This window comes from Telopea speciosissima, chromosome 7 (assembly GCF_018873765.1).
Source record: "Telopea speciosissima isolate NSW1024214 ecotype Mountain lineage chromosome 7, Tspe_v1, whole genome shotgun sequence".
Classification (NCBI taxonomy): domain Eukaryota; kingdom Viridiplantae; phylum Streptophyta; class Magnoliopsida; order Proteales; family Proteaceae; genus Telopea; species Telopea speciosissima.
Window position 1 is genome coordinate 33,070,220 of NC_057922.1, and position 70,752 is coordinate 33,140,971.

Here is a 70,752-nt window from a genome sequence, read left to right on the forward strand (position 1 = left end):
GAAGGTCACAGATTCTGATAATTAACAATATAATCAACGGGGCCCTTAGATTATTACACAAGATTTGATGATAATAGGGGACAATATATAGTTAACTTGAAGTATAATCTCATCCTAATGACATGAGTTGAAGCATATGCTACCATAGAGCCCCAGACCAGAGAAACTTATTCAAGACCCTTTATGAATGATTCTAAAAATGAGATTTTTGTGATAGAAAACGCCAGCATAAATAAATTCATGAATATGTATATATTCCAGGAATAGATCAGCGATACTAGTCAAGTTGCATCAGAACTTGTTGGTCTAAAAGAAAGTTCTAAGATGATACAGGAGTAAACATTTAACCTTCTTTCTGACCAAACTCTACCAATTCAACTCAAGACTTGCAGTGGTCAATGTGATCCCCAATTGAAAACTCTCCACAGTTTTCCAAGGAGCCTCTACTCTTGAAAATTGGGAAGCTAGGCACCACCAAATGGCAAGATAATACAACCAACTGAAAATTTTGGGAGACAAGGATTAAAAATAGTCTCAGAGAAACAGTATAGAATATTCAAGTGGAGGTTGGACAATACAGAGTTCTTAATGTATGAGTGTAGATGATATAAAGAATAAATTGTTGTTTTACATCAGCAGAGACCTACACACATGAGAGGCCCTGCGAAAAACCAAAACCCTCATTTACGAACAAAGAAATTAAGAAATACTAAGCTGACAACATTCCACAAAAAATTATCAATACAATTATCGAACACCTTCCTCCCACCGGATGCTGATTCTTTGATTAAAAGGAAAATCATATACACTGTATACCTGAAACCCTCCCTGCTTTGGCCTAAAAAGAGATCCATGGGGTTCCTAAACCAATATACTCCGTCGGGACTGAGCCAACCCGAGAAAAGAATGGGAAATTTCTTCCCAAACAAATGATTACTACAACCTGGGACTAAACGAACAAGATAACAATATAGGCGGGGTGGGAAGGGAAAAAACCCCGATGGGAGTGCAAGCTCTTCTGCCATAGAAAAGCCAGACCGACCAGAGGATACTTTGCCCCACATGCATTGAAGCATGTGGGAGAACCATACAAAAGACAGTTCCCCATTCTTTTAAGCTAATTGTCATTCCCTTTAGTGACCCAAGACACATTCAGGTCCAAACACTTCAAACCTGAAAGACCTTTTCAATCACTGACCACCTTGAACAGTGAACCAACCAAACTCCATTTGAACTTGTAACCACTTTTGGTTTCTCAACTGCACTACGGAAGCAACTACAGAAGAGCAAACAAAATTTCGAGCCATAAAAAAGCGACCACCATACTAAACTCATGAGGTGGCTGCTGCCTTCTCCAGTTTTTCTTTTTCAATCTCTGCTCTCCTCAGATCAGCATGTTGCGCAATGCCACTTGCCAGGGCCTGGTGGTGGAAATCAAGCCTTTGCATAAGATTCTGCAACCGCCCTGGATCTAATGCTTGCATACCTTGGAGCACAGAAGTTTTAAGAGTCAGATAACGCCATATATCTAGCGGTTTCAATAGGAGGCTGAGTATTAAATACCTTTAACAGTATCCACAAAGAAAACAAAGGGGTCCACGTCATCAATTGGTGATTGCAATTCTTCATCATCACTGTAGTCATCATCTGAGTCATCATCATCCGAGTCATTCGGGCGGAAAGATTTTGCCTATGTGCACAAAGCACCGAAATTGCCCATATATTAGGTAGAAATAATACACAAAATGATCCCACTTCTACAAAACCAAAATAGGAATACAAATAGAATTATAAAATTCAGTATGCATATATCAAGCTGCAACTTCCCCTTCTTCCCCCCCCCCCCCCAAAAAAAAGAAAAGAAAAGCTAATGACCTCCCCAAAAGTATTGACATCATGCCAGAATCAGTGCCTCCAAAAATGCCAAGCATTGAGGAGAGGAGAAAAAAAGTAGTAAAATAGATAGCTCAGAATCCACTCTAGGAGCACCAAAGCAGGTATTTCTGATCCTAGCATTGTAGATACCATATAAACTATAAAACATTATAGTATTCCAATATGATATCAAATCATTCATGTAATAAAACCATTTGTTTTGAGGTCTTCATACAAAAGAAAAGGAAAGCAACATTAGCCACATGAAATTTCATATGGCTTTAGTCACTCTCTCCTAACCTAGCCATATGAGTATCAATAAATAAATAAATAAACAAAACTAACTATAAACATTGACCCTACTGCAGTACAAAACAATAAATAAATAAATGGTAATTTAAATCTCACAGACCTGGGCTGCTAATTTTTGTAGCCTCGCAGTGTCGTCTTCATCGCCATCCTCAGCATCTACTCCCATTTCCTTGTCAGACCCATCATCATCATCTTCTTCATCATCAGTTTGGAAGCCATCCATATCATCATTATCACCTTCTTCCTCCTTTGCAGCTTCTGTCCATACAAAAAAATGAAAGAATAAATGAATCAGATGATTAAACAGGAATCCATTGTTGCACAGGCAATGAGCACTCACACCATGGAAACATCACAAGAGCCAATGAAACATTATAGAGTTAATTAAAGCATAAAAGATAATAAAACTGAATTATGAATAATGGATCAACCTGCCACTTGATCCTTGTAGGCAACAAGCAGATCTAGTGTTGCCTTAAAAACACGTTCTAAAGCTTCGCCTGGCAACTGGTCCGCAGGAAGTGCAAGAAGAGATGTTAATCCCAAGCAGCAAACCTTCTTATCATGTTCCCTGCAGTCATAAAAGGAATTATAATACAATACCAAGACCTGAGCAATAAAAATAACCATAAGAGCAGTTTGCATAAAAACACAGAGGTAATATTCAAGTCACCTTTTGAAATTTACACGTATACCACTTTTTTTGACCTGTGGCAACATCTGAAACCACAAATTAAAGACATCTGTTGCAACACCAAGCTTTTGGAGAATACCCAAAGTCAAAGTTGCATTGTAATAAAGAGCATCAGCTATCTACAAAACAATTAAAAGGCTTGATTAAAGTTACACCCAATGCCAACTTCAACATAGGAGAAAAAAAAAATCAGAAGTGTGTGCCATGTAACCTATACAGATGAAAGAATACACGTGGTTCAGAAGAAGCAAGCAAACTTCACTTCTGTATGAAATAATGTGTCATGCTTCTAAAATTTTCACTAAATTCAGATGCAATTTATTTTAACATTTCTTTCAATCCTGTCTCTATCATAATTTTGAGCATTAGGGAAGATAAGGGTGCACATATGGGAATCAAGTTAAGAACTGCCAATGAAAAAGATAACATACACAAAATAGTAGATTAGAATTATTTATCCAAATAAACTCACAGTGAAATTCATCCTGTACAAGTTATTTGTGACTATGTTTGAAATACTAATTAATAAAATTTAATACTTAAAAAGTAATACATAGGTTAGACTTAACTTTCTCGAGGAAGTTTGGGTAAGCATTATTAAAAAAGTTATGGCCAGAAACATGCAGATAATCAGAGAAGTATGAAAATTAAATGCCCACGTTTGAATTATAGGTACGTGCAAATGGGAAGTTATGTGAAGGCATACTGACGTTGCACACCATTCACATCTATACAATGAACAGACCAGGAAAAGGCGAAGACTGGTGATATAAAAATTTTACGTAAAAATTCCCACAAAAGATCCCAAAGCCGATCCATGTGTATAAGATTGGCATATCAATCTGTTTTCGTACCACGAGTACAAGGAGTCAAATAGTTGGAGTCAAAATCTATTTCAGTAAATTTCCCAACATCTTGAAATGTGTTTGGAATGCTCCTGAGACAAGACTGCAGAAATAAACAATTAGCCTTAAAAAGAAGACATTAACATAAGCATCCTACATGTTTGCACTTCTGTTCCTGATCCTAGTAACCAAAGAAGAGAATAATTCTCAAAGTGGCAAAGGAGAGAGACAACAGACAGACAACAGCCACAAAGCTTCAGCTAATCAAGTCATATGTCAACACTTGGGGCTTTTAAAGTTCTTAAATATAAGGCCAAATGATGCAGCACAGCAAGATTTAGGATTACCTAAGGCTGAACCACCAGGAAAGGTGGTGGGGTATACTGGTATAGGCATGGAACTAAATCTCGGTTTCGCAAGGAACCGAGACGAGATGGTCATCGACTTTAAAAAGTCTCATGTTTCGACCATATTTCCCCTAGTTTCGACCTGAACACCTATATAAGTGTCACTTATCCCCATCAAAACTTGAGGAAACCTTGTTGGAAACCAGGACAGACAATTATTTATGCCAGAAACCAGCACAGACACTTATTTATGCCTAATTAATATCATTTAAGCAAATGATTCATTTACTTAAGCAAATACCCTCTATTCGAATGATTCATAAATAAGCAAATACCCTCTATTCGAATCCAATAAAAATAGTTAAAAAATCCATTTCCAAAAGGATAAAAAGTCAACCCCCAGTTCAAGAACAAAAATTGGATTTTTGGCAGTAGGTGAAATTTTAATCTTGCTAATGCTGGGTTTTTTTGTCAAATCTAAAAATTTTCATAAACAATGGTAAAACATAGCTAAAAATCAAAGGAGCAGTAAAATAATCATTTGTTTTGATGTCTAAAAAATATTTTCATTCAAAGCGATTTTAAACAACATTCGTGCATACTAAATTAAGTTTGACCAGAACATAACTCCTTCAATATAAATCACATTTAAGCAATCTTAAGAAAATGAAATAACAAATATAATAGTACCATTTTGAGTGTTTTTTTTTTTGTTTGTGTGTAAAAATAATTCAAGCATTGTGTTTAGAATGTCAAAAATAGGCTGTATACAAAAAATAAGATTAAAAAAAAGCATTTCTGGGCCTCTAAACCCCAACTCAAGTTGGCTGGGAAAAAATCACAGGTTTCAACCAGTTTCGACCATATCTCGGTTTCTGGCTGGTCGAAACACAAGTTTTAAAACCTTGGATATAGGGTAAATTTGATTAAGATTGAGTAGGGTCTTAGGAACTAGAAGAGAATAGGGCAAACAAAAGAACTAAACACTCTTATCAGATTGTGAACAGTACCACCGAAGAAGTTTTGAAAATAACAATTAACAATAAGAAGAAGAAGACCAGACCTGGATATCAGGAATTATCAGATCTATAAGAAAACTCAGCCTCTGCTGACCTGTAAGAAGCCAACCTACTTAATCAAAGCTTAAATTAATTCATTCAATCTTGTATTGCTAGCAAGGTTCGAAATCCCGGTTTCGAGGCCAATTTTGGTCAGCACCGAAACCGAGATATGTCAGATTTCGACTGAGTTGGTATTTTTCCAAGTCAAACCGGAACCTTAGTTTCGAGGCCCAAAAAGTGGTTTTTTGACCTGATAGTTTCTGTTCTGCCTATTTTGACATTTTAAACCCAATCCATGATTTAGTTTCACAAAAAACACACTCAAAATGGTACTTGTGGTTTTGACCCAAGTTCGCTAGTGTATACTATTCTTGGAAATGGTATCGAACCAGGTTTGGCACTTATTTATGCCAAATATCATTTAAGTAAATGCTTTTATAATTGTTATTTCATTTACTTAAGATATTTTTATTCATCAATAACCAAAAAATATCTTAAGTAAATGAAATAACAAATATTCACTTCAATGATATTTGGTATAAATAAGTGCCAAACCTGGTTCGATACCATTTCGAGCTGAGGTTTCGTTAAGTTTCAATGGTGAGAAGTGAATTTATACAGGTGGTTAACCCAAGTTCAGGTCTAAACTTGTGATATATTGAAAATTAAGTTGAACCATGTCAAAACCTAGTCAAAACGAGGTACAAAGTCGTATCGACAAGCTCCCTCGTGTACATCCCTCATGACTTTCTTAGCTTCCATAGAGTCAACACACTTTAAAAGGATATGATTCTACGGCTTCTTAGCAAGTGTTCCCGCACTGACGAAGAATTGCGCAGCTAATATCTGGATGGTTCTTCGGTCTGTAGTCGTGGCATCAGGAGTAAAGGTTTTGTCTTCCAAGTACGTCTTGAGGATACCTAAGTAGGGATGTTGGTACACGGGACAGAGGTAGGACAGAGACTAAGAGTTCGGCTTGCTTTCTAAGCATGGAACGAACAACCACATTCCGATCACCAATCGCACTTGGGTTCGTCTCGGTTTCTTGCGAAACCAAGATATCTCGGGTGAAACTGCATGTTTCAACAGAGATTAAGAACCAAGATTCCTAGAAGGTCAGGTACATATTCATATATAGAACTCTCTAAATATGACTCCTAGTATGACTACAACTACCTTAATAAAATGATTCTCAAAACACTACTTATTTGACCAATAATAGACTACAATAGCATAACTAGACTTCTAAACCTCCTAGGAATTAAAAACTAACCTACAACTTCAAAAATACAACTGAAACTAGGACCAAACAACCAATTAGACTCTCAAACTACTAATGCTACTAGGAAAAGATTAAAAATTCGTCTACCCCCTTAGACTACACTTTTGGGCTTTGCAATCAAAACCCATTACAACCAAAAACATTAAAAACAAAAACCCATAACCATATAATATCAGGAAACGGACTATTCTTGATGTATGAAATCATTATCCCCCATGGTTCAAAACAAACTCATCCTCTAGTTTTGAAGAAGAATAGGAAGTTTGTGGAGAGCCAGTAGGGAGGAAGGGGGTAACCTGAGATGAAGCACAGAGTTGCAGGGGAGGAAGGGAATCACACGCATAATCATACCACATGATGGGCAACCCAGTTCAATTTTCTAATTCATTCAGTGTGTTCATTGTTGGGTTACATGCAAGTATTTAAAGAGAAAAATAACAACACTCTTAGTTAGACTGAAATTGAAACCAATACTATGTATGCAATTCAAACAAATAAAAGACAAAAATAAATAAACTACTAGATAACTAAAATAACTACTTCCAACCCTTGTTAGACACAAATCCCAGGTTGGACCAGTTACGCCTAGGTTTGGGTCTCCAAACCCTACCATGCTGGTCCAACCAGTCAAGTGATATTGCATCAATTCTCCTCTTCTGAAAAGAACTCGATTTGGAAAAGGACCAAGGAGGCTGTCGGAGGCAACACGTTGGACGAGGAGGAACGATCCCGCTACTTTCTTGAGTTTCATGTCAAGGAAATCCTTAGCGGAAGAAACTTCATGGATTTGTTGCTGAAAAGCCTTTGTTTGAAAGAGTAGATATTCGCATACCCACGATGTTGTGCCTTCTTATGAAACAACCATGGTCAACCAAGAAGAATATGACACCTTCAGAGGGAGGATGTCACACTGTACTGTATCTACAAATCAACAAATACAATAGGTGAGTAAACACTTATCTATAACCCTGAGATTAGTTTGGTTCACCCATACAACCTTGTAAGGATTTGGATGTGGCTCTGTCTGCAATCTTAGTTTATGAATAGTGTCTTCAGAGACGACATTAGTGCAACTACCTCCATTGATCACCAGACTACGTAATTGGCCATTGCACTTTACATGAGTCTAAAAGATATTGTTGCAGCGTCAAACTTCATCCTCAATGACTTTGTGAGTAGTTAAAACATGATGAAACATAAAAAGGATGTTGTTCCTCACCATTGTCATTGTCATTCACCTGGTTCACGCTCTAGCGCTAAATCAACTATCTCAACACCAAGGTGTTCTTCAGGACCACAAAGTATAAAAGATTCCTTATCTCCATAAGCTACCAAGCGGTAGGGACACTAAGCACTGAAATATCTGTATCCTTTGCACATGAAACAATGATGGGAAGCCTTTTGCATCACAAGAGGTTTGTCGAAACTATGCCGAAGCGGAGAATATGGTAAGCTAGGGCGTGAAGATACCATGTCAGAATCACGCCCGAGGTGGAGAATATGGCCGGCTAGGCCGTGAGGATGCCATAGACGAACTAGTAGCCTGTGGTTTACTGAATGACTTTTCTTGGAGAGGAAGACTGTTTCTAACTGTAACTGTTACCCCTAAGAAAAGTGTCTGGAAAATTCCTTCGAAAGTAAGGTTGTTTCAGACTTTCTTCTACCTGATGTGCAACCTGTATAGCATCTTCCACTGTAGGCAGTTGTAGGCAGTTGACTGGATGTGAGTGCAGCACTGATCTGAGGGAGGAGCTGTGCCACCAATACTTTTTCATCCCATTCAAAATCAGATTGAGTTGCATAATAATAAAATGTAGCAACAAATTCTTCAACTGTTAGGTTTTTCTGTTTCAACTGTGCAAACTTGAAGTGCATGTGTTGCTTGTTGTCAGTAGGCAAGAATCCCTGGTTCATGACTTCACGCATTGCAGCCCAAACAGTGACTAGCTCAATGCCTCGGGTTTGATTCCGTTGTTGATGCTTGATCCACCAAACTCGAGCTGTATCTTTCAGTTTGGCTTTTGCAAATAAGACTTTCCTGGCCTTAGTCAAACCGGTAACATCTGAAAAACATCTCCAAATTGTGAATCCAGACAAGGTACTGTTCTGGATTATTATCCCCATAAAAATCAAGGATGTCCAGCTTTGCTGCTCTTTCTGTGTCATAAAAATCATAAAGACCAACTCCATAAGGTGGTGGTGGAGTATGATATGGTGGTAGCGTATCATGAGATGTGTCCTATGGGACAGAGTTGGAAGAATCCCTGGACTGCATGGGACTCTTTCTTTTATTAGAAGTCACTAGACGATCAATAGAAGCTTGCATGGTTGTCATCATGGTAAGGAGGGAACTGACAGCTGCGGTGAGGGTATCTAAATGTTCAGTGAGAGTGTAAATCTTTGGATCAGTCTCACCTTTATAAGAGTTGAGCAGCGGAGAATCTCACGATTGGCTACTATGGTTAAGCTAAACAAGAAAACACTCAAAGACAAAGGATGAATGGCAAAACAGTAAATAGATCGTACTTCTTAATAGAATGGCAATACTGTATTATTGAAAGTTTAAGTAAGAAACACAAGATAAGTAGATAACCAATGGATGGGAAGGCAAACCTGGAAGTTGATAGGAAAAGGGCAAATTAGAATATTCGGAGAGAGAGTTGGGGGCAATTATGGCAAAACAAAAAACTAGACTTAAAAGTAAATATGACGAAAGAAGGGGGGTAATATTGGAAGAATGGGGTTTAAGGGGAAGAAGGGGAACTTATCGCAGGGCAGGGGCAGAAAAGAGTGTTGAACTCAATCTTCGACCAGTGGACAAACCGCGGATGGAGATCAAATGGGATTTGGCTTCGTCAGTGGAAGACTGCAACTAAGAAGGACGTCGGTGGAAGAGTCAACTGCAGCGAGGAACCAGGTACTCGAATTGTTGCGTCTCCATCACGAACCAGAAGACAATCAACAACACATTGCCCCTTTCCACCAAAGAACTGATGTTGTGGGACGAATTTGATAGGTGTTTTTCTTCAATATCAACCACAAACTGCAGTCTTTTCTCATTAGAAGATTAATTTCAAGGGTTTTGGACCTACAACAAGAGAAGAGGCGGGCACTACTTTCCAAGTGTATCTAAAGTTGGGAAAGCTCCAATATGATGTGCCTTGCTTAATTAGCTACATAGCCACTTGTACTATTCTCCTAGGGCAACCATGAAAAATATGAAAGCTGGTATTATTTATGATGATGCTCATAATACCGTCAAGGACAAACAAGAAGATCGAACATATTGATGATACCACATATTTTGTCAAGTATGCCACAACAGTGACGATTCTGTCCACCTCCAATAGTGAACAATGTTGTTCCACCTTCTCCAAGCAAGGAATCTTTACTTCGACTATTTTCTCCATCATGATATGTGCCACCTTAACAATGAGGCATCTACAAGGGAATATTGCGGGTGAAGCATAACTCAACGGAATCGAATTCTTTCAAGAGAGGGGGAACAGCCTTGGACTGGATGGATCGATCCAATCCCCTAAGAAGCCCTATGCACAAGTGCCGAAGGCCTACAAGGGGCTGGCAACAGCTCAGGGGTAGATTAGGCCAAAAATAAGCAGTGGGATATTTCTGTTGTAGGTTGGGCCTTTTATTTTCATGTATAACATTGTAACGGACCTTATTTATAAGCTTGTATAGTGGAAGCTGTGGCGTGTTTTACATTCCCTAGTAGTAGCATGGTTTAGTTGAGTGCTGAACTAGAGAGTATGAGTCATGTTAGGAGTCTTGTATAGCAGGTAGTTGGTCAATCTTAAGTTTTTGTCTAGGCAACTTGAAGGGACAATAATTTAGTTGGGTTAGGCTACCTAAAGTGAACCTATTTGGTCTATATAAATAAGTCGTATCTCTGACAAATTTAGAGGAATTTTGAATGAAATTATAAGTTTATGTGCAGGTGTATGTTGTGCATGCATGTGTGCTTGGTGAGCAATATGGCTGATTGTCTATTTTTTTCCTCTCACTCTAGTTATCTTCTGCAACCATGTGACATCTCCCCTTAATTTCTATCTCTTATTTTTCTATTCATCTTCTTCCCTTTGTTCAAGTCATATACTCTAGTCTCTTTCTAATCTGCATAATGATAGATAAATCTGATCAACTATTTGATGGTTCGGAAGTCTATTCTGCCAATCTGAACATCTGGATCCTGTTTGAGTCAGATTCAATTAGTTTAATAGATCAGATCTGCATCTGTCAATCTTAGCTTGAATATTAAGCAAGGATGGATTCCAGTATATCCCCTCCTCCGATTTTAAAGAATTTTCTATCAATTTAAAGCTTGTGAACCCTGCTGTAATCAACCAGAACTTTACCCTTATAAGATTCGTAGTTCGTTAGATACTGGAGTCTTTCTAAACTTCCTACAATTCTGGTTCTAAAATATTCATATCAATCTTGGCTATAAGTTTGGTTCTAGCACTCATGTGCTTCTAGATTCAGCTCTAGAACTATGAACCACATCAGGAATTTATATGCTAATCTTGTCCACTGTAAAGATGAACTGAAGTCAGCTGTTAAAATACTCTATAAACTCTGGATTTCAACTCTGCACCCGCAGATGAACCTTTTGCAGAAGGCAGTCTATGGTGGGTTTTCTATTTTTTTTAAAAACAACAATAAAGTGGAGGTTACAGGCTATGGTTTTGAGAACATGACCTAAGAGAAGTCTAAGGAAAGGAGTAATCGTCATTCAAAACCAAAGTAATGCAGACCCAGGTTGGAAATTGGAATAACCCTTATTGGGTTGCTTAAGGGCCCACCCAAGAAAAGAAGCACTCAAATCCAAAGTTGAATGGCAAACTAGAAGATAAATCAAGATTCATAAAGAAACAATGGCAGAATTGTAATTAATCTAAAGTTGTAAAGGAGTGACAGGATTGTAATTTAATGAAACTATATAAAGAGAAAACAAGTGAATAGGGGTATACTTGGAATGGGATACAAATTGCGGATAAGAAGTAATAGTGAAACAATGGAAGGGTATTAATGGAAAAACCAGATTAAGGGTTTTTAAAACAAAAAAAAAACCGGTCATCTCCTACCTTTGAACGACAGTGGTAGCAACCAGCGGAAGGGGAGAGATTTGCGATGAAAAGAAATCACACATGCCAAGCCCAAACAAGCCAATATTCTGGAAACTGAATTGCAATGCACAAACCTTCAAGATCCAAGTGTTAATCCAGCAAGACAGCCTTTGATTCATCAAACAAAGATCCCTGAAATTATTTCTGGCTGAGGTTTTGAAGCAACCTGGTTTGCAGGTTTCTATTCATACAGATAATATACTGTTTGGCTACCAAAAATCAACTGCAGAATCATTCCAGGGGTAAGTTTCAGGGAACCAAAGTTCAGGTGGTAAAAAACAACGCACGAAGGGGTTCAATCCAACAATATGGGGCTGATTCTACCGCCAGAAACAGAGTAACAGTATAGGTCCTTAAAGAACAGAAATAAAAGACAAGGAGAGAAACTAGAAAGAAAGAGATAAGAGGAAGAGGTCACACGACCATTGCTAAGTACCAACCGGCACCATAAACAACTCAATAAAATTCATTCTTCACATCCGATTATTGTTTGATTACACTGATGTTTAAAAGAAAAACAATTAAAGACTCCTAATTAAACTCTAAAACTGAAATTGACCTCAACTTTAATGGACTCATAACTTACAAAAATCCTATATAGACTCCACCACTAAATAACCTATTAAAACTAAAACAGAAAATTACATGATAAACTCCCTAATAAAAACCCTATTTAATAAATAAATTAAATACCCTACTAAACCCCAAAAACCCAGTTGGACCCGGTTCATCTTCACATGGATACCCAAATGGGTTTGGGTCGGTCCAAGACAGTGCACTTGCATCACAAAGAGGTGCTCTAGTTGAATATACAAAAGAAGTCCATTGATTGTATTCATAGTAACAGGTAAGGTTATTCAATGCTGAAGATTAGAGAATTAATATAAGCGAATAGCATAATACCCTTTGCTAACTATTTTGGTTCTGTTAGTATTCCTCATTTCTATCCTGAAGGAATTCAGGTTATGGACCTACAATCCATGGTGGTTATTTCTTGATGAGACCATTGTGCCCCATTCAGAGGGAATTGCCAACTGCAGTTTAGTTTAGAATGTCTAATTTATATATCTTGCCAGATGGTCACTCTGGAGATTTGCACATGTCATCAAGCACATCGTATTCCTTGCTTCTCAGATGAACTGTTCATTCCGCTGGAAGTCAAGGACAGCAAATGACATTGCAGACCACTTACTAAAGATGGGGTCACAAGAGAGTGTTGGAGCACTGGGCGCTGGCAGATTAGAAGAGTTTGTATTTTCTGTATATGTTTTTTCCTTATTGTACCATGTTTGTTTAGGGTCATCTTGGGCCCATAAGTTTCAGGTTAGTACTGTACCACTGCTCATCTACAAATAAAATTGTTATTTATCAATAATAATAATAATAATAATAAGAAGAAGAAGAAGAAGAAGAAAAAGAAGAATAAACACTGTACAGGTCTTGCACAAATCCCCATATGGGTGGACTGGAGTTAGCTCTAACCTTCGGCTAGTTTTTGCACCAAGTGTGCCTGAGACTTGAACTGTGTCATCACACTGGCAGCCCAAGTTTTTCATCATAACACCAAGCAATGGCCTCACGATGATGATGATAATCATCCAAAGCATATGAGGTCATTGAATACAAGAGACCATCTTGAAAAATGTTCCAAGTATCTGAGGTCGTTGAATACAAGATACCCAACTTGGAACATGTTCATTGACGGATAAAACAGAACTTGATCTGTCAGTGCTTAAGGTAAACGAGCATCAACAGAAGATTTCACTTTTGCTTTTTCTTTCATTCTGTATTTTTTAAGGGTATCAGATAAGAGCTTCTCACCACTTGCATCAGAAGACATTTCAGGTAAGACTTCTCAGTCCGATGTAACCGTTCAATAGTGATTCTAAGATATGGTTCAACCCACTGATCCACTTGACCTTTGCAGTTCTGGAAAACAACTTCAATAAGCTTAGGCGCAGGCTCAATATCATTGTCTTCTATATTCTTATCTGTCATGATCTGCACAGAGCGTATCAAGCACTTGTTCCTTTATTACCATGGCAGGAGGAATTATTGGCAAATGCATCAAAAACAAAAAACCAAACCTCTGTAGATGCACTCATCTCCCTGCTTTTATCATATAGTAAGGACAACCAAAAAGAGCAATGCTAATAGAGATCATGAATACTCACAGACGAAAGTACATTCCAAAGGCTTTGCTGGTAGTCAGGATCTTTGCAAATTAGAAAATGCTCAGTACTCCTGGATATATAATTGTCCAATGGAACCAAAATATCTACACAAAAATGAAAAATACTTTGTAGGTGTCATCATAAAATCAAAAGAAATTGCACAGCATAAATGGAACCAGAATTTTTTTTACTGAGTCTGAAACACAAAACAAAAATTTGGAAAATGACTTCCAACTTTTTCTTTTTTGGATGTTCTTTCCAAAAGGGGAAAAAATGGTGGTATCGTGACCAATGATACAATCGTCAGCCATGGAAGGATACTGCCCTCATCATATTTCTTCTTTTCCTCGATCAACCAGGCCCAAATATGTCTTCATCATGTACAGTTAAAAAAAGGGGGGGACAAACGGCGGAGAAAAAATACAAAAAGTGTTTTACAATTAGAAATTGATTCTCCAAAAAGTAGTTTTCCGTTGAAACAAATAAAGTCTACAAGAAGATTCTAACAATTCTTGCTGCACCTTGTTGGATCACCACACATGACCCCTCTTGTCAGTGCCAAAGATCAACACACATGACGATGATTCAGTATTATAGGCTATAGCAGGGTTTGGAGGACTTGGGAAAGCAGAAACAAAATTATGTTATCAGCAGAAGTTCAGATTTCATAGTTCGAGAGTGCAAATTCCACACTGGAACCTAGTATACAAGAGAACTACAGAGATAATGATAAACATGATCTTCTTACAAGACCACATGATAAACAAATTGTCAGGATGGACTTAATATGTGCATCAATAAATGCATCCTGTCCAAAAGAATCAAGGGCAAGAAGACAAAACAAACTTATGCAAAATTTCAAATAAAGACTGTTAACACAACAACAGCCACCACAATTGCATGGAAGTCATAGCAATCAAGATTCGAAATATGAAAATCATAAATATTTAGTTAGATAATGTTAATTTAAGCAAAGCTTTAACCAAATGAAAATGCATGCAACTTACTTGGAAAGAAATCTATAGCCCAGTCTGTCAATGCTTCCGTCATTACAGGCCAAAGACTCCACATCTCCATAGAAATTGTTGGAGAGAAAAATGTCATATATGACACAATTTCCAGAACTTCCTCAAAAATCTCTGTAGGAGAAAAAAAGACAGTAAAGTTGGACACTGGTGTTACCAAGTAAAAGAAGTGCACCTGAATCATCCACTATTTTCAGCCTAACAATTAGGGACTATGCATTGTAGGGAATTACAATTATTTTGAACAAGTCATTGGGGGAGTGCCCCCACAGACCTGGGGTTAAAACCCATCAGATCCGAAAATAACCGGAAACAAAAGCTATCGTTAAATGGGTTTTAGGGTATCCTATAAAATGACCCCAAGATATAATGCCAACCAAAATACTTAGAAAAATCCATAACTGATAATCAAAGTGGTTTTTATGCAAGGTAAGACAGCCCATTACAAATCAAAATGTCTCCTCTGTTTCAAACCCATACTAAGCCTCCATGCTTATAAAGTCAAATCAATCTAACATGCAGCAAAAAATACACCCAAAAAAGGCAGGTCAACCTATTCGCCAACCTACAAGTAGTCAATGCACTCTAAACATGTTCTCAGTTACTGGGAAATATATTGACGCATTTCAGACATGCATGAGACATAACACTAAACAATCATACTTCTCAGTTATTTGTAAATATAATAGTGGGAGAGTCTTAGCGGAATGGTTAAGTTGCGCTATATCAACCATCAGGTTGCGGGTTCAAAACAAGGAAACAGACTCTCCGTAGAGCAGGGTTAAGGCTGCATACATTTGCCCCTCCCAAACCCTGCAGTAGCCAGAGCTTCATACACTGGGAAGCTCTTTAATTACTTGTAAATATAACAATGCATTTCTAAAATTGCTAACATGATGCAAGCAACTAAACATAGTAAAGTACTGAACAGAAAATTCAATGATTAGAAAGCATTAAAAAGAATTTCAGAAATACAAAGGTCTCCTAAAATAAGGAGAATAATACCTTGCCCATCACTAGTCAACATCCTACGCATTATAGGCAATAGAGTAGGCTCAATCTGAACAAAGAGATGGGGAAGCCTGCTTACAGACTCAAGGATAGTGCTGATAGCACGCAAACAACCTACTGCAGCCAGAGCACCTGGATCATCAGCCTCATCATCGGCTTCAGCAGTGTTTATACATTTCCAGAATGCAGCAGCCTATTTGGGGAAGAATGAACAAATAAGAGCTCCCATATAACAAATAAGACGAAAATTAAACATACAAATTGCAACCAGGAAAAAAAAAATAACGTAAATTTTACCAGGTTCTGGCATAATCCAAGAGCATAAGGTGCCATCTCTTCCCCAAATTTGTCCACAATGGTTTCAAGAGTGAAAACAAGGTCCTCATTCTCAACCTCATTCATAAGTTTAAAGAACTCTGTAGATGACATAAAAAATAAATGAAACAAACTGGATAAATGATAGCTTGTAATACCAGTAGAGGCATCATAAGTCAAAAAAAACCACATACCATCAAGTAATTGAGGAAGAATTGGGCGGATCTCACTCAAATCTGAACAACAAACGAAGATCATTTCTGTTATATGCATCCAATATAAAAATAAACAAGCAAAAAGAAAATACCACAGAATTAAACATAATGTTAGAGACTCAAGAGTCAAGACTCTGATTACATATACCTTTACAGGATTCAACAAAAGAGCGTAATGCAAAGACTGAATCAACACGAACTGGAAGCTCAGGATCATGCAAGCCAGAAACAACACTGTGTAAAGCTTTGCGGAAATTGTTCTGGTCTGCAAAGTTGATGTGTGCATACTGGCCCGCAACCCATGCTGCCTAATATCCAGATAAGCAATTTACAATGAATTAAATCAAGACAATTTGGTAACAATAGAGAAACAAAGGGTTATATAATTAGAGTAAGAAGTAAATGATCATTGCCATACAAAAGAGGGTTATATAATTAGAGTAAGAATTAAATGATCATTGCCATAAAAAAATGCAAGAAAGACATGGAAGCCGCATGTAAGTGCACATGAACCATGGAAGGTGAGTGCAATCAAAATACCTATCCCACCCCCAACCCCAAAAGCTATAAAAATAGAAGAACAAATTATAGAGGAGAGCAAAAAGAATGACCAGGACAATGTTTTCAAACGCTAATCCGTTTCACTAGTACATGAGGCGTAGGCCTCATGAGCAGGCCTGTGGATCAATAGATACGTAGACACATTCATGTATCCTTACAAATCTTTCATCTTTCATTAGGCATTTTTCATTCTTCATTTCTCTTCTCTTTCCCCATCTTTTCTTTCCCTTTTTTGATCAGAACTCATTTTTCCTTACTTTGTTTTGTTTGGATCCATGTAGCCGACCCCATTAAGTTGGGACAAGGCTGAGTTTGTTGTTGTTGTTGTTGTTGTTGTAAGCAAGAAAATCTATGAGTTTATTAATTGTTGGAATGTCATTCAAGTTGAAATATTAGAGCTCTACGTAAGTTTTAAGAGTTTATTAAATACTAGAGGCAGTATTGCAAGTGATAAACAGCCATTAGAGTATCATGTAAGTTTTTAATTATTAAAGCTCGGGGCTCTTGTCTTATAATTTGTTATTATAGTTCTGGTGTTTCTCTTTAAGTCAAAAAGAGAACTGATTTGGAGGGAAGTGATTGCTGGACTAAAACAGTCTGTTAGTTCAGGGCTAGCCTCTGAGGAGTGAGGAGTAGAACTTCAAACTTGATGCATTTATTATGCAGTTTTTTCATTGGGATAGAAGGAGAAAAACAATCACTCCTTTGCAGTCATTTCATGCATTTATTAATTATTACTATATCATCTTCAATGTCTTGCTGCTTGGGTTTCCACCTACCATTTTCTTCACAAATCCTAATCCCCAGTCTTTGCTAAAAGAAAAACCTAATGTTCCTCCATCAATTCTCCATTTTGTTTGATTTTAATACATAATATAACAGTCAGGCTTTTTAATATGATATGGTGCATAGTTATCAAGGCGTCGCCTAGGTGTCCAGGCGACCTTTTTTTATGACCGTCTAGGCACCTTGTTGGTGTCGCCTAGCACTTTGACAACTATGATATGGTATTTTTCTGTTACCTCGCCCTGAGACACATCTCGAGGCCTTTGCGCTGAGCAATTCTAAAAACCCAGTTCCAGGATTTAAAGTGAGACAACAACAATCAGATCTACACAAGAAATTTCCATGGATCCATGTTAAAACATCTATGATCTACCAACCTGCCTTGCACCTAGCATCAATGATGTAGAATAAAACCCAGCTTCATCAGCTGCTTCAGGTTGGAAACCATAACAAAAGATTTAGTTGGATAACAAAAACAAACCAGCCAAACAAAAGGGGTAAATAAAAAAAAAAGAAGAAATCCATGGAAAGGCCAACACTTGTGATAAGCTTCACAGAATGATGAGAAGGAATTTCATTTCCCTCAAGTTTGCCTCTTATACGTGATGAGCAGGGAATCCGTGTATCATGCTTTCATCTGTTGAGATTTCTCAAGGGCTGTTCAGGCCCCTTTCGTGCCCTCACTTGATTTGAAATGGAAACTCCCACGGATCCATGATTTCATCTCTTGCCAAGAGGGTAAAGCCTAAGAGGAGATACGTGTTTTTGGTAACCATCAAGATTATTAAGGAAGAAAGAAATAATATTATGTTCCAAGGATGGCAATGTGATGCAAGTAAATCACAAAAACAAACTAATTTTAGGGGAAATAAGCATTGGGTGGGGTTTTATACATGTTGGACCCTTGGTTCAATGGGTTTTATTGTAACAGGCCACTTTAATGGGCCTAAAATATAGGTAGGAAGAATGAATACGGGATTTATTAATTACTTAAATTGGGAGGTCTAGTTAGAGTCCTATTCATTTATTTTAATTGTTATTTACGTTTTAATTGGGCTGGATTAGGTCTCTATAGTTAAGAGTCCTATTCATTTATTTTAATTGTTTTTAAGTTTTAATTGGGCTGGATTAGGTCTCTATGATTCCAGCGTTGTTTCAAGCAGTTTTCTTCATTATTTCAGTATCCTAATCAGTTAAGACTACCTCCAACGTAAGCTATTGGCTGGAGGAGTTTTAGACTTAGGCTTTTTTTGGTATCATTTTTGTTTTTGTTTATGGCCTATTTAAAAATAATTTTCGATCAAAAAATGAGAACTGTTTGGTAAGCATTAGACATAATAGAGTACGGAATGAGAAACCGTTTGGTAACTACCTAGGTGTAAATCGAGTTATCTGGGTTTCTTTCAAACCTGGTCTACCCCTATAGTTGTGATCCTGTCGCAAGCTGATCTCCTCTATTATTTTAAAAAAAAATAATAATAATAAAAATAATTTTCGATCAAAAAATGAGAACTGTTTGGCAAGCATTAGACATAATAGAGTACGGAATGAGAAACCGTTTGGTAACTACCTAGGTGTAAATCGAGTTATCTGGTTTTCTTTCAAACCTGGTCTACCCCTATACTTGTGATCCTATTGCAAGCTGATCTCCCACTGGATTTCAGTCGTTCGGGATTAGCACTGTATTCCAATGATCTATACGACCATACATGAGATTATTAATGATTGAGTTCATAACGGTAAGAAATGCTAGGTGGGCTACCACTTTGGGTTTGATGAAATTTCTAGTGTATTTCACAAGACATTGAATCTTAATGGCATCTTCTAGTATGGTGCAGAATCATATTCAGCATGTATCAACAACCTCCCCCCCCCCCCCAAAAAAAAAAAAAAAAAACTCAATACAGATGGAAGCTCAATGGTAATCTAGGTCCTACTGCTAGTGGCTTAGAGATACTGAAGATGCAGATATACAAGCATTTTCGGGCCTCCATTGGAATAGCAAATTCGATCACTGCTGAGTTAAAGGCTATCAATGAACATTTGGAAGTATCTCTTACTAATAGAGTATGAAAATAATTGTAGAGGTCAACTCAAAGCAGGTCATCCAATGGTTGGGAAGTCAGACAGAGACCTTGGCAATATCATTTTCTTATTAGGAAAGCCAGGTTTCCATGCTATCAAGGGGGGATTCACTTTTCTATGGCAAATGAGATCTGCTACATCTTTAGCAGATGAGATGGGCAGGGGGAGATCAAAGGGATAGTTTGTAGTCCGGACCTCTTCCTATGGCCTAAGCCTTCTACAAGGGATGAGAGACCTTAGCTTGGCCTGTGGTTGTACTCTATGGTTGTACCCTAGCAATTGTTTAGCAATAAAATTTCAATCTTATCTATCAGGAAAAGGGAAGGGGGACGCAAACAGTAAAGCAAGTACTTCAAGCAAATGAATTAAAGGCAAAATACATTTAAATCTCAAACTACAGACATATTGCCAAAAGAGAACAAAGAAATGAAAGTGAGAGGAAAAGCAACAAACCTTCGCTCTAAGATGGCCTGCAGGACTGCTAAATTCAGGAAAAATATGTTGCACTAACATGCGCTCAAGCTCAGACTTGTAAGGTTCAGTTTGTTTCAATTTATCACATAATGCTCCAATAGCAAGAAGAGCACCATCTTTTTGTCGATATGGTTTATACTCCGCTGGTGCCTCATCATATCTAGATTAAAAAATAATATACAAAAAGGTCAACAAGTATTCTCCAGCTCAGATTATGTAGACTATAGAAGTGCAAAGGTACCTCCTAAAAATCTCCACAATGAATTGAATGAACTTCTGTAGGTTTTCTTTACCACGTTTCCTGACCAACTCACTTACAAAATCCATTGCAGCAGTCCTAGGGCTATACAAATCTTCAATTATATCTGCAGACAAGCATTAAGAAATTAAATCAGCCATCTTAATACAGATTAAAACCAAGAGAAGCAATCCGAGAGCTTTCAAGTGATATGGCCAGATTCCAAATACTCACCATAACCCTTCCTCACATACTCATGTGGATCTTCACTCCAAAGCTTTTGATCATTATCGTTAAAACACATAAGAGGAAAAATTATCTCAAACAAAAGAACATCAAGTCGTGGTTGCAGCAACTGGTACATACTATTCTTGGATACACTGCAAGAATATGGGGCATAAGGAAGAAAAGGAGCAAACTGAATGAGTTTCTAAGAATATTCAAACAAAACATATGACAAAATGAAATGTCTGTGCCAATCAACAATTTTGGGTTCCAGAAATTAAATCAGGGACTAGAGAAAAGTCAAAAAGTCCAACTTGTCAATAGGAAATCATTTCCACTGTCAGGAAAGCAACACAAAGATCACCTGGCAATTAGGGTTCAGATGAGTAGCAAACCTACTAAACACATGGAAAGTGAAATATAATAGATTTTAAGTTTATAAAATGCATGAGCAATAATATTCATTTTAGTAATATTATTATTTTATTAGTATAAATATTATTAACAACAAGAAGAGGGCGGGCCTTGGTGCAACGGTAAGGTTGCTCCATTGTGACCAAGTGATCACGGGTTCGAGTCTGGAAAAAGCCTCTCTGCAAAAGCAGGGGTAAGACTGCGTACATTATGACTCTCCCAAAACCCCGTAGGGGTGAGAGCCTCATGCATTGGGTACGCCCTTTTTATTATTAACAGCAACAACAACAACAATTATTATTAGAGAAAATTACTTGGCCCTGTACTATGGCCTAGTTACTTATTCTCCCCAACTTTTCAAACAATTACTTGAACACCCCCTGCAGTTTACCATTTCTTTGAAGTAGCCCTGTCCGTTAGTCAGTCACCGTTACCATGGGTTAAATATTTTGTAAATACCTAAACTACTCTTAAGGTGTAGTGAAGTGACAGATTTACCCCCCCTTCTTCTTCTTCTTCTTCTTCTTCTTCCTGCAACCAAAAAAAAAACTGGCAGCCATGGCTGCTGTTTCAAAAACCATTAAGGGTTTGAAAGTTCTACACGATTACTTGTCTAGCTCTCTCTCTCTCTCTCTCTCTCTCTCTCTCTCTCTCTCTCTCTCTCTCTCTCTCTTACACTCTACCTCTCTCTCTGTTCTCTGCTGAATCGGAGCTTTGATTCTAGTTTCCCGGCGACATTTGCAGAGACGGAACATCTAAGTACCTGTCACATTGATAGGAGTCTTTGGCTCTTACTTCTACTACTCCTCATTTCATCTTCGTATTGACATGTGTTTTATCGGATTGAAATCCAGAACTTTTAGTTCTCTTCCTTAATTTTCTGAGGAAGTGGATCCCATCATTACATTATTAGTTCATCACCAACCCATATATGAAGGGGAAAGTGAAAGCTTAACACATACACTTCAAGTATCAGATTCGAAAGAACCCTTCACACTAATACCACTCACGAATCAGCTTAGCTGTTTGGATGTATGTGTCTATGTGAGGATTACGACAAAAACAAGGTTTACTGTCGCCAAAATTAGATATTTCATTTGGCAAAAATCCAAATACTCTTGTCAATGCTGGTCCAGATCCAGGATCGGACAAGAAAGAGGAAATACAGTTCATGAACATGGGCATCCTTTCCTACCGGTCCACTTCTGATTACAGTTCCTCTTGTAGGTGAATAGGTTTGATTCCAGTTACCATTAAGGGTTTGAATCTTAATCGATTTTCATATTCACACGGGTTTTGGGTTATTTTGATTTGAAATTTGTTTAAGAAAAGAGAAATTTTCTGAAATCGATTAAGGTTTGAAATCAATTAGGGTTTGAAATCAGTAGGAGATAGGGGCGGTGGGGTTGCATGAGGAAGAAGAAGAAGGAGGAGGAGAAGGGGGTAAATTGGTCAATTTCGCTGTTTTCTATTGAATAGGTGATAAGGGTAAAATGGACATTTCCAATTAAACACTAACAGCGGACTAACACCGTCAGTTTTCAGGGGGTGTCAAGTAATTGTTTGAAACGTTGGTGATAGTAAGCAAAATGGCCATAGTCTAGGGGGTATCCAACTAATTTTCTCTTATTATTATTATTATTATAACTTAAACCAGTGAATAAGTATATATCTAAAAATAAAAATAAGGCGATGTTAATGTCACTAGCTGATATTGCTCACAATTACAATCCTTAACTACGCCTCAAATATAATATAAGGAAATTTAAATGAAAGTGCAAAAGGAGAAGGGTTGGTGCGTCAGTTCGGTAGCAGGCACCCAAAAAAATTAGCCAAACCCTTTTTGCAAGAACCCTAGAACCTTACATTTTCGATCTTATTGACCTAGAAAAAGCTTATGACGAAGTCCCTAGAGAATTAATTTGGCGGGTATTAGAGAACAGATGTAACTCTGCCAGTGTTTGCTGCCAGGACCAAGCTCGGACAAAGGTGGCGGGTTGGTGTGTATGGTCAGCAGCCGGCACTATAAAAAACCCATAACCAAACCCTTTTACATAGATTCTGCAACCTTATATTAAAAATTTTATGTTAGGGAGTTCCCCGAAAGAATAAGCTATGCGCTACACTATGAAACGGGTATAGTGAAAAGTGAGCAAGGGTTAGGCAGGGCGTCCCCTCTAAGTGACGCGCTGCGTCAACGCCCAGAAGTGGTAACAAGTAGGCAAGGGTTCTCACACCGTGGACGAGTACGGGTAAAGAAGCTAATCCAAAAGCGTAGGATTAGATTAGCATCTTGGAACATTGGATCTTTAACAGATAAAGAGTCTAAAATTGATAGATGTTATGAGGAGAAGGAGGATTAGCATAGCCTGTATTCAAGAGACTAGATGATAAGGTGAAAAAGCTAAGGAGTTGGGCGAGTTTAAACTTTGGTATACGAGGAGATCAAAGTAATAGAAGTGGAGTGGTCATAGTAGTGGATAAAGATTTAAAGAATGATGTCATAGATGTTAAAAGATTCGGAGATAGGATTATATCTATTAAGCTTGTATTGGAGAAAGAGGTTGTCAATATAATTAGTGCCTCCACACCTCAAGTACGATTGGAGGAAAGCAGTAACTACTAAGTTACAATTTTGGGAATACATGGATGGATTAGTGCAAGTTTTAGTCAAGGAGAAAAGATTATTATAGAGTGTCATCTGAATGGACATGTTGGGAGTTGGGAATGATCGTAGAGGCAATGAAGGTGTACATAGAGGATATGGTTTTGGCGAGAGGAATAAGGAGGGGATCTCAGTTTTGATTTTGTTGTGGCTTATAATTTATCCATTGTAAAAACTTACTTTGAAAAGAGAGAGGAGCATTTAGTTACTTGCCTTCAAAAGTGGCATCAAATAGCCAAATAGATATCTTCCTAACTAAAAGGTCCGACTGATTGTTATGTAAGGACTGTAAGGTTATACCTGGAGAGAGCCTAACTACACAACATAGATTAGAGGTAGAGGTGATCAGGTGAAACAGGGCCAGGTATTTTAAAACCCTAGCCCAACCCTGAGTCCTCTTAGCTCAACCCAAGCCCAACCCGGCCCTAGGTTGGCTTGAGATATCTCAACCCAAGTCCAACCCTATCGAGCTTAGCCTAGCCAAGCCCAGCCCTGATCAGGCCGGGTTGGGCCTGATTGACCCTGATTTTTGCTAGGGCCTGGTTGGCCTTGATTGACCAATCTCATGTGATTGGGTATTGGACTGTTTCATAATCAATTTACTATTAGACTTTTCTTTGGGTTAAAAAACTTAGCTCAATCTTAAAATTTTAAATACTTTTGTTCAATAGATAATTAACCATTTTTTTTTGGTAAACCAATATAATTAGATACTCAACAAAAATTGCAAAATATAATCAATAAATTGTAAAGCATAACCTAACACAGGGTCGAGCTAGGTTTAGCCCGAGGCCTCAACCTTGGCCCAGCCCAACCCTAACCTGGGGTCCGAAAATTTCAACCCTAACCCGCCCTAAGGGTTGAAAAATCCAGCCCAGGCCCTGTTCGGGCTCAGGATGGGCCAAGGTGGGCTCAGACCAACAAGGCCAAACGTACACCCCTAATTAGAGGTCATGGATATGGGCCTCACTACACATAATCATTAGAAAGGTAAGTTTATTTGCCATAGGATAAGGTATTGGAGCTTAAAAGGAGATATTTTGAAATCATTTACTGATGGAGTGGCATAAAACTAATGAGTCATACTATGAAATTATGGGAGAGGGTTATTGAGACTCATGTAAAACAAGAATCTACTACTACAGAGAACCAATTTGGTTTTATGCCAGAAAGATCCATGACGGAAGCTATTTACTTAAGAGCCTCGTGGAAAAATTTAGAGATTCTAAGAGGGATCTCCATTTGGTCTTTATTGACCTAAAAAGCTTATGACAAAGTCCCTAGGGAGTTAATCTAGAAAATACTAAAGAAGAGAAGAGTTTCAAGTAAATAAGTAGACATATTTTAAGATAAGTATGATGGTGGGTGACAAGGGTAAGAACTGTGGGGAGCCAAGGTAGTAAATTCCCAATTACAATTGGGTTTACATCAACGATCAACTTTAAGCCCTTAAATGTTTGGGGTTTTCTTAAATCTAAATATTCCATAAATCTTAATATAATAAAACATTTCTACGAACCAAAAGAGCGACAAAATAATCTTTTGTTTTGGTGACTAAAATTTATTTATATTTAGGGTGATTTTAAATAACATTTGCACACACTAAATAAGATTTGACCGAAACATAACTCCTTCAATATAAATCAGATTTAAGCAATCTTCTCTACCAAAACAAATCCAAGATTGCTTAAATCTGATTTATATTGAAGGAGTTATGTATTAGTCAAACTTAATTTGGTGTGCACAAATACTATCAAAAACGTTCTGAATGAAAATATTTTTTTGGACATCAAACCAAATGAATATTTTACAGCACTTTTGGCTTTTAGCAATGTTTTACCATATAAAGATTTATGGAATTTTTAAATTTGAGAAAAACCCCAGCATTAGAAAGTTGAAAATTGCACCAACCGCCGAAAATCCAGTTTTTGTTCTTGAACTGGGGGGTTGACATTTTTCCTTTTGTAATTTGATTTTTTAACTATTTTTATTGGATTCAAATATGGGGTAATTGCTTATTTATGAATAATATCTTAAGTAAATGAAATATAAATACAAAAACATTTAAAATAAGTGTATGGCCTGACAACTATGACTCTCAGTACACTGTGCATACACTAATAAACTTGGGCCAAAAACCACAAGTGCCATTTTGACTGTTTTCTTGTGAAAATAGCTCATGCATTGTGTTTAGAATGTCAAAAATAGGCTGTATACAAAAAATCAGATCAAAAAAAGTATTTCTAGGCCTTGAAACCACCAACTTGAGTTGGCTGGGAAAAAATCACTGGTTTCGACCAAGTTTCGACCATATCTCGGTTTCTGGCTGGTCGAAACCCGAGATCTTGAACCTTGCCGTAGAGTGATTATTTTAGGCATCTGAGCTCAATCATAAATAAAGGAGAAATAGAGGATCATGTAACACACAGAATTAAATAGAATGGATGAAATGGAGAAGTGTGTCCGGAGTGTTATGTGATCGACATATTCATTTAAAGTTTTTAAAGGAAAATTTTATGGATGGTCATACAACTGGCAATGTTGAGCAGCAAGGAAACACCATATAGATAAATTTAGTGTAGCTGAGATGAGGATGTTGAGATGGATGAGTGGTAAAACTAGAAAGGATAAAATAAAGAATGATAACATTAGAGATGATTTAGGAGTAGCTCCAATACATGATAAGCTGTGAGAATGTCATATGAGGTGGCATGGATGTGCAACGGAGGCAGATGCTCCAGTATAAAGCAGTGAATTGATTCAGATTGAAGGGGCAAAAAAAGGGTAGAACTAAAATGACTCTAGGAGAAGTGGTGAGGAAAGACATGCATAGCTTAGGCCTTGTTACAAAAGGAAAAGCACCTGATTTATGGAATATTGTGCCTACACTGCAACCATGAAAGAATCATAGTATCATTTATTCAAGATGAGTTTCCTTGCCAAGAGAAAATAATAAATATCCAAAAAATCAGCAAGTAGTAAATGTTGTCAAGAACAAGCAAATGGGCAAATTTTAGTACAAGAATAATTATCAGTTGAAGTAACAAGGTAGTACGAGGTCAACATCACACAAACCTGTTACTCAGATATTGCAGAATAAGATTGGTAACTCTGTCGGGTAAATATCCACCTACACGAACCATATTCAATAAGTTCAAGTGGCATTCTAAAATCTTCCCAGCATAATTCTTCTGGAATGTTTGAGCAAAAGCTTTGTTTTCTTGTCTATGAAGTTTCAGATCTCCAAACCTGTTAAAGACAACAAGACAAAATAAATGGCCATCTCAAGTAAAAAAATCTACTAAAACAATACAACAACCTATGGAAGCTAATTTTGAATTCAACAACTCACCGAGTGTAGAGCCGGTTTAAAATGTGCACTGTCCATTTCTTCAATTTCCACCATCCCCATGATTTTCTGAGATCTGGATCTGTAGGCTGGCCTTCTAAAGGCACAGGTCTTTCCAATACATTCAAGAATAACATCATCCATGCATTGAACACATTGGAATCAAGCAGCTGCTTAGGAATCTCTAACTGAGGAAACAATTTAAGAGGGGAAAAAGGAAAAGCAAAAGTGAATCTCATTGACCTACGTAAGGAAAAAGGTCAAACTCTAACTAAACATAATCCAGAATAATATTCCTATGTTAAAAGAACATACATATATGGATGACCAAAAAATTTTGCAGATAAATTTGATCAAATCTGCGACTTCCAGTGATGGGTTGGGGATCTGAACAAGTCTGTTAAAGATGTTGAGTAGATGAGGAAATGTCTCCTCAGCAATGAGGTGAACTGGTGTCCTCTCTTCATCTGACTTGAATCTTCCCAAAAGAAAAGACTAAGGAAATTAGATAAAATTTAACAAAACACACACAAATATAACAGCCTATAGGGGAAAAACAATTGAATAATAAAAGGATGAAAATGATACAGATATTAAAACGAAAAATATTAAGTAAACATCCAACAAACAAAAGAGATCAATCAATTCATTCAAGGTTAAAAAATTGTGCAGAGTAAAAACAAAAGGAGCGTTTATAAACTCAAGGGAAAATGCTTCAACCACACCTTTACCTAATAAAAACAGGGAACGTCCTAGACATACACCTGGTAAATTTGGTGACTTATCTCAACTGTGGACCGCCATTTATGGGCTTTTTTTCCCAACGTTATTCAACAGTTTTAGTTGAGCTCATGTTTACGTCACTTCCTAGGATGTTTCAGTCATTTCACAAAACCCTATATGTACACTTGGAGATTTCAGATTGGTCCTACATGTTAACCATATTTCAATGCTGAAATAAATAATAAGTCCACTAAATGTGCCCCAACCCAACAGCCAGGTAGATAATAACAGAGTAATGAAACAGGCTTCGGGAGGCATGAAAGAATCCAACTCCCTAAACTTATACATTTTATACGCTCGAAATGGTGTGGAAGAATAAATCTCACATAAGAAACCCAATGAGAAGAGATAAAAGAAACTATACTCAATCACTGTCTATCAAATACTTCAGCATTACAACAATTTTATGCCAAAATTACAACGTGTTTGTTATTATCATTTTAATGATACAAAATGGTCCTTGGATGCACCATCCATCTTTTTCTCAGATTATAAATTGATGCACAAAAGAACATCCTAGTACATTTTGCAAATAGCATGGTAACACGGGATACCATCTGATGTATACATATGGTCACTCGATTGGGCATGTACCTGAAACCCATATTGAGTACATCGAGAGTGAAGTTTATTTCTAGAATCAAGTGGGGCCCATGCCACCTCGATGAGACCATATTAATTGAAGACTACAATGTATCGCCCAGCTATAGAATCGTGTGGGGCCCATGCCAGCTGGATTAGATCAGATTAATTGAAGACTACACAATGTATCGTCCAGCTATAGTTTAGGCATAGTTTTAGTTAGTCTTTATTTCCTATTTTAATTGTGAGTTGTAATAGCTACGTAATTATAAGATTCCTACTTAGAGTAGGATATTGGTTTAGGTTGCTATAAAAAACATTGTAAGGCCTTTGGCCAGGTAAAATAGAGATTTATGAAATTGCTTTATTCCAAGTAAGCTGTGTGATTCAGTGGATAATGGCATGAACCTTGACAGAGGGATTCTGGATGCTGGGCATGCTGGTTGGAAGCCTTGGTTCTCTTTCCTTATTTCCTTTAATTCTGTTTTAACATAATACAGGTACTGTTATAATCACTCGTTGACTAATCATTCTGGTTATAGATTTAAATATCAGATTTGACCCTCTCATTCTCATATTTACTTGCTCACAGTGGTAATGTGTTGATCATTTAAAAAGGATTTTAATCCCTGATTTACATGACCTTGTGGCTCCCTATTTTGATTTGTTTCAGCCTATCTTGCAAGACAGCCGGACCCTAATCTGTCCACCAAATTTGGGAGATATTTTAGGGTTATTAAGATCCTTCCAAAAGGGAAACTCGACCAGGGATTTGGAGGATTCTAACTTATGGATTTGCTGATACTGAGAATCTCCTATTCCTTGCGATTGTCCAACCTAGATCAGAAAGTTTTTAAATTAATCCTCATCCAACCATTGGATTGAGAAATTATTTTGGGTATTACTTAAGCTACCTAAGATTGATACTCAATTGGGATTTCCCCCTAATCTGGTCTACGAATTGAGATTAATTTAAGTTATCTTATTTCCTGAGTTTTGTTTCAGATTTTAGTAAATTCCTAATTACCAAGAATCTATTCATTAAGTCAGTCTCATTTTTTGAAGGATTCTTATTCTAACTAGTTGAGACTACAAACAACAACCATAACCTTATCCCAACATAACCTCTATCGATCCATGTAGCCGACTCCACTTAGTCAATTTCATTTTTTTAAGGATTCTTATTCTAATTAGTTGAGACTACAAACAACAACCATAACCTTATCCCAACTAAATGGGGTGGGCTACATGGACCGATAGAGGTTATGACAGTAATAGAAATAAGATTAGTAAAAAGGGGGTAAAAGGAAGTAAAAAAAGAAAATAAGAGAAAGAAGAAGTCAAAGCAGTAGTCAAAGCAGCATCCCCGGAATATCCCCCTACAAGGGATCGGCTACACAGGTCCTTCTCCAAACAACTCTATCCGCAGTCATACTAGGATCGAGCCCTACCACATGCATATCCTTTAATACCACTTCTCCAATAGTCATTTTAGGCCTGCCCTACCTCTTTTAGCTCTATCAAACAAAATCTAGTCATTCTTCCTTGCTGATGCATCCATGGGTCTCCTTTGGACATGACCATAACACCTCAAGCGGCTCTCACGGAGCTTTTCCTGGATTGGTACAGCTCCAAATTCGGCTCTAATACAATCATTCCTTACTCTATCACTCCTGGTCTTGCCGCACATCATCGTCTCCGCTACACTGATCTTATCTATATTGCTCTTCTTAACTGCCCAACATTCCACCCCATATGTCATAGCTGGTCGTATTACTGTCCAGTAGAATTTCCCCTTAATCTTAACAGGCATGTGTTTGTCACATAACACTCCCGAAGAACCTCTCCCCTTCATCCATCCTACTTTAACTCTATGGGAAACATCATCCTCTATACCACCCTCTTTGTTAACTGTTGACCCCAGGTATCTAAAGCATTCACTTTGTGGTAGCTCTCACTCTTCAAGTTTCACCACTTCAACACCTCTCCTGGTTTAACTGAAGTTACACATCATATATTTTGTCTTTGTTCTACTTAACTTAAAACCTCTTGATTCCAAGCTTGATCCACATAACTCCAGCTTCGCATTAATCCCTTCCACCGTCACATCTATCAAAACAATATCATCAACGAATAGCATATACCAAGGGACCTCATCTTGTATGTGCTTGGTTAAATCATTCAAGATGAGTGCAAACAAATAAGGGCTTAGAGCTGATCCTTGGTGTAACCCAATTGTAGTTGGGAATTCACTACTTTGGCCCTCTGCAATTCTGACACTCGTCACCACGCCCTCATACATGTCCTTAATTATATCCACATAGTTACTTGAGCTCCTTCTCTTTCCTAGGACATGCCAATGAGCTCTCTAGGGACTCTGTCATAGGCATTTTCTAGGTCGATAAGGTCATATGGAGGTTCCTTTTATAAGCTCTAAAAAATTCCACAAGCCTTCTTAGAAGGTAAATAGCTTCTGTCGTTGATCTCCCTGGCATAAAGTCTTAGAATCTGACGCAGGCAGAAGGTTCAGATCTATAATAGAGAGATCAGATCTAGTTTATAGGGAGGTTAGGGATAGGATAAAGGGAGAAGACAAGGTTTCAGGATCAGATTTTGATCTTGGATGAAGAGAGAAGTTGCAGGCTGCTGGGAGGTGAACAGTCAAGTTCAAAACAAACCACGATTTTGAGGGATAGCTGAGGGAAGGGGCTGGTGTGTTGTGGAAGAGATGAGGAATAAAAGGGGTTAGGTTTAAGTGTTGTAAGGCTTTTTAAAGGAATGGAAGATGAAAGGTTAAGTTGAGTTGTAGGTTTAATGGAGATGGAATGAGGTTGAAGAAGATGTAAAGAAGGAGATAGCTAGGAGGGTTGCAGATGAAGATATAAGAAGAGACGGGGAATGAGAGGGAGTATCGTGAGAGAGGAGAAGAGATAAGATTGAGAGGGGGAGAGAAAGAAGAGAAGACGATGAGGAGAGGGGAAGGGGAAAGACTCACCAAAACTGTGAGGGAGGGGGAGAGGACTGCTTCAATGCAGGTCTGGCCACCAAGGCTCCAACTTTTGTTTCATTCAATAATTCAAATCAACAAGTTACAAAAAGTTGGATACATGGATATTTAAAGAAGAAAACGACTCTTGGACTTTAATAACTCCTAAAAACAAAAACCAAGAAACAATAATGACTAACACACTATTCTAAACTAATTACTCACCTAGAAACTAAACTCCCTTTAAATACTAGCCTTCAATCTCTTGGACTTCTAATCTAAGAATTTAAAGAGATACAATAATACATCTAGGAATACGAAAAGACACATAATTAGAGACTCTAAAGTTCTGGAAACTTCAAGGATTGGATCACATAGGCCCCACTATCAAGGGAAACGTAGGGGTTGACCCTGCCAGCATACACCACGGTTGGGCTTGGTTATTGGCCCTGTGGTTTGGGTCTGGTTCTGATGTGGACCAAAACAGCATGTGGGATCTTCTTCAAGCTTGATACTGCATCAATCTAACATTCATCCGAGAAAGTTGAAATTTCTGTTTATTTTTTTGAGTTGATTATGTGAGTTGGATTGCTTAGGATCCTATCATGGACGGTTTAGAGTTGTTCCTACCTACCCCTCCATCACAATTGTGGATTATGTTGGTTAAAAAATACGAAATCATTAAATCATGCGTAACAAGAAGAATTTGAATAAAATCCATCATCTGTAGATTGAAAGAACTTACTCATATTTCCTGGCAAGAATCCTCAAGACAAACAATGCCCCATAGATCTGTTGATCTTGTTGTAAGTTATGCTTCACCCATTGCAGAAGGCTTGGCCATTGCTCGGGGTAGTCGGCATGAATAATTGTTTTGAGGCACTCACCAAGCTGCGCCCTGTGAAGCATCATTTCATATATCAAAGAGAGAACTGACTGTTGCCAAATATTGCATTCATGTTCTTAACAAGTGGAACCAAATTATCAACAAAAGAAAAGAACAATGAAACCAGCGAATCGAAGTTGCAATGGCATAGACCATAGGGAAACTGAGTAAGGTTTAGGTGAAGCATAAATAAATCATAAATGTGTGGAATGTACCAAAAGGGAAAGTCATGTTCACATCAGTTCAACAGATCTTGAGGTAGAAACTGTAGAAGGTATAAAGCAAACAGCCTTACCTCAACAATGGGGGAACTTGTGTGACAAATACAAGGATATTCTGCCTCACCATGTCCTTATCACTTGGCAAGATCTTCTGTTGCTCATCTAAAGTGATGAAAAGCAACTAGCATTAGATCTTCCATAGGAGAAACAATGAAATTGGAAGTTAAGACCTTGCAAAATTGACATACCAGGCTCACGAGGAGACCAGTTTTTAGCCACAAAGTTCTTGAAATGAATACTGGCGAATTGCCTCACAGCCAGGTCACAGTTAGCATCCACAATAATCTGCAACAACCTTACCATATGCTGTGGCGTGTACTGAAACTGCAGAAGCAGTAATGCAAGATATATGAAGCACATAACAACTTAAAATCTCTTACCCAAAAAAACAAACAACTTAAAATCAATCCAAACCAAAGGGACCAACCAACTGGTAAGGTAGGATAAAAAAAAGTAGCTCCAGTATTTAAATATTTGAAATTCCACAAATTTACAGTAAACTAACATCCTCAACAAACAATCAGTTCACAGCCAACCAAAATCCACAGAATAGCAGAAATTAATACCAGGAAAATAAAGCAAATCCCAAATGTGAAAAAGCTCTATATATTTGTAATTTATTCAAAAAGAATAACTGCAGTGCAAAATATGGATGAAATTAATACCAAAAGGACAAACTTTACAACAATCAAGTGCGTTGAAATGATCAAAAAGGAGTTTCCCTCAAATTAAGTCCATTTCAATCTATAATCAATCTCAAAAGCAATGAAAGTGACAGCGGCTTAAGGTCAAAGATATGATTGAGCATAATAATCAATAAAATTAGACCTGATCGAGACTTTGTTCAGCAGCTTTACGCTCATCTGGATTAGGGCTAAGTGCCGCCTGAAGAATAATGGCAAGGCTAGGAAGATCCATGACCGGCAAGAATCAAAATCAAAGCAATCCCAATATGAAAACAGAACTATCTAAGAACGACTGGATTGCGGATATATATTTTTTTCAAATTCGACTAAAACAAGAGGTTTCGGGAGTAGCAGAATTGAAGGAGGATATCATGAAGTGATCTGTGCTGTCTCTTCCTGTCTCCACGAAGTAGAAGAGAGTGGAGGAGGGCTTTAGAGAGTGAGGTATTTAAACCGCTAGGGTTGTAACACTCCAATTAACAAAATCGACAAAGTGTGGGTGACGGGCAACATGCCGGGATTGGTGTATCGCGTCTGCACGTCGTAAGGTTAAATTGAAATGCAGCCGCAAAGACACCTGTTTTTACCCACCCCGTTAGGATTTTTACTATGCTCTTCTTCACTGTAGAAAGTTGGAATTTCTTTGAAGGGCATTTTGGTAACTGTCAATATTAGTTGGGTGACCTCTCCCGTTATAAATAACCTCGTACTGGATAACCTAGTTTATGATAGAATAGAAAACCAGGCAACTTTTGTTTTGGGATAGTGTTTAGTCGTTAGACGAGGTTTTAAAAAAAGATCTGAATCGGATTGGCTGTTTCGGATAGGAATCGACCTATGTGGAGTGGTTGATCCAATCCGGTCTGATCCAACCTAAGAGGGTGTCAAAATCAAATCGAAATCGTTTATTGAAATCGAATCGAACTGTTTAAATCAAAACCGTGAAACTGTTTAATAAATGGTTTAGTTATGGTTTCAAAATTTTCGTTTCATTAAACGGTTTGAACCGAATCGAATGGTTTAACCGAATAAACCATTTAACACTCTTAATTGTACATAAATGTGTCAAAATCAAGCATAAATCATTTGCCAAACCGAACTGAAACCGAGAAACCATTTAATAAATGGTTCATTATAATTTCAAAATTGAGACTGTTTAGTTAAACGGTTTGAACCAAACCAAATTGTTTAACCAAAACCGGACCGTTTACCACCCTGGTTCCAGCCAATCTATTTAAATAATGGGTTACGGATCGTAGCAAGGCTGCGTGAGAGCAATTTGTCGGGGCATCCATAGGGGTGGGAATTTTGGTGGGATCGTTGCAAGGCTGCATGTTTTGTATCTTTAACTAAACTGAATAATTGAAATCGAACGTATTAACAACCTTAACTTAATGCATGATTTATGTGAAATGACATCATTTACCCTCATTATAAAAAAAATATATGTTATCTTAAAGGGCAAAAAAGTAAGATTCATAGTACAACACTTTGGTTACAATAAGATGTTTCCTTTATTTATTTATTATGTCTTTTTTTAATAATAAAAAGTACCATTGAACTAAAACAACTATACAACGCTTCCCAAGTGTGAGTCCCATACTCGATTTCCTTCAGGTTATAGATGAGAAGCCCTAACGAAAACTGAAAACCAACAATCATGTGTGGAACATATTCGAGCTTAAATCAACACCAATTAAAAGCCCTCACAATAGACAGTCGCTAGAAAGAGAGAAAACTTAAGTTTTAAATCGTGCACCCAATATTTCAAACCAACTGGAGAGACTAAAGAGTGGGAAATGATAAGAAAGGAAGGGAGGTAGAGATATAAGACTGAAGGGAGGAGAGACGGTTTGAAGTGATCAAAGTGAATGGACGATGCCTTCCATGATATCATGCGGGAAGGTAAGGGAGTGGAGAGAAGCAACAAAATTTGTTTCACAATTATTCAAGGATTTTGTGTGGGAAAGTGAAAAAGGCTGTAATTTTTTGTGGGAAGAATAGTCAATTAGCTACAGTAAATTACTGCCTCTAAAATGTAATTTTTAGAAGCGAAAACAAACACACACCACCAAATATGTATGGAAAGCAGACATTTAGTGGCATAATAGTATGTATGTAATACCCCCCCCCCCCTTTTATCTAATGCAACTAATCTATGTTTAAATCATCTTGTTTAAATTTGCGCATGCATTTCTGACCATGCATTAGGATTAACTGGGTGGGTTTTTTGCCTTTTGATAGCTGGACATGATGCTCTAACCTTTGCATGGTTCTTACAAACAACAGATCTAGTGGAAGCCGCACTATATAGCATTCTAAAGGGTCGAAAGTGTGTTTTAAAAGCAAACATTATCCCCAAAGAAATCTGGTGTAACAACAATACTTTCATAGATCTCCTGAATCCTATTCGAACAGTGGAAATATAGTTCACTGGAATTTAGTAGTTAGTTCATTTTTATCATATATATATATATATATATTGCCACCACTAAATGTTAATATTCAAAAGCGGTGAAATTATATCACCACTAAATATATTAGCTATTAATATTATTTTATTTAACAAATAGGTTAATCGTAACGATAACTTAAAACTGTCAATATATGTCACCTTTAGAGATGGTCTTATACCATTTCTAAATGTGTAATTTTACACAGTGTAGTGGCGGTTTATAAGGTTTATAAGCTAGTATATATAACATTTAGAGGCTGTTCTTATACCGCCACTAAAAAATATACATATCACATTACTTACTTTAATGAAAAAATGGTTAATAGAAAGTTCTTAGGGTCAGCCGCTAAAAGGATTCTTTATATTGAATAAACCATGTATATTAGAGGCAGTAGTATAATATCGTCTCTAAAATGTCCCTTTTAATGGTGGTAAAAAAACTATCGCCCCTAAATTTTTGTATTTTAAGAGTAAAATATAACAACCTTTGTAAATATTGGCTATTTAGTGGCAATATAAATTACAGTCACTAATAACACCCTTTTAGTGGTGACAACAAATATATTCACCACTAAAAGTCTTAGAAGTGTGGCCCTTTGGGTAAAAACTTGACAGGTCTATTCATCCACAAATTTTGGGTACTGTGTGATCTACCACATGGCAAATGTAGACCATTCGGGAAGCCTTTGCCCTAATTATAAGGGGTAATTGTTTGATGAAGTGGTAAAACCTTGAGTTATGTGATGTCTATTTTAACTCCTTTTTTTTTTTCTTTTTTTTTCATGTAAGTTTTAAGTCATTCTTTGTTAAATACTTGAGTTGGTGTCTTAACTTATGTACATCATCGTCCTCTAGAATACATGGGAAAACGTAAAAACTTTGATGTTGTTGTAATGAAGTATCCTAGAGAGATAGAGGGTCAATTGTTGGGTTTGTTGTGGAGCCATTCGAGAAAGCTATTAGCCTACAGATGCAAGTTCAAGTTTTAAGGGTAGCCACATTCGAATGTTGATTAACTCTAGTTAGAGACCTTGCTAAATAGGGACTTGCATTGGGTTATAACTTACTATCGTTTCTTTTGGAGAAAGTTTTCCTCCACCAAACAAGAAGGTTTACCATACCATCTCAGGGTTCACAAATCCCCTATAGGATTTTAGTATTTTTCCCTAAATACCCTCTTGATACTCCTTGCGCGCATTTGAAGCACTGCAGCGAATAGGAAGGAAAACCCCATGTCCTAAGTGAAATTACTATAGTTGATATCTATCAATTGCTACTTTTAACTCGTCAATTTAAGTGATGGAATGTTGTTGTGGATTATAACTAAAGGACAAAAGAGGATCGCAAATAAACAACTAGAACCTATGTGATGAGCAAAATGATGGAACCTTAAATGATAGAAGTATAATTTATTTATTATCACATAAATAACAAATAATAAATAGGAAAGGGGATAAAAATATATATATATATATATATACTCATGAGAATAGTGTTTGTTTATTAATATCATATATGTGCATGTTATAAGATACATTACTACAAATGAATACAACAAAAATTATGTCATCAAACAAGCAAAGTGACAAACACTACGTTACAATTTACAACACGAGATAACAAATGGTAGTTGGCCTATTGCCTCCTTGAATGCAATAGACTGTAAAAGAGCTCGATTCACCCTCTCCCAGTATATATATATATATATATATATATATATATATAGTATATATATATATATATATATATATATATAATGAGGAACAGAGAAAAAACTTAATTAAATAAAAAGGTTTCTACATCATCAATAATTGTTTGAGATAGCTCCTAGTCATAAATCATAATAGCAGCCCTAGTTGCTACCAAAACCACATAAGTATCCTGGATAGCAACTTCCATATTAGTCATAAGAAATGAGATGGCAAGGAGAAGTGGAAAAATCTCAAACGGCCACCTCATTGATTCTTTTGCATAAGTCATAATTAAAGATCAGCATCTCCACTCATACTTTTATTTTCATGAATCCTCCTGCCACTTCATTGATTACATGCTTCAAGTAGAAGCACAATATCCCCACTATTGGAGAACCCTAAGATTTCTTCTAACTCCTGTGCATTAAAGCAAATTTTCTATCTTATAGCTTACAAGAATGAGAACTCCATTCACCAAGTGTTCTTTCATGTAGCTTACAACAGTGAGAACTCCATTCACCAAGTGTTCTTTCAGATTGCATAACCTACTCTCACTAATCGTGAATAAAATTTTCCATTGCAATCAATAACAGTGGATCAACTGAGATTCTCAAACATGTTACCAATTTTATTAAATCTTAAATGTTAATCATTTCCATACCTTCCGATGACAATTAGTCAGTGACCACAAATCTTTCATGTATCATATAGTACCATGTGCTTGGTATCTTGGAAAATTCCTTCAATGAGGTACAATGAGCAGTCTTTATTTTTAGACACATAGTTAATCAAGTTCTTGTATGCCAATGATGTAGGCCAAACTACGGTCCAGGGATCAAACCATGGTTCCCTAGGGAAACCAATTATAAACCAATTAGGGTATTGCACGACCTGGGTTATCCCATGGTGTCCCATGGGTGCCCTATTTAATTTTTAGGGTTTTCCATGGTTGCCCATGGGAACCCTGGTGCATCCCTGTTAGGGTTTATCCTTCCCTCATGTATCCCACGCAATTATAGAGCACATTAGGGATAGAGAAACAACATCTCTAATCCATGGGGCAAGAGGGATCCATCCTATACTCGAATGCGCAGCAAAAATAAATCGTTTCGAGTTTCTTTCGCATCCCATAAATATTAATAATTAATAAACTGAATAAATTAATAAAGAACTGCTAACCTGGTGAGCCTCAAGTGTTGCTCCTCCAATAGACAGTGGTTCTTCCTCCAGTGAGCGCTCTAAGCACACAGATTTGAACCTCCAATGGTGCTACCAAGGTTCTTCAAGCCAATCCCAGATGCTCTCAAATTCTTTAGCACAAATCTAGGGTTTCACAAACCCTAACTCTCAAACATAGATGAGAGAAACTAGAAGAAGAAGAAGAGATCTCAAAGAGGGAGAGAGAGACCAAAACGCAGAAGAGGGGGCCAGGCAAAAACGTGGAGCACTATCCCCTCCTGCGTTTTCTGATCCTTTTATAGATCTAGGGTTTTAATTAAACCCTGGATGGATTACTTTAATCCCAATGAGAGTCTGTCTCTCTCTCTCTCTCAGTTTGACAGTTCGGTTTAAACTCAAATTGCTTCTAAAAGGGGAAGAAACAGAATCTAATAGGGAAAGTATTAATTAGCTACTTTATTTAATTATTAATGGATAATTATAATTAGCACCAATTCCATTAATTAAATAAAGAGCCAATTAAATTAACAAATTCCAAATAATTCCCTATATGATAATTATTATCATATACAACCCCCCCACTAATCAACACCATCATTATGGAATCTAGGGCACGTACTGTTATACCCGCACCCCGGAGTATAATTAATTATTATTTTCTTCTCGTGACGTGTGGTTACCACTGTCATATATGTTGGTGAGCTGTTCTCACTGGTGGTCAAACCCAGCTACAAAATTATTGACCACTGCACGGGTTTACCTGTAGAGAAAACTATCGGGGTCATGGGGGACAAACCATGACAATTGGAGAAGCAAGTTCTAGCTTTTAATTTTATTTATTTATCCTTTTTCTTGATGCCCTCGAAGTGCGGGCTAAGGTTTAAATCACCCGAGCTATTTTAGTTGGGTAGGAAATATTTTATTTGTGGGTCCCATTTATTTAAGGGAGCGTGTGATGGGCCTATAATCCCATGGTGGATGGACCCATCCCGAAGTGGGTTCTTTTCTATTTGAAATCAGTGGGTTGGCCCATTTAGCCCACTAGGCCCATTTGACTTAATGAACTAAAAATGGGTTTCTATTCTAGTGTTACCCAACCAAACAGGTCCTAAGGTCACTTTTGCTTATTTAGAACTAAAGGCATTTACTTCTCATTACTATTCTCACCTAACCTAAAACGTGGAGGAGAGAAAGAGGAAGGAGAGAAAGGAGAAGAGGTGTGGAGGAGCTTGAAAGGGGGCTTGAGGATCTTGTTTCTTGGAGCCTCAAAGTGGAGTATCACTTCCTTGAGGTAGGTAAGCCATTATGGCCCTCTCCCTTCTTTTATTTTGGGTTTTGGGATTGAGAGAGATGGGAGGGAATCGATCTAGGGTTTACTTGGGAACCCAGAAATTGATGGGAACTCATGGCCTTAATTTTTGTGGTGTTATTTAACTCCACTGGCTAACCTCAAAGCTTCCAATCCCATCCCAATGGAAAGACCTAGGGTTTCTATCGTATTATGCTCTAAATGAAGTTCTCCTTGCTTCCCTTTGTTGAATCATTAGGATGCATAGGCTTAATGAGGTCTTAGGACCCTAATGTGTCAAGGAGGAAGCTCTCTTGGTGTTTCCTTTCCTCCAATCTACTTGAAAATAGAAGTCTTGGTGAAGAATCCTTTAATTTTGAGATTTGGAGACCTGCGATTTTACCTGCGGTTTCAAGACCTACGAGAAATCGCCTCTGCAACCACCCTGAGACCATCCTCTTAAGAAGCTCTCTGTTAAAGTCGATTTTACCTGCGGTTTCATATCTGAGGGAAAATCACATGTAAAACTGCACCTAGCAGAACCCTTCCTAAGCATCTGTTAAGGTTGGATTTACATGTGGTTTTAGGTTCGGATATGAAATCACCCATAAAACCACCCTACCTTTAAAATCTACAACTTAGGTAATTTGTGGGGGGACCTTTTGGGAACCCTCCCCTTTGACATAATTAATCCTATTCTCACTCTTTCACTAGGTTTACTCTTTCATTTTTTTGCAACGTGCTACTTAATCGCGGTGACATCTCATAACTTTGGGATATAACACCTAGGGTGAGTGAGTTTGGTTATTGTTGGGTTTGATATTATTAATTGTATATATACCATGCTATTAGTATATTTTATTAAGCATGATTGTGCATTTTGCATACTTTTAAATATTTATTGATATGATGATGTTGTGGTTGCTTTCCACTCTTTATTGGGTTACGGTGTTGGTGAATGCCGGTGCCGGAACCCCGAAATACATATATAATACCTTTGATTGAATGTCATATTAAACTGTATGCGCCGTACCGTGCTGGTATCCGGGCACTAAACCAGATGAAAAATTGATGCGTCCGAAATACCTCTCGGGATGATAGGATTTGCATGTAGTATACTTGCGGCTAGGACTTTTGTACCTTTATGCTACGACCCTTGCCAACAGGGGTTTAGGTGTTGGATAACCAGATCCCAGATTTTGTGGTGTGAGAGAGAGCCAGTCATGATAGTGATGGTTATATTGGGGTTTGCCACTTGGATGTTTTGGTGACATTGTCCGGCGTAGGCTCCCGGGTGGCAATTGAGGATTCATTGTGGTGATGAATAGAAGTGACCCACAGTGCTTCCCGAATTGTCACAGTAGCATATACCTCTGACTTAGTTGTATGGTAGGTGGAAAAATAGAATTAACATGTGCATGCATCATTGGACTATGTGAATTGTGTGTTTGTGCATCCTCATCCCCTCACTGGCTCAGTGGAGCTAACACCCTCGTATACACACTTTTTAGATTATGGTGCAGGTACGAAGGAACCAGAAGCTGTGTTTGAGGAACGTGGCAACGGGTGTCCTTGTGACGATTGCGCCTACGGCGTGAGGATACTTGGGACTTGTTTCCCTTTTGTTATTTTAGGGCTTAAAGCCCATGTATAAACATTTACTATTATACCCTTATTGATAGTTATTAGATGGTTTTAGAAAATATATTAATTATAATATTTATCATTTAGCCTTTGAACATCTTGTAACTATTTGATTTTATACGCTTCCACAAAACTATTGATTTTTTGGAATGTAATATTCCCTTTCCGCACTCTGATATTATATAGCTTTAATATTGGTTATGACTGTGCGTTGGGACACTGTGTCAGTGATCCTAGTAGCTTAATGGGATGACACGCGTTGTCCTAGTCACTCCTTATATTATATTATATCCCTTGTCTGGGATAGGGGCGTGACACGTACACATGTACTACCAAACCCCAATCCATAGTGCAAGTTCATATACGAGCGTCTGTGCATCTGATCGGGTCCCGCAAAACTCGATAAAATACTTTGTTCAAATAATTATAAATAATGTATCATTTTATGTAAAATAGATTTTTGCAAAACCATTTTCAAAACGGCACTAGATCCAGACTCTGATCCGACCATGCACAGACAGTCTCTATCTTGGTGTTCCCCAATCGGGCAGTGGTGACCATGTTGGATAACTCCTTCACTCACAAAGTGTTCACGTATTCCCAGAACACCGGCTTTGACTCGCTTGAGTCTCAGTCATTGATGAACCAAAGAATACGATCACACTTTGCAGTGACAGGGTTCCCTCAGGTACAGGGTGTCAATGACACATGTCTATCCCTTCCTACATCTGGCAGTAATACATGAGGGAATCGACAAAGTAGATTCTTCGCCAATGCACACATCAAACATGCGAGCACTCGCATTTGTACCCTGACATCACATGTCTAGGCATACCCAATGCGACGACCATATGATAGGGGTGCCCAACCCAAATCCCTAGTCGCGACTACCATTTTAAGTATAACTTACGGACATATAATGCTCAAAAAGTTTATATTGCATGTGACAATATTAAACAATAATGTATAAATGTTCAATACAAAGATGAACCAAGTTGAATCGGATCAAACCGGATTTGATGGACACACACTTGTCCAACAAATGATTCTATTGAGGTAGATTTTTCTTTGTAAGCATCATTAGGTCTCTTAGTCATCATCTCACATATGGTGAGATTTTTTACATGCTCTTCTAAGACTTAAGTTTTTTAGATTTTTGGTTTCGACAATGAAATAATTGTGAATGGTTTATGGAATGTAAATGTAGGTATTTTAATATCTTTTCCCCGTTGATGTTGTGATTGACATATGTCATTTTCCTCTTAGCCCTCATAATCTGTGTGATACTTTGTCTCTTTAGTAAATTAGAGAGTTTTAATATTAAGATTGTAGTTCGTTTGTTTCTTCAGCATACAACGAGTAATGTAAATCTTAAAAGGAATAAGAAGGTATGGAATTTTGTATAAAAAAAGGGAGGACAGTGCACGAGGGTCCCGCCACTACGGGGTCTGGACCATTGGGGTTAAAGACTGAATGTTACTAGTCTTCATCAATTTATGATTTGGTTGATTCGCTAATCTCAAATCCTACCTTCCAGAAGTTTGACAAGAGATGTATTGTTTCCATTTTGCCATTACTTTTTATTTCATATGGGTGCTGTATAATGCTATCTTATTTTGGAATGAAAAACCCAACCTTGTCGCTACTCTTCAATTAGTTTACAAGTAGTGGTCACATGAATTGAATATTCTATCTCCATCAAAAGGTGTTATTGGCTCTCAATGTACCAATGTCCTCTTATCCTTAGAAGATTACCAAAGATTGTCTGAAGGGGTTCAGTGCTTGCTTGATTGTGATGGTAGCTATGAGTTAGATTTGAGTATATGGCGAGATGGTCTACACTTTTAATTTATTATCTCAATTTATTTTAGCTTCAATGGATAATGGCACTATAGGGTCGCCACAAGTATTAGAGATTCATGGATTGCTTCAAGGATTGCAACAAGCAAAGGAGTATGGATGGTTAACATTGAAGATTTGAATGGACTATGAGGTGGTAACATTGTTTAGCGAGGGAATAGAGGAAGGGTGGCCTTGGGAGGTGTTTAATCTTCTTTTGATATCTCCTATGTCTTTTCAATCTTAAATATTCTCAAGAAAAAGAGTCATGTTATATCTATTGCTCGTAGATGGGTTTATAAAGTCCGTACGAAGAAGCATACTATTATAGCATTATGGTTGTAGACAATTTTCAAAACATTTTATCGTAGTTTTCTTTTTTCATAAAAAAAAAAAATGCTCTTCATTATAGCAAAAAGTCACTATTTTTTTAAAAACAAGAAGTAAATCATTTAATGGAAGCGTTTATCATTGTATTCACCCATTATTGTCTCCCCACACACCCAAAAAAAAAAAAAACCATTAATTAAAATTTAATAATTCTTTTTTTGATAAACAATTAAAATTTAATAATTCACTACAAATGTACATTGCATCTAATTTAGTAAAAGATCTATTGCGCTGTATATGCTCTGGATTTCGGGTTAAGAAACTATTTGTATTTCATTAAGAAATAAGAACAAGTTTCTACCCAAAAAAAAAAGAAAAAAAAAGAAAGAAAATAAAATGAGTAATAAACACCTTTTAGAAGAATAACTTTTTTTTAAGACTATCTATAAGGTACCTTATTGGATTTTGTTTTTTTTTTATTTTTGTAATTTTGTAAGTTTTTTTTTTGGTAGAATAATTTTATAAGTTAGGATAATGATATTCGTGTTTATAGATTTTCTATTGGTTTATATATTGTTGTATACACTGTGACACATGAAATCATATATCTATTAAAATAAATAAAAGAGAAAATCAAAAGAAAAAAACGTAAGAAAATTAAAGACTAAGAAGAATAGAAGAAATGATAGTTGTTGAACCCTCAACTCTAAACCCTAACCCTCATCAAAACAGTAAAGATGTCAATAGATAGTTGAAAATTCGAATTCGATTCGGGTTGATATCAATTTAAAAGAATCCATATTAAAAAATTCATTATCCATAAACTATCCAAATCCGTCAAAAAACGAATAGAATAATATCCGATTTTATCTAAATATAATCGGATACAAATATGATAATGTCACTATCCGACCGAATTGGATCAATTTACATCCTTAAGACTATTCCGGCCAGCCTCAGCCCGAAATGGTCAGGTCCAATCATTAGGTCGACGGTTCAAAATATGGACCCGGTTTCATTTTGGGAGCGGGCGGGCGGTCGGTCGGTGGGAGGAGTTTGGTCTGATATGATCAAAACGACGCTCTTAGATGGTATTCTCGGACTACCAGGCTTACTTCTCAACTGAGAATGAAGAAGAATTTCAGAAAGAGAGCTCACGAAGAAGACGAAGAAGAGAAGAACAACCATTCCGAAGACGAAGAAGATAGAAGGTATGTTTCTTGTTTACTTAGGCTTCTGATGTTTATATTGTAGTTGAAGTTATACTCAGAATCAATGTTAGGGTTACTAGCTTCTTTGAGAAACCGAATTCGTTAATATAACTTCATGGACAGTTTTAAAAAACTTGAAATTTATCTATTCCTTTTTTATTTTGTTATCAGATTGGCATTAGAGGAAGTGAAGTTTCTTCAGAAACAAAGGGAGAGAAAAGCTGGGATTCCTGCGGTCTTGAAATTGCAGACGGCTGGTGTCGTTCCGAAACTAAGCGAGAAGAATGAAGGAGACGGGGAGAAGGAGGAGTTAGTGTTGCAAGACACCTTTGCTCAAGAAACTGCCGTTATGGTTGAAGACCCAAACATGTACGTATTTTTCTCCTTTTTTTCTTGCTGATATTTCGATGCAAGTTGTCTAATTTCTTAAGCTTTTTAAGTTGTCTAATTCCTTGGGAATGAAGATACAGACCATCTGTTCTTCTCTTGCCCCTTTGCTGCCTCCATTGGAGATGGATCCTTCGTCACTGCTGGCCTGCTAGGAGAACGCCCCTCACTCTTCCCCGGGAGTGGGTTTGGATTGATATGACTTTTGATGGTAACTCGATTTGTGACATGGTTGGCAAGCTTGCCTTTTGTGCTACTATTTACCACATTTGGATGGAACGCAACCTTAGAAGATGGACATCCAACTCCCGTTCTTTCGACAAGATTTGGAAGGCCATCTTCTTTGATGTTTCATCTAAAGCTTATTCCCTCCCCCTGGGTAATGTCTTGGATACCCCAAGGAACAGGCTGATTGTTGTCTCTTGGGGTCTCCCTACCACCATTCTTCACCCTAGCTAGTCTTTAGCTTCGGTTTTGTGCCCACGGGTTTGTATATTCCCCCTCCCCTACTTTCTTCATAATTTAAATTTTCATTCATCCAAAAAAACAAAATAGACAAAACAATAACTCGAGGAAATGCATATTCACATATTGCAATGGATTTGTTCATAGTTACCCGGAAACCTGTCTTCTACTGTGAATCAATGTTTCTTGAGGAAACCCATCACGTTTTCTTTTATTCTTAAATGCGCTTTAACGGTTACTTCCCACTTCTGTTTTCCTCTTTTCCCTGCCCCTCTCTTTTGTGGTGATGTCAATTCATTAGCTTTCCAGCTGAGCTGGTTCCATTTGACCAGAGTCCATAGCTGTCACGGCGTCTACGCAACCCAAGGTGTTGGAGGGGGTCCAGAATCCAGACGCAAGCTGACACCAACACGGCGGCGCCTGGATGCCTAGGCAATGTCTTGACAACAATTGGCTGAGTCCCTGCATTGAAGAGCTAGTCCTCCAAATTAGATATGGCACGTGGGGTAGATTTTTATTTCGCTTATTTTTTTTTTTTTATGGGGGTGGGGGTGAGAAGTGGTTGAACATCATGACATGGAAGAAGACCTGTAGATTACTGTAGCTCCATAAAGGTCAATATGGCACTGTTTGGTGCACCATTGGAGATGATGGGGGTTTTTCGAACATTGTTGCTCCAGGATGACATCCAACTCCTATCTTGACATGCAAACTTGGAGTATCACACGAGGAATGACTGGAACTTAAACCCTTGATGTTGGCAGAACTAAATTTGTGGCCAGTTTTCTGGTTGATATCGACTGTCTTCTCCATTGAGTTCAGTTGCCATGGCAAGGCAATAAAGTTTATTGGTTCAAAATTGAGAGCCTCATTGAAGTTCTTGAGAGTTGAGAATTCAGAATATTTGTTTTTCTTTTGCAACATTGGTATTTTTTGATGTCTCTTGCTGACTTGCCTACTGAACTTGGTTGGATGATTTCTGAAAATGTTAGGGATTGCATATATGCCTGGACGTAGATATTTCTTCTTCATCTTCATTTTATTATGAGTAAAATTTATCTTCACCTAAAAAAAATATGAAAGGAAGAAGAAGCTCAGTTTCAAGTTAACTATCTATCTATTTGGTAGAGAGTTTCTTTCATACCGTTAGCGACAAAAAAAAAGAAGAAGAAAGAAGTAAAATTTGGGGGCATGGTTGCTGAGAGATTCATTTATCACAAGGAGTTATACTCTGCTATCAAGTTACATCATATGTATTTTTTTTTTGGAAATAGTTAATGAAATTTTATTAAGTGAAAAAGCTAAAAGTACGACAACAATAGGGGGACCAATGCTAGAAAGCTTAAAGTCAAGAAAGAACAGCCCACAAACAAATAAAAAGAAATGTGGGGAAAACGAAAAAAAGAGGAGAAGGATAAAACATAAAAGCACTCTCACAAAGATAACATTACCCTCACTAATCTCGCTTTCCAACCAAAAGAAATATTCCCTTGCGATGCCAGTTTGATGATGTGCTTGATCTGATGTGAGAATCTCCATGGGAAGTGACAGTTCTTTTAATTCATCCATTGACCATTAAAAGTAACCTTCTGCCACTAAATTTGTGAAGCCTGCCTTCAGAGATGAATCAAAAACTGGTCTCGAAGAAAATAATTCTGTTTTATAGAATTCTCCTCCTCCAGGGGACGTGGATGTTCTTTTTAAGACCAAATCAGCATTATCCCTGATCATTCCTTGAATCCCCAAAGGATCCCAGTTTCCCCACGACATCCATCAAAGTTAAGCATAAAAAGGCCTGCAGGAGGCCATTCCTATTGAATGACCTGGATCTGACCTGAGACTAACCTGGATACTCCCTTACACTGAGAGACCTCTATAAAATTTCATATATTATGAGGAGAATTCTATTTCTCCGTGCACTAGGTACACCCTTTAGGACACACTTTAGCCCTTTTTGATCTCCCTCTCTCTCTCTCTCTCTTTGTGCCTCTTGTGTGTGAATCACAATGGGAAAGTTTATCTTGGATGGCTGTGAGGTCGTTGAAATGGTCAATGGCCTCAGCTTCATGAAAACTGGACCTTTGTGTTATTAAGTTAATGGAAGATCTATGATTGATTCTTGACTATTTGTCGGCATACAACTCTTGACATTGGTGGAAGTTCTCTCATTTGAACCAATATCTGCCTATCTGGAAGTCAGCAAAATTTAAAATTTTCTGTTTCTTCGCACTGAAAAATAACTTTCCGAAGGGTATTCTTGCTAGTTGTTTAGATGTTTCTGATTTTTCTTTTCACATTATCTAACAGGTTGAAGTATGTTGAACAAGAACTGGCAAAGAAAAGAGGGAAGAACATTGATTCTGCCAATCAAGTGGAGAATGACTTAAAACGTGCTGAGGCTGAGTTATATGCCATTCCAGAGCATCTTAAAGTGAGTTTGTGATGCTTAATTTTGATGATTTCTGCAATGCCTTTTCTTTTGGAACTTTTGTTTTGAACCTCTGTAATTAGATGCTTAGTTTAATATAATGCCAAAAGATATCTAGGTTTACCATAAACCTGCTGTTGATGGATTATACACCTTGTATAATCTATGTGCTAGTTGTAAAGATGTATGTGCATTTGCAAGTGGTGAACTCCTAACATTTAATATTAATGGATTATACATCTTATATAGTCTATGCTAGTTGTAAAGATGCATGTGCATTTGCAAGTGATAAACTCCTAAGTCCTAACATTTAATAGTTCTAAAAAGGGCGTACCCAGTGCACGAGGCTCCCGCTACTGCGGGGTCTGGGGAGGGTCATAATGTATGCAGCCTAACATTTAATAGTATTATAAAATAAAAATATTTATGGTATGTCTTTACATGCTTAGCTTTAGGCTTTTACATTTTAGTATAAAAGTATCTTGAAGACAGATTTTAGATATAGATTTATTCTCTTTTTCTGATATGCATCTAAATAGTCATATTTAAAATTTTAACTATCTTCTTACACCTTATTTACAATGTGTTATAATCTGCTAAGAGTATTTCTGCAAATCAGAATTAGTGTAATTTTTAGCTGTATTAAGGAAAACAGGGTTCCTGCATACCTGTTGTACTAACTCCCACATGCCCCCTATTTTTTTGGCCACATGGACAATATGATTTGGCGTTGTGATTTTCTAATAGAATATAGATGGGGAACTCCTTGGATAGGTCACATCTCAAATGCAGTGCTCTATCTCAACCAAATGATCCACCATGGAGGGGGCTTTCGCCTTGTTTTTTGGAATGGTCCCTGCTATTTAAAAAGTTCCTCAAAGAATCATTCAAACAGTTCCACAAAGAATCGACTTTTCGTAACAATTTTGAAACATGTCTCTAAATTTGGACATTTTGATGCAGCCAACCAACCTAGATTCCGGATTAGGAATCAAAGATCAGATTGGCTGCTCCACAGGCCCAGATTTGAACTAATTTCTTGATAAAATAGGGTTGAGAAAGGCTTTCTGATTGGCTGGTTTGCATTGGGGAACGAAAGAAAGAAGAAAGAGAAGAGATAGGGGCTGTTATGGGATTGTAAACAGTACTTGTGAATAGTAACTGAAAAAAGAGAGAGAAAAGAGAGGGATAAGGGAGAAAAAGGTAAGCATCATTAAGAGGGAGGGTTGGTTACGTATGTGTAGAAACCCAAAACTTGAAATAAACTCCACCGAGGACTCTATACCTTCCTACTCTAAATATACAACCAAAATTAATAGAACTCTTATTAGCCTAAAAGAATTAACAATAAGACTCTTGTATAGCTAAGATAAACTTGGATTCTGGATATGGGACCCACTAATAAAATAATAACTTTCGTGCACTCCTTTAATCCCACTTTTAAGCTCTATAATTCAACCCATTACAATGATAAAACCGAAAAACTAAGGCCCAACCCATACTTATACGAAAACCTGGCTCAAATTTAAACCAGGCTTGCATTACATTTCAAGTGGCTGCTGGCAGTTGTGGTGGGTATGTGGGAAAGGTTCCTACAATGGGTGTGTAGCAATCCTGACCAAAATAATTAATGTGCTTTTAATTAGAAAATAAGACCCATGGGAGGATGTAATTTCTATATTCTGATGTATCAAATGACAACTAATGTTTTTTGAAAGCTAGAGTTAGACAAGTTTTAGTTGTTATTACACAGGTGAAGGATGAGGTACGCATCTTCCCTTGTCATGTTACGACAACTCTTAGAATCTTGACAAGAGAATGATACTAATCTAACATCTAGATCAAAACTTGAGAACTCATAATTTTTTTCTGGATAAATATTAATTACTTAAGAAATATTGCACAGTTGGTTTGACATGAGTGAAGCACTACATGGTTTCTCTTCAATATTAAAAAGAAGTGTCTTTATCAATAAAGCAACTAATTTTCTGAACAATAGGAAGAATGTAGATTTTAGTTATTATTGGTTTTGACCTGATATGGTTAATTGAAACAATATAAAGAGTTGGGAGTCTAAAATCCTATGGTTAGGAATCTTTATTAAATCTTGTTTTGTATAAATTTTTAAGAGTAGTAGGTCAAGGAGATGCAGACTTGGAGTCGAAACCGTAAGGTTGGGGTCGCTATGGGCCCACCCGACTCAACCAAAATCCAAGCACTAGACGGGAATGACAATCTTGTAATAACCGGAATTTGAAAGGGTTATTAAGGTAGATAAAGAGGGAAAGGATACAATGGGGATTAGTAATTAAAGACTAGGGATAAACTTGGCAATAATATTAAATATGGATAGGGACTGAATTAAGGTAAAAGAGGAGGGTTATTTTGGGAAGAGTGGGTAGATTGTGTTGTATAAAAAAATGTTACGAGGCTTTCTTCAACTTCACAACTGGAGGGGAAGGGAAAAAAAACCAGCGGAGGTTACTGGTTTGTGAGAGAGAAAACCCACTCAACAGTGATCTCACTGACGTGAGATTGTGGGAGTAGATTGCTGTTCCTACCCCTATTAACCTTAATTAGTAATCAAAGGAGTTGGTTGAACCAAATCTGGCGGTAGAACAGAGCCATGGTTAAAATTTTATTTTTGGCTTACTAGGGATTTCCCCATTGTCCAGCACAGTCAAATTGCCAAATCATCAGGCCACGTGATAGAAAAATAGCAGTCGTGATGAAAATGTTTCCAAGGCGTGGTGTTTTGGGACCCTTCTTCCTTTTTTAAAGTCTAAATTGACAGGACAAGGTATGGAGCAAGGGGATAACGTTGTAGACTTTAGAATTTTAAAATGAATCTATGATCTTAAAAATTATAAGATTACACATGTCATGGATGGAGCCAGGACCATATACATGATAAGGCAAAGTATATGATCCTTTTATGGCCAACATATGCAGTACCCATTGATTAGGGGGTTTCATATGATCCTTAAGAGGCCAGTTTTTTTGGTTTGATTTGCAAAAACACTAGGGCCTTGATCTTCTGTCCCACTCTAAGTTCCCCACCCCTGTAACCTGTGAAATAAGTGATGCAGTTGCGTGATAAAACCCACCACTAACACAACCCGTTACCATATTTATCTTAGTTGCTCTCCTGGAGGAAAATCCTGGCTCCATCCTTCATTTTTACTGGCTGTCTGGTTGGATGCAAAATGATGAAAAGTAGTGGCTCCGTCTGGTTGCAACAGAAGGTAAATGAAGGGAAGTAAAATTAGCTTAAATAGGAAATAGAATTTTTTGTAATGTTGATGGTGTAACCAACTTAAATCTTTCTAAAAGGTAATCATAAATTTCAAGTGGGTTATTTATTTATTTCTCTATTCCAATCCAAGGAATTTGAATAAAAATAAAGTAAAATTCAATTACCAAAAGTGGCAAGCTTTTGAGTTAGTTACACAATCTTGTAATGATCATGGAAATTCCATTTTCTGTTGGTTTAATCCCTTAATTTCCTTTCCAACCAGAGAACCAATGTAAAATATTTTTAAGAAAACTAATGGAAACCAACTCGAAACCAGAATAATCCAGCAGAATACTAGATCAAGTCAGCAGGATCGCTAAAAACAGAGAACAAACCAGAATATGAATGAAACTTGTAAGAGAAGCTAGAACAGACCCAAATTCTAGCCGAATGGCCTATTTTGTTGGCAGTACCACAGTAATCGTGCTGAAATTTGTGTAGAATCTGACAACAGAATAGGAAGTTTCAGAGGAGTCCTAGTGCTACTAGGACTGCCAGTAGCAGATCTAGAACTCTAAGAATTGATCAGAAATTTCTGAAACCAGTAAAAGAATTTCAGAGAGAAGTATGACAGAATATTATGCCTTAGTTTAGAGCTAAAACACAGTAGTATTCAGAGAGTTATAAGAAGAACTTAACTAATTAGAATGGAAAACAGGGGTGGTGGAGTGGTGAAGAACTAGCAGAAACTGCATGTGACTTGAATAGAGAAATAGAAGGGATAACATGGCAGGAATCCACCAAAGCCCATCTTGGAATCCACTCAAGTTGCTTTGAATTCACAGAACTACAGTTGCAGAAAACTGAATACTGATAAATTATTCAAACCATGGGGAGGGCCTGAGGTCTTTTGATGTAGACCGATGGTTCTACATTACCTTTACATATATTTATAATTTGGTAAAACCAAAGCATGACTGACTTAGTAAAAACTAAACTCAATGCTGACCTCTGAAGGAAAAGCAAAGCAGAATCAAAACATACTTTAACTCCTCCAATCAACCAGCTTAATTGGAGTGTCCTAAACGTACTAGGGCTCTGAAATAATAAGCAAAACAGAACTGGAAAAGTAACAAGACATAAATCAGCCTGATTAATACCAAATAATACCAAACAGAAAATTGAAATATCACTACTAGCATAACCCCACGATAGGACAGATTGGAATTCCTGATAAAACTAAGAAATCTCAACTGTGAGCATATTTCAGCCCCTTCTTTCTTCTGCGTGGCCTAGCATCTGCATCAAAAACCATAGTTGTCATTGGTGAGGTGACCCAAGGCTTTGGAGGGGGCCTGGACACAAGGTAACACTAACAAGGCGACTTACATAAGCAACACCTTGACAACTACGTCAAAAATACTAATAGCATGACAAACTGGCTACATTTTAGATAGTAGTTTAAAAGAGAAGTAAAATTTCTGCATTGTGATACTTTCAATTGCTTGAAAGTTGAAGAATAATTTAATAACCTTATTCAGAAAGTTTTGAAGGTTGTTAGTTGTTACACAACTATTGTTGGTGATGATTAGAATAGTTTACAAAATCTGTTTCTGTTTTAACCTAACATTATAACATTTTATATCCAACCAGATGGAGCCGTCATGAAATTGCTTACTAAACAATCAAAAATACCTTTTACTTTAATCTGGTAGCAGGGAGTGCAACTGAATACAGTGTCAATTCCAATTGCTTATTTTCATGTTCATTAGAAGAAAATTTGCTTAGTTTCATCAAAACTCAGACGTTGCATTAGATACCCTCGAGATTTTAGTGTCCCTATACCTTTTCTGCACCAAAGGTTGAAGTGGGGTGGCAATGCCGCAATGGATTGGGTCTTTGTCGTTTTTGTAATTGTGTCGAGTCAAGTTCGTGTTTGGGTCAAATGCACCACAACCCAAACACAGCCCAAAAATCAATTGGGTCATTCAACCCTGGCACAAAAACAACCTGTTCTTTTTCTTTTTTTTTGGGGGGGGGGGGGGAGGGGGTAGCACAAATACAACATGATTTGACATGATAGCACATTTGATACAAAAAACGACTCGACATAATCTGAAAATAACCTGCCCTAGTATATCTTTTTTTTTTGGGGGTAATTAATATCACTATCCTACACTTAGCCTATATTTACTAAAACTACCCTATCTTAAACTTCTTTTCTGAAACTACCCTGCTTTTAAAATTTTACATCTCTTTCTATCCTCATGTTTTTAAATACCCAGATTGCCCTTCCTTTTCACCTAGAAACTTGCTAATCTATGTAACGTACCTTTCTTCTTCTATTTTTTACTATTTTTGTCATTAAAATTATAAAAAATGAGAGCGCCCACCCGCTTCTTCTCTCTCCTGTTTTTTACTCCATTCGATTTTTTTTTTGTTTTTTTCTATTTTATTAATTTTTTTGTTCAACATTTCATCCTCATCGTTCTTCTTCGAACAGATCTACCTGATCCTCACTGTGATCCAGTTCTTCTCCTTCGTCATCGTTATAGGTGTGTTCCCTTCTCTGAAACCAATCCATCTTTCATGGATTCTCAACTGAAATCGCCAAGAAGGCAGATAAAATCCGATGATTGATCTTGTGCCGTTCTATCCCATGGCTGCGAGGTTGAGGAGAGATGAAGATGGTTGTGTAGAGATCAATTGTAATGGAGAGGGAGGGTTGCCTTCTGCTTCTACAATTATGAAGAGGGAGAAGAAGAGTGACGACTCAAGAATCACGTTGTAGGTTAATAAAAAATAAATACGAAAAGGCAAGTTGAATAAAAAGAGGAAGGGAGAGAAGAAGTGGGGTGCTTTGAAGAGAGTTGATCTGTTCCATGGTTTTAGTTCACGGTATCGGAACGGGTATCGTTAACTTGCAAAACCGATACGATACTGATATGATATCGGCCTGGATTGGCTGTATCGGACAAAAATACTCTTGAATCTCCTTAAAAAATGAGTTTTCCGACCATTTTACCCATTGTCTGTACCATGCTACTGATACGGTATCGGTGACTGGCAAAATCGATACTTAGAACCATGATCTGTTCGAAGAAGAATGATGAGGATGAAATGTTGAATAAAAAATTAATTAAATAGAAAAATTGAAGAAAAACAAAAAAAAACCGCATGGAGTAAAAAACGGGAGAGAGAAGCGGGTGGATGCTTTCATTATTTACTATTTAATGACAAAAAATAGTAAAAAACAGGAGAAGAATGGTAGGTTAAATAGATTAGCAGGTTACTAGGTGAAAAGAAAGGGCAATCTGGGTATTTAAAAACATGAGGGTAGAAGAAGATGTAAAAGTTTAAAAGCAGGGTAGTTTCAGAAAAAAAGTTTAAGGTAGGGTAGTTTTAGTAAATATAGGCTAGGTGTAGGGTAGTGATAGTAATTGCCCCCTTTTTTTTTTTACCCCAAATGTAAAAATATGATCAAACAATTATGCAAAATCTCTTTATAAATATACAAACATTAAGAAACTAATTCTTATATCGTTAATTGTTGAGTTGGAAATATCAAACCCTTAAAAAATGAAATTAAATATGTTTTCAGGTTGATTTCGGATCATAGTGGGTCAACCCGAATATGACCTGAAAACTGTGTGTTAGTCAGGTTCAACTCGAATCTGACCTAAACCAAAAATCCCAACCCGGACATGGAACTATTGGGTCATGTCCATGTCGGGTTTTGCCACCCCCTAGGTTGTGGTTATATCCATTTAATCACATGTCTCTGCTGTGCTTGTTGCGTATACACAATCTTGTCCTCCATCATTACAACTATTTTTAAGTTATAGTCTTCATAGTTTATCAAGAAACTATTGTTGTTTGTTTGATTGTTTAGGACTTGGATACTTCTTTTCTCTCTGATTTATGAGGAGAAATCATGAGATTTTTTCACTTGTTTCTCTTTCAGGTTAAAAAGAGGAACTCAGAAGAAAGCTCTACTCAATGGACTACTGGAATTGCCGAAGTTCAGCTCCCCATTGAGTATGTTTTGATCATTACTCATTATCCTCTATCTGTCCTGGGACAAACTTGCCATGCTATGATTAGCTATTTTGAACCAGTGGTGAAATCCGAGTTTACTAACACACTGATAAAATACTGAACTAGATAAATCGATAATGAGAGAAAAAAGTTTGACCTGGTCCTTTAGCTTTTTCATTTTTTTAGATTATGGAAAATTCCTTTTTCTTTCTCTTCCTAATTCACTGGTCTTCTTTCTTCTTTACTGTTCCAGATACAAGTTGAGAAATATTGAGGAAACAGAGGCTGCAAAAAAGCTTCTGCAAGAAAAGAGACTCGTAGGGCGGGCTAAATCAGAGTTGAGCATCCCCTCAAGTTACAGTGCAGATTATTTCCAACGTGGGAGGGATTATGCAGAAAAACTTCGGAGAGGTTATTTAGTCTCAGCTAATTGGTTATCTTAACCTTGTGATTTTATTGATTTTTCCTTTTGTGTAAGCTACTGGTAATCGACTTCTTTCCAGAATTCAGTTTTTCTCTGAAATTCTGATGTCAAGATTCAGGTGTCTCTTGATAATTTAGATGCAGTGAAACAGTGCTTTATAAATACTGTAAAAATCTAGTCTCAGTTTTTTTGTGGTTCTTAAGTACTTTGTCGTTGTGATGTGTGCAGATCATCCTGAGCTATACAAGGACAAAGGTGTGCAGGATAATGGCATGGGAACCAGACCAGTGGATGGTACTAACAGTGAAGCAGCTGGTCGGAGGCAAGCCGCTACAGATGAGTTCATGCTTGAGCGTTTCCGTAAACGAGAACGCAACCGTGGCATGCGGAGATAACACGATCCGAGTCTGTGGCTTGATCTCACTCTATGAAATGTCTTTTGATGGCTTGGTTGCTCTCTCTTGCTTTTCTCATGCTGTCCATGCTATTTGAGATGTGCATAAGCTGCTAATTTATCAACCATTGTGAGGTGTGATGTGTCTCCCTTCTGCAAATGTAACATTCTAGCTTATACGTGCAGCCATCAGTCGGGAGAGGATCTGGGAAGCATTCTATTCGCTAGATATTTGTCTTTAAAAGAAGACATCCAGTGCATGAGGCTCCCGCCACTGCGGGATCTGGGGAGGGTCATAATGTACGCAGCCTTACCCCTGCTTTCGCAGAGAGACTTTCCAGACTGTTTTTGTGGAGATATTTGTCTTTGTACTGCATTTAAAAAAAAAAATTATTGGTAGGCCCAAGGAGGGATGAACTCATGACCTCTTAGTTGTGAGGTGTTGGTCCTTGCCAACTGAGCTACCCTTGGGTGTCTTTGTACTGTATTTATGTGAGCTAACCATATTTTTGTTTTGAGTTCAATCTAACTTGCGTTGGCCAAGAAATTTATGCGTTTCTACTAAAAGATAGTTATCCTCTCAAGCCTTCCCACCTTCAGATCCATTCTAGTTTTGGAATTTCTATTTTTCAAACCGTTTAGATTTGAAATGTTGTTTTCTCCATAATCATAATTTGTGATTTTAGGCTCTGTTTATTTCCAGCTAAAAGATCCTCCAAGTAAAGGAAAAATTGGTTTTAAAATAATAGGGAAAAGAATTACTACGACGTTAGAGTACTAATCCTCTCGGAGGGGCTTGTTTATTATTTTCTCGTTCATACTCTAATTATGTGGGTATGTGGATTATATTATTCTTCGCATTGGCAATGGTGTGGCATGCAGATTCTCCTATGCTGGTGTCGTGGGACCCTTTTCCAAAATATTAACAAGGTTCTATAGAATTGATTTCTTTTTCTTTCCCATTCTCTTATATTATTTGGAATTTCCCTCCAATAAAAATGGATTTTTTTTTTGGGAGACAGGAGGGGTATCCGACTTTAGGCCGACTAAATTTCCCCTGGGCTTGTACATGACCTCCGCACACGCACGAACCGGGAGCTTCTGGGCCCTAGTGAGCCTCAGGCGGGTGGCCCCAAGAAATTATGCAGCGGCAAAGGTTTGATCACGAGACCTCGCTTTCTGAGGCGGAGTCTCATGTCCCCTCCAAGCCAACTGTGCTAACCCCTTGGGGTTAATAAAAAATGGAAATTTATTTCTTAACAAATAAATTAAGCCAATAACTGGTGGGAAGAATAGCATAATATTCAGATAAAGAAAATCCAAGAGTAACTTGGGCTATTATGTATTCTCTAAAGTACAAAATGTCCTGAACCACGGTAGAAAGTCTCCAATCTTTGATTTGCTCAGGAGAGATTTAAGTTTGAATTCTTCAATCTTTTGGTGTGTTTTATATGCAGGATTTCCAGTTAAAGCGATTCTCTCAAAATGGATTTTAGTCGAGTCTACTTGTGTATTATGTGGTTCTTGTGATGAAACCATCTGACATCTATTCCCATTATGTGATTGGACGAAACGTATTTGTGCTATAGACCCTTTGGGGTTGAGAACAGAGTTTCTCTCTAGTTCATCTTTGGCCAACTTTTGTGCCTCTTTTTTATCCTCCAAAGTTTTAGACAATCAATATTTTCATTGGTTTTTTTTCCCTGTGTTTGTTATTACGCGTTATTATGTATGGCATTTTAGAAACAATATTGTGAGGAATTAGTTAAGGTTGATCCCAATCTGATGCTCTAGACTGTATTTAAATGGCTCCCGAGCTAAACATCCACCCTCCATATCATCTAACTCCCCAATTAACTCTCCTCTGTTTTATGATAATTTCTATATTACTATCTCTAACCTAATATTTGAATTCCCTATTTTAATCTACGCATGAGTAATTAACCCAAGTCTAAAATCTTCAGACTGGGCTATATGCATTTTGTTAGATGGACATTTTATTTTGACTGTTGCAGGATTTCTAATTGGAAAGGACAGTTTGGAGGCAAATTGTTTTTGGTATTTTGCAGGCATTTTATTTCTATTACTGTCATAACCTCTATCGGATCCATGTAGCCGACCCCATTTAGTTGGGATAAGGTTATGGTTGTTTTTGTTGTTGTTGTAGAACAAGTGGAGAAGCTGAATCTTAACATCAAAGAAGTTTGGTGTAATGAGGGAGTCTGCTCTATACTACCACCTCCACCATGCACTTCTTGGCCCTAGAAGGCGCTACCATTACTCCTCAACCTTTCTGATACTACTTTAAATTTCAAGCATACCTCGTTTTTTAGTTAACAAAGACACTAACTCAATGTTATTCACCAAGAATCTTGCATTTCAAACTCTATTGTTGAAGCGCAATTTTGTTTCTTTTAACCCATATGTATCTGGTAACTTTTTTTAATCAATATAATTTTCTTTTCTCATAAAAAACGAGCCTTTTCACTACAAGGAATCTTAGTTTTAGCAGTAGTTCCAAATTGCCTCTAAATCCTAAGTAACCATCCATAAAGGATTTATCAGACAGTTCGACCAACCGCCGTAGAACCACCTCTAAATGTGCTGCAACAAATGATTAGTGGGGGGGGGGGGGGTGGTTACGGACCTACTGTATTTGGGTAATTTTGAATCGGTTTATAAGTGGTGGCTATGAGTACAATGGCTTTTTAGGCGGCCCAGTTCTTTCTCGCGGTGGATAGAAGGGTACTATTGAGTCGTCTTCTTAAGATAGAAGGAACAATGAGTCACCACCTAGATAAAGTTACAAGACTCGGGAATTTCTCTTTCCATTTTAGGGAAGTGTTTGACTCCAAATATTTGGTCAAATTGGAGATTAAAGCAAGTCTTTAGCTAGATAACGAATGTGAGAAGGTATTAGGCACCTAGTTCATCTGGTGAAAACCGATTTTCCTATTGCCTAACACTTCACATAAAATAATGAACATTCTCCTAACCCTAATTATATATTGTAAAATGTTTTTTTCCTGAACATTATTAAATATGTATAAAACAATAAGTATTTAAATAATTAATGGGGAAAAGAATGCTATCTGGTCACGTGTGGTGAGCGGCTCTTGTGCCTAGACACAGGGTCATGCTAAATGACAATCTTACCCTTGGGGATTTCTACTTTTCCATGGATGCATAACTGTCATTTCACGCGGGACTCCTCTATCCTTATAAAGTTTATTTTTAACATATATTGTGTATTCCCTTATTTAATATTCCTTTTGGGATCATGAGTTTGTTGACTTAGCTTATAAATTCTGTTGGGAATACGTTTTCTGTCCAGGAGCGTGGCCTCTGCGCCAATGCGGGGGACCAATGAAAGCACACACAGAATGATCAATAGGGGTGGGATTTCCGCCTTTGGGGGAGGGGGGATCATTTCGCTCCATCTTGTGTTTGGGCATAGGAACCACACTCCCAAACAAAGTGCTTTTTCCCAATTCTATTCTGCCCCTGACTTAAATAATTTGGGAGAAAGAAAACTACCAGGTTGCATAGCGTACGTTAGTGCCTCCTTGTTTCTTTCTCTTCCCACGAATGAAATGACATATTTGCCCCCATTGTGGGAGAAGACACAGACACATTAGGCCTTAGCGTATATGTAGTTTGGTAGTGTTCTTTCTCCCAAATAATTTTTTTGAGGGGAAAAAGATTCTAGCCGAGAGTGTGGTGCTTGACTGCTTGCATCCAGATACAAAATGGGGTGAAATGACCAATCGCCCCCATGAAAGACAAAAATCCAGTCCCTATTTATGCTTTTGCAGGTGCTCCCATTGGCCTCGAACCCAGCTCCTCTGTAGCGCGACACCATCCATGTGGAATCAAAATTAAGAAATCCTCCTGTACATCACATGTGCACCACGCTCAAGATTTCCAGCTTGATCCTCGCTGTCTAAATGGGAGCTCGTCCATATGGCGAGCTCTAGTGCTGCACTACAAGATCTATAACACGGGAGCTGGGTTTCATAGGGATGTAAACGGATCGAATTCGGTCGGATAGTGGCATTATCATATTCTTATCCGATTATATTCGGATGGATTCAGATAATATCCTATCAATTTTCGGACGGATTCGGATAATTTTCAGATAGTGGTTTTTTCAATACAGATTCTCCTAAATGGATATGAACACGGATCGAATTCGAATTTTCGACTATCCGTTGACATCTTTACCGTTTTTATGATGAGGGTCAAGGTTGAGACTTGAGAGTTCAACAACTACCCTTTCTTCTACTCTTCTTAGTCTTTGATTTTCTTACGTTTTTTACTTTTGATTTTATCTTGTATTTATTTTAATAGATATTTGATTCTGTGTATCACATTGCATAAAAAAAAAATATATATATATATATATATATATAAACCAATAGCAAATCTAGAAAAAGAATAACATTATCTTAACTTATAAATTTATAAAAATAAGATAACAAAATCCAATAAGATAACTTAAAAGGATAGACAAACCCAGAGATATATTTTAGATATTTTATTACCTTTGGATTGCTAAACGAATCGGATAGGAGGATTATCATATTCGTATCCGATTAGTTTCGGACGGATTCGGATTCTCCTAAAGGGATACGAATGCCGATCGAATACGGATTTTCGAATATCCGTTTACATCCCTTTCATTGGCCCCACGCTAACAAAGGGTCTACACCCTAGAGGAAAATTATCTCCTCCAGTTCCCTGCCTGGCCCAGTTCCCCAGTTCTTCTAATAGGCGGTGGTGGACCCCACCCGGGTAGAGTGTCTGGGCAAGGGTAGGGTGGTCATCCTGGCCCCCCTTGTTAGAGGAACTGGGGAACTAGGCCGGGCAGAAAACTGGAGGGGATAAAGATCCCATGGATAGGGCACACATAGGATTTTTATCATCTCAAGTGAACCATCGTCAAGTGCACACCTACGAAGATGACACGTGGCATTGGGGGGGGGGGGATTTGACAGTCCAGATTGAAAGTGAAAATTTCACTTTTATTTGATAAAATGCGATTTTTCCCTCCATTCTCTCTCTCTCTCTCCCGTCTCTCCTCTCTCGCGACGACCTGACCAGACTCGACGGTGGAGGTGGTTTTCGTCATCGTAAAATGCATACTCACGCTGGCGCCACAATCTTATGTCGATGGAGCACCCTCACGAATGTCATGTCATTCCCATGATTTGAAAAAATTACAACCGCATCCCTGGAGATTTACGACCTGAACCTTTGACCACTTGCAACTCGTTCCATGTATTCGAGAGTGTTCGCCTAGGAGAACACTTGCAAAAGACACTGTTAGATTTAAAATATATTTAATATATATTTTATTTTATTCTTTAAGTTTCAAAATATTTTGATTGCTTTGCTATGGTGTGAGACCCATGTGATCAAAGAAGTAATGGTTGAATTCCAAAGGTTGTAGCATCCTATGGGTACCCTAAAGTCTATTCATGGTCACTATCATGAATGGGAAGGTGGGTCAAGGATATTGAATGAGATTAATTTCTCAATTTATGGTCATAGGTGGTGTCTCTCTCTTTATGGGGTATTAAGGCCTTTATGGTCTTTAGTGGAGGATGACCCTTTATGGGGTTTTAAAGCCTTTATGGTCTTAATGGAGAATGAATAAATTTTAAGGCCATTCATGACCCTTAATGGGGAATGACCATGAATTTGGAATTAACCTCCAATTCATGTCCATATTTATGTCCATAAATCTCATTATTCAATTTGGTTATAAGTGGATGGTTATTCTTGGAAATTCCAAGGGAGTGCAAGGATTGGTCTTGGGCCTATATAAACCCAACCAATTGCATTGTAAGATACATCTTTGGATACATGTTCATGCCCATACTTAGCAATCACTAAGAGTATTATTCTCTCTCTCTCTCTTTCTTTTCTTCTAAGTGTGTTAGAGGGTTGTTGTGTTGAAGCTCTTGGCTTCTTCAAGGGGACTAGAAGAACTGTTCTATCTTCTAGTTGGAGGTTGTTTTATCTTGGGGTAATGGTGCAGAACAGTGCTTGGCAGTAGGAGATATCAATTACCTTAAAGGTAGCATACAAGTGTGACTCAACCTCAAGCTTCTTCAAGTTGTTGTGGGTGTGACTCTACATCAAATTCAAGTTTTGGTCTTCTCATTTCAGCCAAAGGTCAAGTCTAATTTCTACTGCTTAATCTATTGTATTATAATTTGTGTTGTTTCAAATTGTTTGTGAGAAATTGTAATACAATTACCCAACAAGTTTAAAGTAATTGATTATTGTAAGATCTTATGGTTGATCTTGGAGTTGTAAGCAACAAAGGTGATGCTTCGAACAACAACACCGCTGATGGAGCTGCCAACGAAGGAAATCTTTCAAACACCAATATTGAAGGAGCAATCAACAACCAAGAAGGCGGAGTTCCTGTTAGCCGCAATGGTAAGGAGATTCTTTTTTTTCCTACCGTTAACTCAATTCCCACCAATGTTATCCGGTCGGTGACGGAACTTATCCCGAATTTGGGTAAGATGAGGATTGTCTCTGAATTTGACAAGATCGAACAGTTTGGAGGTCAAAACTTTAAACGATGGAGGCAAATGATATTATTTGTATTAGCCCAACTTGGGGTGGTATTTACCTTGACTGAACCCATGTCGGAAGAAAGTAATGATCCTAAAAGGAGGGCAAAAGGGTGGCTTGGATTCAAGCGGATTATCAGTACAAGAATCGAATCTTGAAAGCATTATCAAATGACCTATACCATGTGTATAATTTTTTGGAGTATGCGTGTTCGATTTGGAATGCCTTGGGAAAAAAGTACTCACTTGAGGATGCTGGTTCAAGGAAGTACTTGGTGGCTAACTTTCTAAACTTTGCTATGAAAGATAGTGACACCGTCTCAAATCAAATTGATCAATTTTAAATTTTGGTTGGAAAGCTAGCAAAGGAAAAGATGGTTCTACCAGAAGAATTTGTGACCGGTGCCTTGATTGAAAAACTTCCATCTTCTTGGGATGCCTATGAAGCACAAGAAGATGGAGTTGACTCTAGATCAATTGATTGTAAGGATCAAAATTGAGGAGAAGAATCGGCACAAGGACATGGGTGAAAAAGACCTTGGGGAAAGACGCCTAAAAACGAATTTGATAGAGACCAACAAACAAAGCAAGAAAAAGAAGAATCGTCAAGACAATGATGAGCTTTCTTTCAAGAAGAAGAAACTTACTTGTTTTGTATGTGATAAACTAGGACACTTCAAAAAAGATTATTGGTTCAGGAAGAAAAATTCTAAAAAGGTGAACCTAGTTGAAGATAACGTCTTTATTGCTATGGTCACGGAAGCAAATTTGGTTAAAAAATCAAAGGATTGGGTATTGGATACCGGTGCCACAAGATATATTTGTGGTGATCTGAAGATATTTTTCTCTTATTCCATGAATACCGAGGATGAAAAGGTATTTATGAAAAATTCCCAAAGTGCTCCTGTTATGGGAAAAGGAAAAGTGACTTTAAAACTCACTTCGGGAAAGACTATGGTTCTCACCAATGTTCTTCATGTGCCGGATATTAGGCGTAATTTAATTTCAATTCATTTACTTAATAAAGTAGGAATGAAATTATCTTTTGAAAGTGATAAGGCGATTATCACTAAAAATAATATTTTTGTGGGGAAGGGATACCTTAGTGAGGGGTTGTTTGTACCAAGTGTTAGAAATATTGTAATTGAGAAAACTAGTACTTCTTCTGCTTATATGGTTGTCTCTTCTAACTTTTTTGATTTGTGGCATGGTAGGTTGGGTCATAATAGTGTAAAATATATCACCAAACTATGCAAGTTAGGCATGATCACCGATAAGGTGGAACCCCCCGTGAACAAGTGTACAACTTGTATAGAGGCAAAGTTAACCAAAAAGCCTCATAAGACTATGGATAGGAAGAGTGATCTCTTGGAATTAATCCATAATGACTTATGTGACTACAAGTCATATGAGTATAGGGGAGGAAACAACTATGTCATAACTTTCATAGATGACCACTCTAGATATACCATAGTATATTTACTCAAATCAAAGGATGATGCAGGAAATGCGTTTATGTCTTACAAAATGGAAGTTGAAAATCAACTTGGTAAAAAGGTTAAAAGACTTAGAACCAAAAGAGGAGCTGAGTACTTTAACCTTGATAAATTTTGTGAAGAAAATGGAATTATCTATGAAACAACCATTCCATACCAACCAGAATCAAATGGGGTTGCCGAAAGAAAAAATAGGTCTCTTAAAGAGATGATAAACTCTATGTTATTGAGTTCAGGTGTACCACTTGATATGTGGAGGAAAGCCATGCTATTGGCATGTTATCTATCAAATAGAATCCCACATAACAAGACTAGTATGGCTCCATTTGAGAAATGGTTTGGTAGAAAACCCAGTCTAAAACATCTACGGGTTTGGGGTTGTTTGGTTAAGGTGTTGTTACTGGATTCCAAGAAAAGAAAATTGGGATAAAAAATATGTGATTGCATGTTTTTGGGTTATGCTACAAATAGTACGGCATACTGGTTCATAGTGATTAAAGCCATGGATGATGTTATTGAGCCTAATAACATCATAGAATCAAGAGACGTTGAGTTTTTTGAAAATTTATTTTCCTTTAAGTCCAACTTACCTACAAGTAAGGATAGTCAATTGACTAATGGGAAAATGGAGTCAAATGAAAGAGTTACCAATCAAAAATTGAGCAATGATAACGAAAGTCGACCTAGGATGAGCAAGCGACTCAAAAGACCCAAATATACAGATGATGAGTGGCTTGTCTATTTAGTAGACAAGGATCCTCTTACATACAAAGAGGTTATTACATCACTGGATGCCGTCTTTTGGAAAGAGGCAATCAAGAGTGAACTAGATTCAATCTTGACGAATAACAGTTGGGAATTGGTGGATTTACCATTCAGGTCCAAAACTTTGGACACCAAGTGGATATTTCGAAAGAAATTAAAAAATGATGGGTCACTTGATCGTTTCAAAACCAGACTTATTGTCAAAGGTTTTAGGCAAAAGCCTAATATTGATTAGTTTGAAACATTTATCCCGGTGTCTAGAATTGCCACGATAAGGGTTATGTTGGCAATGACGTCAATACATAATCTGGTCATCCATCAAATGGATGTGAAAACGGTATTTCTTAATGGAGACTTAGAGGAGAAAATTTATATAAAGCAACCAGAAGGTTGTATTGTAACTGGCCAAGAGCGAAATGCTTGCAAACTTCGAAAATCCTTATATGGATTAAAGCAGACACCGAAGCAATGGCATGAAAAATTGGATAAGGTTCTAATTTCAAATGGTTTCGTTGTAAATGACGCTGAAAGATGCTTATATAGCAGGTTCTATGGTGGTAGGGGCGTATTCATACTACTATATATAGATGATATGCTTATAATGGGAACAAACTTGAAAATGGTGAATCAAGCTAAGAAACTTTTGATGTCTGATTTTGACACAAAAGACTTAGGAGAGGCTGATATGATCCTTCGGATCAAAATCACCAAGCAAGAAAATCATATTTCATTATCCCAAGCCCGTTATATAGAAAACATACTTAAAAAGTATGGGTACCATAAAATTTCAGCGGTTAAAACACCTTTTGATATGGGATGTCATTTGAAAAGGAACCTAGGTGAACCAGTAAATCAAAAAAGATATGCTCAAATTATTGGTTTGGTCACATATCTAATGAGTCGTACGTGTCCAGATATTGCCCTTGCGGTAGGAAAGTTGAGTCAACATACTCACAATCCAAGTAAGGAACATTGGAGCGCAGTTGATAGGTTACTAAGGTACCTAAAAGGCACTATAAACTATAGCTTACACTATAGTGGTAAACCAGCGATTTTGGAAGGGTATTGTGATGCAAATTGGATTTCGGATACAAACGAGTCCTTAGCTACTAGTGGATATATGTTTACACTAGCAGGCGGTGCAATCTCATGGAAATCCACAAAGCAATCTTGTGGGACAGGTTCTACCATGGAAGCTGAGTTCATAGCCTTGGAAAAGGCAGGAACGAAAACCGAATGGCTTAGAAACTTAATGGCGGATATTCCATTGTGGCAAAAATCAGCGCCATTGGTGTCACTACATTGTGATAACCAAGCGGCTATACATCTAGCCAAGAACCGGATATACAATGGTAAAAGGAGGCACATTCGCCTCAGACACAACCTTGTGAGACAATACATAGATGAAGGAATGATAGCTATTGATTATGTGAAGTCAGAAAGTAATCAAGCTGACATGTTCACAAAGGCTATGTCTGTCAAGAACTTGAGTAGTGCATCTATAGGAATGGGGTTAATGCCTAATCCATAGGTCAAGTGATGGACACCCTACCTATGTGAAGAGGCTAAATGCCTGAATTAGGTTCAAGGGGGTACAAACAAAGTCATCGGTTAGCCGGTTCTGTACTACTACTTGTATAAATATTCATTCCAAGCTGTAGATGGTGGAAGTAGTACTACCACAAAAAAGAGGTTGAGCGGTAAAGCTCTTAATTAGTCTAATCCCAGGAAATGTGGGGGTGTGTCAGTTGTGGTGCATACCAGGGACTAAACTAAGTGAATGTAGGGGGTGTGGCCGCCGCCGATGAGAACTTATAGGCGAGTTTTCTAAAAGATTCATGAGTTCAAGATAAGGGACATAGCCAGTTCAAAAGTCCAAAGTAATTATATGATGGGTAGCGCAAGAGTTGACCTATGGGATATGGTTAATGGGATGGTCAGCTACACCAATGAGAAAAGGTTCAAGGAGTCTGACTCTACCTCTAATCTGTAGCGCAGTCCATTAGACCTAGTATAGGTTTAAGTCCGGAAGACACCTACAACGATGTGTCGTATAGTGTCTAATTCAATCACAGCATGTGTGTCTCGTGTCGTTTTGAAACTTGTGAGGGATTGTTAGATTTAAAATATATTTAATATATATTTTATTGTATTATTTAAGTTTCAAAATATTTTGATTGCTTTGCTATGGTGTGGGACCCATGTGATCAAAGAAGTAATGGTTGAATTCCAAAGGTTGTAATATCCTATGGGTACCCTAAAGTCTATTCATGGTCACTATCATGAGTGGGAAGGTTGGTCAAGGATATTGCATGAGATTAATTTCTCAATTCATGGCCATAGGTGATGTCTCTCCCTTTATGGGGTATTAAGGCCTTTATGGTCTTTAGTGGAGGATGACCCTTTATGGGGTTTTTGATATGTTTAAGAATTTTCCACACTCTTTATTGAATAGGAACCAGTATATATAATACAACAAATAAGGAATCCATTAGACATTTGATAATGATTGATAACCACTCATAACTATAACACGTCATTCACGTTGGTGAAGAGATCCTCTCCTTAACACGCCCCCGCAAGCGCAGCGGGTCGGACACCGCAAGCTTAGAGTGAAGAAGGAGAAAATGGGTACGAGACAGCCCTTTAGTGAGTGTATCTGCCGTTTGATCATGTGTGGAAACATAACGAACTTGGAGACGTCTAGAAGCAACAAGATCCCGTACAAAATGAAAATCTATTTCAATGTGTTTTGTACGGGAATGAAAGATCGGATTTGCAGTCATGTACGTTGCACCAACATTGTCACATAAGAGCACTGGTGTTGTAGGTAGATAAACTCCAAGTTCACCGAGTAGAGAACAAAGCCAAACAAGTTTTGTGGCGGCTGAAGCTATGACCCGATACTCAGCCTCAGTTGAAGAGCGCGACACAGTTCTTTGCTTGCATGAACTCCATGAGATAGGATGTGAGCCAAAGAAAATGTAAAATCCCGTTGTGGAGCACCGATCATCGGGACAGCCAGCCCAATCAGCATCCGAATAGGCCGTGAGTGAAATAGACTGCTGCCTACCAAAGAATAAGCCCAATGTGGACGTGCCCCGCAAGTATCGTAAGATGCGTTTGACGGCGGTCCAATGGACGTCAGTCGGAGCATGCATAAACTGGGCTACCTTATTTACAGCAAACGCAATATCGGGGCGAGTTGCTGATAGATATTGTAAAGCCCCTATAGTACGACGATACTGTGTACCATCAGAGAGTGCTACCCTAGATGTGACGGACAAAGTGGTGCCAGCCGCATAAGGAGTAGAAATGGGTTTGGCTGAATCCATGTGAGTGGACTTTAATAAATCCATGATGTATTTCTGTTGGGTGAGAAGTAGACCCGTAGAGTTGCGCTGGGCCTCAATGCCCAGAAAATAAGTGAGTGGGCCCAAATCCTTTAATGCAAACGTCCCTGATAAGGTTCTTATAAGATCTAATATGGCTGCTGGGTTGTTTCCCGTGATGAGGATGTCATCTACGTATATAAGGAAGAATATAACAGTAGAAGCTATACAATAGACAAATAAAGAAGTGTCTGTCCGTGAAGCCATAAATCCTTGTGAGAGAATGAAATTGCTAAGCTTGGTGTACCAACCCCGTGTGGCTTGTTTGAGCCCGTATAAGGATTTCTTTAAGTGGCATACATGAGATGGATGTGAAACATCAACGAACCCCGGGGGTTGAGTCATATAGACCGACTCAACCAAATCACCATGTAGGACAGCATTGGAAATGTCCAACTATCCTACAGGCCAATCATATGTCACCGCTAGGGAGAGGACCACTCGAATGGTTGCTGGCTTTACAACTGGGCTAAACGTTTCTTTAAAATCAAAACCGGTTGCTGATGGTACCCTTTAGCCACTAACCTTGCCTTATAGCGATCAATAGAACCGTCGGGTTTACGTTTAATGCGGAATACCCATTTGCAGCCTATTACATTTTGAGTTGTTGTTGAGGGTACTAAGACCCAAGTTCCATTCTGTATTAATGCATTGAATTCCTCTTGCATTGTAAGACGCCATTGTGGAAATCGAGCAGCTTGAGTGTAACAGGTTGGAACATCAGAATCGGATTCCACAGCTAGAAGATTAAGCCGAGTTGGTGGCGGTTTTAATGAACCTGTGTGAGATCTGGTTATAATTCCAGATGATAAGTGCTGCCCAGATGGTAAGCACGCAGGTCCAGATGGGACAATTAGTGGCGCAGGCCCAGATGGGGCAGTGGAAGTATCAATTCCAGATGGGGCAGACCCTGTTGCGGTTGGTGGCCCATGTGTAGGTGCTGGCCCAGGTATTGTTGGTGGCATAATGGTGGTGATGGGTGACCCAGGTGCTGGTGCTGGCCCTGGCCCATTTATAATAGCAGGTTTAACTATATCTGCAGGAGTTTGTAGAGATGTACACGGCAGCACCACTAGTGGTGGATTTTCAAACCAAGTGGACATCATGGAAGCACGTGCAGTGTTGGAGGTGGTCACGGTAGCATAAGGAAAAACCTCCTCTGAGAATACAACATGCCTTGATAGATATATCCTTTGTGTAGTGGGATCAAAGCAATGATACCCCTTATAGGACAATGAATAACCAAGAAAGATACAAGGCCGTGACCTGGGTTGCAATTTGTTTGCAGCATATGGCCGGAGCCATGGATAACAGAGGCACCTGAAGGTGCGAAGGAATGTGTAGTCAGGCGGGGTGCCAAATAGAGAATGTAGTGGTGATATGGCACCAAGTTTTTGTAAAGGAATTCTGTTCATGAGGTAAACTACAGTTTGAAATGCTGTTGTCCAAAAGATATCAGGCAACCCAGCTTGAAATAAAAGGGCAAGGCCTGATTCTACCACATGGCGGTGTTTGCGCTCAGCAACACCATGTTGTTCTTGGGTATGAGGACAAGAAAAGCGATGGGTAATTCCATGAGTTGCAAGAACAGGGGAAAGTTTGGTGAATTCCCCACCACCATCAGATTGGAATGATCTAATAGGCAACTGAAAAAAAATTTCAACTAAAGTCTTAAAACGAATGAAAACAGCAGAGACATCTAATTTATTTTTAAGTGGGTAGATCCAGCAATATTTACTGAAGTCATCTATGAAAACAATGTAGTATTTAAAACCATCAAAAGAATGAACAGGGGCTGGGCCCCAGAGATCACTATGAATGAGTTCAAGTGGTGTCTTACTAACGGAAAGAGATTGAACAAAAGGTATTTTATGACTATGTGAACGATTACAAGCATCACAGGAAGAAAGTAAACCATCAGGTGCTGCTGAAACTGAGGAAAGAATCTTACGAACACGTTGAGGCATGGGATGACCAAGACGTCTATGCCAAGTAGAAAGTGATGGTGCAGCAGTAGTAGCAGATAGTATAACTAATGGACGAGAGCGAACCAGAGGAAGCCGAAACAGACCATTTTTACTCTGGCCTTGACAGAGGATCTACCGCGTCCGAGTGTCCTTGATAACAAAGGAATTGGAACAAAATTCAAAAACAACATTGTTGTCAGAGGAAAATTTTGAAACAAATAGTAGGTTACAAT

The 70,752-nt window shown here is 37.8% G+C and overlaps 2 protein-coding genes across 3 annotated transcripts; one reads left to right on the forward strand and one right to left on the reverse strand.

Annotated features, from left to right (window-relative positions):
* Positions 1–1,105: 1,105 nt before the first annotated feature.
* LOC122669252 (importin beta-like SAD2) lies at positions 1,106–33,842 on the reverse strand. 2 transcript variants are annotated; one of them, XM_043865976.1, is made up of 22 exons: positions 33,444–33,842; positions 32,804–32,939; positions 32,630–32,717; positions 32,194–32,346; positions 27,413–27,575; positions 27,101–27,285; positions 26,824–26,997; positions 20,679–20,824; positions 20,448–20,571; positions 20,186–20,366; positions 16,449–16,608; positions 16,280–16,321; positions 16,068–16,186; positions 15,765–15,963; positions 14,742–14,873; positions 13,735–13,838; positions 13,382–13,561; positions 2,861–3,000; positions 2,619–2,758; positions 2,288–2,442; positions 1,564–1,690; positions 1,106–1,486 (listed from the first exon to the last, which is right to left on the reverse strand). In XM_043865976.1, the coding sequence occupies exons 1-22, from the start codon at positions 33,531–33,533 to the stop codon at positions 1,332–1,334; spliced, it is 3,093 nt and encodes a 1,030-aa protein (XP_043721911.1). In that variant the 5' UTR covers positions 33,534–33,842; the 3' UTR covers positions 1,106–1,331. The 2 variants fall into 2 exon arrangements, with proteins under 2 accessions (XP_043721911.1, XP_043721910.1); XM_043865975.1 differs by having other exon boundaries at positions 2,288–2,445; positions 33,444–33,837.
* Positions 33,843–44,693: 10,851 nt separating this feature from the next.
* On the forward strand, positions 44,694–56,446 carry LOC122668471 (protein COP1 SUPPRESSOR 2). Its single transcript, XM_043865032.1, has 7 exons — positions 44,694–44,701; positions 44,816–44,938; positions 45,110–45,307; positions 48,098–48,221; positions 55,418–55,491; positions 55,745–55,902; positions 56,144–56,446. Exons 1-7 carry the CDS (start codon positions 44,694–44,696, stop codon positions 56,308–56,310), a joined length of 852 nt encoding a protein of 283 aa, XP_043720967.1. The 3' UTR covers positions 56,311–56,446.
* Positions 56,447–70,752: the final 14,306 nt, after the last annotated feature.

Excerpts from the sequence above, each read along its gene's own strand:
- LOC122669252 (XM_043865975.1), bottom strand. The coding sequence starts at position 33,533 with ATGGATCTTCCTAGCCTTGCCATTATTCTTCAGGCGGCACTTAGCCCT. Across the intron at positions 32,940-33,443 it reads CTGAACAAAGTCTCGATCAG|TTTCAGTACACGCCACAGCA; the intron begins GTCTAATTTTAT and ends CTGCTTCTGCAG. Across the intron at positions 16,609-20,185 it reads CAGGCCATCTTAGAGCGAAG|GCAGCATGGGTTGCGGGCCA; the intron begins GTTTGTTGCTTT and ends TCTGGATATTAG.
- LOC122668471 (XM_043865032.1), top strand. Across the intron at positions 48,222-55,417 it reads CCATTCCAGAGCATCTTAAA|GTTAAAAAGAGGAACTCAGA; the intron begins GTGAGTTTGTGA and ends TTTCTCTTTCAG. Across the intron at positions 55,492-55,744 it reads GAAGTTCAGCTCCCCATTGA|ATACAAGTTGAGAAATATTG; the intron begins GTATGTTTTGAT and ends TTACTGTTCCAG.